Source organism: Trachemys scripta, chromosome 11, assembly GCF_013100865.1.
Source record: "Trachemys scripta elegans isolate TJP31775 chromosome 11, CAS_Tse_1.0, whole genome shotgun sequence".
In the NCBI taxonomy this organism is placed as follows: domain Eukaryota; kingdom Metazoa; phylum Chordata; order Testudines; family Emydidae; genus Trachemys; species Trachemys scripta.
Genome location: NC_048308.1, coordinates 10183120 through 10255208, shown reverse-complemented (window position 1 = coordinate 10255208; position 72089 = coordinate 10183120). Strand labels below are relative to the sequence as shown.

Here is a 72089-nt window from a genome sequence, read left to right as displayed (position 1 = left end):
GCCTATGTAAAATAAGTTGCTGATCTCAACTTAGTTCCTAGTGGCTAAATATCATCAAAAAGTATCATCACAGTGAAAACCCTTGCTGGCAGTGTCAGAAGAGAGGCCAAGAAGTGTATGAGCTGGAGACTGAACTACTCCCAGGAGTGGGGCCAGGGTTTTTGCCGCCCTAGGTGGCAGCGCTCCTCCTCTGAGCATTCAGGGGGCCTGGGGTCTTCGGCGGCGGGGGTCCTTCCACTCTGCGTCTTCGCGGCACTTTGGCGATGGGTCCTGGAGCGAGCGAAGGGCCCGCCGACGAATTTCCACCAAAGATCTGGAGCAGAAGGACCCCCTGCCGCCGAATTTCCGCCAAGGGCAGCAAAATGCCGCCCCCCAAATCGTGCCGCCCTAGGCAACCGCCTAGGGTCGCCTAGTGGAAGCGCTGGCCCTGACTACTCCTTTATAGAGGTGGTGCCCCTAAGTCAGGTTGTACAAACACTGGCAGAGTAGGGTAAGGAAACTTGCATTCGCTATATACATGTTGTACCTTTCTGTGCAAAAGGTCTTCAGTCTTGAGTGCTGTCAATCCAGAACCTTTCACCACCACTACATTTAATTCAAATGTTTCACCCTGCTTCTACAAATCCCAATCACATGGAACAGCATTTAGTCACATAATGAGTCCCATTAAAATCAATGGAACTACTCTCATGAGGAAGTCCTACTCAATATGAGTAAGAGTTGCAGATTTGGGCCAAAACCAAAAAACAAGGCAGTGAATATTAAAAAGTTATTTAAGAAAACACATAGTACATTTTTAGCATTTATACTAGCTATTTCAAAAGCCCTTTTTAAGATGAAGTATGCATTAAAATTAAACACTCACTACCATTTTATTCCCACATGCATTCATTTCAGAGCACTTGTAGGATATTAATTTCACACATGATTGGGCATAAATACAAACCTGTTTTCCATTTTACCATTACAAACTGTGTGCCAAAAATAAAAAGTTCCTGTCCTGAGTAAAAGAAAAATGTTCTTTTTAAAAATAAAAAGTGAGCTCAATTTATTCTACCAATTATATGTTCATGTTGTATTTACAGAAAATTTTAAAATATTCTGTAATTAAACCTTGGAAGAAAAACTTAAGTTTTTTAAAAAGTAGACTCATGGAAGAAGTCCTGATAAATCTAAAAATTATTGGCTAAAAATATTACCATTATCTTAAGGAGTACATAAGAAGATTAATTAATTCGCATCAGATCAGCTTGAAGATCCTTTCATGTCCTTTTAAAATCTAGCATGTTTTTAGACCTCCTTTAGACAAACTACACTCTAAAGTCTTTATAAAGCCTGTGAGCAACCTGTACAGATACTATAACAGAAGAATATTTCATCTGCTCAGTGCTTTGCAGTATCCATAGAATGTGCATTTTCAATGGTAAAGCTTATGTCACTGGACGCAGTCTAGTAACTGGAAAGCATTTGCTTGAATTTCCTAAATGAATGAGTCTGGCCAAATGAGTTTCCAGCTCTATTAATATCAGAAGAACACCGATTCAAACCACGTGTAACAGATCTGAATGAGCCTTATATGGAAAGCTATTAGGAATTATTGCAAGGTGTCATTCAAGTTTTTATTTTTGAAAACAGAACTAGTCAGTGCTACTGAAGATCACTATTGGTAAGTTACTGAGGACCAGACTCTGTATGCTGAGAGTGTTGTTCAATGACTCTCCTTTGTCCTCCCCTCCCCCCAACTCTGTGCAGCCACTTCTCTTACTGGGACTGAGGGGGAAGGAGCTGTTCAGTACTCTGCTCCCCACACCATAGCCACTTCTCTTACTGGAACCAGAGATGCAGTGGTGGTTATTCAATAGCTCCCTGATTTCCCCTTATACCTGACCCCACAGCTGCTTCTCTCAATGAAGCTTGTGGGGAGGGGTTGTTGAGCAGTTCCTTGCTCCCCCCACTGCCTCCCATACCACTTTCCAGACTGTCTTAGAACTGTGACTTGAGGCATTTCCTCAGTGGTTCTTCCACTCTCTGGCTTGCTGTCCCTCTTCTCCCATCGTGTTTTGTGTTTTCTGGCTTATTAGACTTTAAGCTTTTTTATCACCATATCTTCTTCTGTGCCTTGTACAGCTCTGAAACTTAGGGTGAAATCCTGGCCCCACTAAAGTCAATGGCAAAACTCCCATTGACTTCAGTGGGGCCAGAATTCATCCTTAGTATTTTAGATCATGCAGTAGAACATCATGCATTTAGTGCTGAAGGTCCCATGTTCAAATGCCACTGTCAGCTGAAGTGAAGTAAGTCACAGATGCATCAGCTATCTAGAAAATGCCACTGGGACCAATCCTAAAGTCCACAGTCAGGCAAAACTCCCATTGACTTCAATGGGAGATTTCCCTTTAAAAGGAATGAGTCAGGATTTGTCCTATTCTATACATTCTTGTATTATTCTACACCCTTTCTTAATGCAGTCCAGCATCCTCTTCACTCTTTTCCTCTGCTGCTCATTGAACAGAAATATACATTAAACTGCCCATTGCGACGCTTGAAAAGTTGCAGCTAGTTCAGCGTATATGGGCAATTTACATTATTTCCCCCAATGTAAATTATCTTGCATTTATCTGCATTGAATGTCATGGGCCATCATATTGCACCATCATCCAGTTTTATTAGATTCTTCTGGATTTCCTCCCAATCCACTATAATCTTTCCTTAATTTCACCACCTCGTTATTCACCTCATCTTCTAGATCATTAATAAATATACTGAAATGTCTGTTTCTCTACATTACAAAGTAACTATGCTTAAGATTGAATTGGCTTTTTCTATTATACACTTTCCCGTCTAGGAATGCAACTTGAAAGGGTCAGTAGAACTTAATTGCTCCAGCATATATTTCTAATAGCAAAGAGAGGGAAGAAGACAAGGAAAGTTTTGAAGTTATCATCCTATCAGTGATACAATGGACTGTTATATTAAGGCCGGTAACACGCGCTCTGGTTTATGGTCTGTTACACAAATTGCAAACATATTTAAAAAACAGCCTAACCCTAGCAGCCTTTCCTGGGCAGAGCTTCCACTCTCCTCTCCAGGTCAGTGGGAGTTGAGTGGGCCTGCAAGACAGCACCTTTTCTGTTAGCGTCAGTCCTCATTTTACCTGGGAAGAGCACTGCATATCAGACACTGTGAGCTGACAGTATTGTCTTTGCTTCTAAGAATTCTTGACATGTTCTGGAAATTGGGTGGAAAACAGGGAACGTTCACCAGATTGAGGCTGAGATTTTCATATGTGTTAAATGCTGTGTGTCTTGTCTACACTAGATTTTTCAAACATGTTAGCTAACACATTCTAACAACACCACACTTTAAATCCTAGCCCAGACAACACTTATTTCTTAGAGAAAGCAACAGCGTCAGGAATCCTGAGTTCTTTTAATGGCTCTGCTATGGATTTGCAATATAGTTATGAGGAAGTCACTTCACTATTCTGTGCCTCACTTTATGTTTCTATAAAATAGCTACAACAATTCTTACCTGCCTCATACAAGTGCTGTGAAAGATTAAAGGGGTTTAAGAAATGCATAAACTTAATTAGAATTTGACTAAACATTGTTGTCTTTTAAATTATAAAATAGCTTTAATGTGTCAAACATCTTCAATACGTCAAATCTTTTTCAGTTACATAGCAACAAATAATTCATTCTGACTTGGCACAAAAATGTACCCCAAAAAGTGTGTTAATGTAAAAGGGCTTAACATGGACTAGAGCCTTTTGGAGACCTGAAAATAAAAACTCAAAAGCAATCATGACAGTTAAGCTAGAGAACTTACTACTAAGCATGCATCGTACATACTTTCCATAACATTTTATCCTCTTATCATAATACTAATTGCTTCAAGGTTTTATGATGTAATTATAATACCATAATAGAGGCAAAACAATGTCTGCCTGGTTCTGTCAAGATAATGTTATGATATTAGAAAGGAGCAATGTCAATGCAAGCGAATGGAGGCAATATTAGGTTGTCAAAGTGAAATGAAAGAATGTAACTGCAGATCTTTATAGAGCAACCTTCTAATGAAATTAAAAAGAAAATGAAACTGATACCAGTGTGAGTCTGCAAAGATGACATGATGTCCAAATTAAATAAAACAATGTCAACGAAATTCCATTTAAATCATGTTATGAATGAGAACAGTTTATTCCTTTGTGATTCTTTTTTTAAGTGAGCCAGTCACAATATATGATTATATTTTGACAATTCCACACTGAACTGCAAGGTGATCATTTGATTCATAGTTTTTAAAAAGGGAACTTATGGTGCTGTTATAATTTAAAAAGTGACTCCCGAAAGATTGCATTCCGGGGTCAATATTTATTCACTCTCAATGACTTTCAGAACAAGGGTCTAATCCTACACTCCTTGAACACCCATTTCTATTATTATTATTTCAGTGACAATTAGAAACTCCAGCAAAGATTGGGGCCTCACTGTACAAACACAGTGAGACAGAAGAGTTTACAATCTAAATAGTACACCTGGTCAGGAATTTTCCATTTAAATGTTTTTTTCAACAGAAAATGCAATTTCCACAAAAATCAAAATTTTCCTTGGAAATTTTTCAATTTTGCTTCAATATTTCAATTTTCAGTCAGGAAAATATAAACAAAAATATTTCATTTCAGGTAGGGTCAACATTAATCTGTCTGCCTGCTCTGATGCAGTGCCTTCTGGCAGCTGTAGTTCAGGTGCCATATGACCTCTCCTCTTAGAGGACGAGGCTACCAGTCTGGACTACATCTTCCATGACGCACAACAGTTTCCCTTCTGCCATGGTGCACCATGGGAAATATAGTCTAACTGGGGACCTTGACTCATAGAGGGGATTTATCCTTTCTGTAACCCCAGCAAAGTTAAGGGGATTACAATAGAGTATTAAGCAGACCAGCATTTGAGCAAAATTCCACTTTCAATTATACCTTTTGGTCCTGTGTTAATATCAGAGGCCTTGCATCAAATTCTTTGCCAACCAGTGCCACCTCTTTACAATAACTTTAGTCAGGCTGAATGGCTTATAAGTCAGTACCAAATTCATCCTCTTTCCTTCAAAGAGGCATTTTCATATAGAGGAACACAATCAATTGCAGTGAAACCTCTCTTAAGAGATCACCCAAAGGAGATACGAAAATGGATTGCCTAGTGGTGGCCTTTAACTACTGGTCAAATAAAATCAATCTGGAAAAGAGGCTGCCTGTTACAAATGGCATTAAGGCAGGTCTCACTGAATATGGATACATCCACTTACCTGTCCAACATTATTATAATTTTTCTCACCTTGTGTCTCAACTGCAAAGATACTTGCAGTTAAACAATGAGTGCCTGAGCCACAGACCATCTCATCTACTCCTACTTGACCCTGCCATGAAGGCATCATTACTCCTGGGGGAATTCTGCCCCTCTGCACATGCACATATTTCATGTGCCATGCATATTTTTTTTTTTTTGCAGAAAATAGCTTCTGCTGAAAAGTTGCTGCAGTTCTGCCTTTTGCCCACCAGAGGGCTTTGTGGTGCTAGAACAGAGCAGCAGCTCCTGGCAAGCCCCAGCCAGGATAGGGAAGAGAAAGAGCGTGCCTTCTTCACAGCACCTGTCGGGCCAGATCAGGAGACAGGGGATATGGAGAGACAGACAGCATGCGAGTGCCAGTGGGTCACAGACAGGGGCTCATAAGGGCTAGTGGATGAGGCAAACTGGGGCCGGGGCTGAATGGGAGTGGAGGTGCAGGGCCACATGGCGAGGGAGGTGCTAGGCCACATGCACAGAGAGGGGGTGCAGAGCTACAGGGTGGGAAGGAGGCTGGCTGAGTGGGGCACAGAGACATAAGGACAGGGGCAGATGTGCCTGACTGAATGGGAGAGGCTAGAGATCAGCCAGTGTCTGCATGGGGGAAGCTCCTAACAATCCCTCCCCGCCCCTCAAAAAAAAAACTGTTCCATACTTTCCCCACCAATACTCAATAGCCCTTTAAGTTTATACCCACGCTCCTTCTCAGCAATAAATTACTACAATAATTGAAACTGGTGTGATTATATTGTGTTATTTTGACAAATAAAATATGCAGAATTTTGCAGAATTTTAAAATATTGTGGGCAGAATTTTTTTGGGGAGGGGGGCAGAAATTTTAATTTTTGGCGCAGAATTCCCCCAGAAGTACATCATGAACAAGTTGTAACATCATAATTTCTATACTAATATGAAAATGGTTTTGTTAAATGGGTATTGTGAAACCTAATTTATTATGTTTTAAAGCATTTTGAGGTCATTGAATGCCAGGTGCAAAAGATGATTTTAAACAAAAATAAAGACACCAGCAGGGATTCTAAGGTACCAGCCAAAAGAAGGAATGCCATGTAAAAAAATTAAGCCTTCTGTACAGCTTATCCAGCAGTATCTTCAGGCACAACTCCCTGAGCTGTATTTTCAGCTTCTTATAAAATAAAGTTCTGTTTTAATGGTTAATGTGAATCATTAGGGGAACTTTACTGCATAAAGGACCAAATCATTTAATTATTATTCTTTTTTCCATACCTATGTAAGGCTCTGAGAGTGCTGCTGATTGGTGGCCAAACAGAAATAGGGTAGCTACGGTGCTATTGCTCCCTCTAGTGTAAACATTCATTATTTATTACAAATGATATAATCAGAGTCAATAAACCTCTAAATCAGCCCGTAATAAAAAGCCACAGGTTGTCAAAGGATATAAGAAAAAGGATGCATTCCACAGCGATGTTGTGGAAACAGGATCCACTGAAACTGGATTTTAAAAAGAAAATTCAAGCAGTCTGTAAGTTTAAATACAACCCATGCTCTAGGTGAGTGTTAAATGGGCCTCCATCCCCTATTAAAAAGTGACTGGGCCTGCCTGATAGTGATCTCAGTATTGCTTGAAATCACTGAAATTGGAGGTACCTGGTGTCTAGTGGGAAGTGATCTGCTGAATTCCTCCCCATTTCATCACTAATGTTGGGGCACTCAGGGAATGAGACAGATGAAGGGGAGGGTAAGCAAGCAGGGCATTTTACCAGATGGGACAGAAAAATAAAAATAAAAACACCAAACTAAAATCCCAACATCTTTCTGGTGGCCTTTCAAGGGCTTTTATTCCACACTGACATTCAGAGGGCATTTCTAGAATTCAGAGCTACAATAACCCCAATCTATGTTAACACCTCAGGCCTGTAGTGAACAGGCAGAGAGTCTACCCTATCCCCTTCTGTCTTTCCAACAACTACTCTTATGCTGCTGGAGAATCTGATTGGCTGTAGTGTCCAGCCTGGCCTCATTAGCTTCCCCTGGCCTGAGACCTGTGCCAAGAAGAGGGGGAAACTGGGTAGCAGCAGTCAATCCCCTGATTGTCAGTATCCAAACTGTGCCCTTGCACCCTTTCACAGTGCAACAGGCTGAGTGCAGGGAAGACTTTGAAGATGAAGCTATGTATCTACCAGATACATCTGCAACCTGTCTAGCTTCAATCCTGTGAAGTGCTAGAAGCTGCTGAGCTCTCTCGACTCTCGTTACATGGAAAATAGCGTAGTGAGCAATAAACTTTCTTCACTTATCATAGCTGCTTTCTTTCTCAACTACCAGTAATTGGATTTAAGAAATACAAATGCAGAGCATGCATTCATCACTGGTGACTATCCACTTGCCATGTTTGACCTTTATATCCAAACTATTTTTGAGATATAAAGTTCAAAATAAAAAGGGTATGTCAAATGTCTGGAAACAACCCTTGGCATCTTGACAAATCCCCAAAAGGCTGAATTTAATTTTATCCATACTGTCTAAAAATAATTTGCCCTTCTGAGAATGAGAAGTTTCATCACCAAGAGGGGTTTGTTTGTTTGTTTTTCAGAAAGCTCAAATCCCTTGTAGAGAGGAACTTATAATAAAAAAGTGTCTTCTCAACCACTCTCTACAGCAGTGGTTTTCAAACTTTTTTCCTGGTGACCCAGTTGAAGAAAATTGTTGATGCCTGCCACCTAATGGAGCTGGGGATGAGGGGTTTGGACTGTGGGAGGGGCTCAGGGCTGGAGCAGGTGGTTGGGGTGCAGGAGGGGGTCAGGGCTGTGGGCTAGGGGTGCCGGCTCTGGGGTGGAACCAGGGATTAGGGGTTTGGGGTGCAGGAAGGGGCTCTGCGTTGGGGGGGCTTAGGGCTGAGGCAGGGGATTGGGGCGCGTGGGTAGGGTACTGGCTTACCTGGGGCGGCTCCCGGTTAGCGGTGCAGTGGGGGTGCTAAGGCAGGCTTCTTGCCTGTCCTGGCACTGTGAACCGCGCCGAGACCCAGAAGCGGCCAGCAACAGGTCTGGCTCCTAGGCGGAGGCGTGCAAGCACCGCCCCGCCCCCCAGCTCCATGAGAGTGCGGAGCCAGTGCTTGGGGCGGAAGTAGCATGCAGAGCCCCTTGGTCCCCCCTGCCTAGGAGCCAGACCTGCTGCTGGCCACTTCTGGGGCGCAGCGCAGTGTCGGAACAGGTAGGGTCTAGCCTGCCTTAGCCAGGCAGCACCGCCAACAGGACTTTTAATGGCCCGGTTGGCGGTGCTGACCAGAGCTGCTGCGACCCAGTGCCTTAAATTCCGTGACCCAGGACTGGGTCGCAACCTGCAGTTTGAAAACCACTGCTCTACAGCCTCATACTAATGTTGAGTAAGAATATATCTGCTGGGTTTTCGCACAAAAGTCTATCAAGAAGATAATACAAAACTGCATTAATTCCTTCAGGGTCCCTTAAGCAGCAGCAGCAGCAGCAAGGGAGACCCAGGCAATAAACAGAAGCCATGTTGTCACAGGAATGGATGCCAATGAAGCCAGTACATGTTCTTGCAGGCAGCTCTAGCATCATAAAGCTGATGATGCCTTTTTCCATGGACTCCCAAGAAGGAAGCCTCTCGTCCTGCAAAATCACCCTAAATCTGTCCCACTTGGTAGGGAAGTCTGAGAAAGGAAGTTCACAGAGATAGTTGCCTTTTTGGCCCCCTCCCAGATGTGTCTCACAGGAGGATGTAATGTGGCCCTTATCCATTAAACCTAGCAGAAAATAATAAGTATCACAGAGGGCAAATCTCTTCAACTGATTCCTTTTACTATACCATTGTCTACTTCCCTGTTAGAGTCTTGCACCAACTGACTGTAGCTCTTGGGCTTGATCCAGTGCCTATTAAGCCAATGGAAAGACCCCTTTTGACTTCACCAGGCTTTGGATAACCCTGTGTACTACTGCCTTTAGGGATTCAAAATTGTTACCTCAGTGTATAGGTATTTTTCCTATATGCAGACAGGCATATGCCAGGCACTTCCAATCATTTTGTTCACACCATGCCCTGCTGCACAAGGAAGCATTTGGCCCATTGTCTTTAAAGTCTCATAAATCTGCATTAGTTTAAAATATCTGAATATAAACTGTGCTCCTAAGGTTCTGAATTTAGCAAAAGAACTCAGGATCCTTTCTGTGCTCTTCTGAATTTGACATGATGATGATTCAGAACAGAATACAGCATGGTTGTGCATTTAAAATGTATCTCTCCCTGCTTTTAAGGCAGCCTTTTCTGTGGAAAAAGAGCTCTTCTAAAGTTTCAGTGCATTTGTTTTTTTTTTCTTATGAACCTTCATGGACAAATAGCTTGTGAAGATTAGGTTACCAAAAATAGCAGCACCATCACTTGAATCTAATTAAAACCATTTGTCAGAAACATATTTTAAAATTCAATGAGACCTGTAAAACCAGACTGGAGTTCAAACTACAATTATCTTGCCCTGGGTATAATTAGAATCAGAGGGATTAATGAGCACATACAATTACACCCTCCCCCCCCGCCCCCATACTCACACACACTCAGGTTTTGCATTTTAGTGAAGGAATGAAAGATGTGATTGACGGAGGAAGTAAAAAACAAAAGGAAGAGTATCGTTGTTAGATCACGGCAAAATGATAAAGCAGAACAACTGGAAGATAAAACAGAAGAGTGCTCTTGCTCTGAATGAAAGAGTTGGCAACATTTTGGTTTATGAAATGCTCCTAAACCTGGTACATTTAAGTTAACTTAGGAGTTCTTTTTAAAGCAAGGATTCATTTTTCAAATTATCCATGAGCATTTTAGATGTTTACCCACTAACTAAATTAGTAGCAGTCATTCAATCCAAGCAAAGAGAAACTGTACAATAAAATGCTGCAATCATGCTAAATCATAGAAAATAGAGGTGGAAAAGACTGAGTAGACCTCCATTCCCAGTTAATCCATTCCTGTGTTAAACACAAGAAGAGAGGGTGAGGGATGTCGGGGGAAATGTGGTTCTACCCATTAGTTAGATGAGTCTCAGGGTTGCGCCAACTTATGCTCTGCTTTGTGCCATAGGAAAGAAGCAGAGAATAGCTGGAGGGCAATATATTCCACCCACACCCTCTCATATTTCTGGCCTACCTGCTCCCTCCCACAGCAAGCTCCCGGCCCACCCATCACTCCTACAGTAGGGCCTGAGAGTGAACAGGCAACGGTCTGCTCCAGTAGTTCTACACCAGAGTGGTAGGCCCCTTATACAGCAGTATACCCCAGTGGGCTATTTCCTCTAAATTATGGCCCCATTATGCTACCAGAATGGTGTAAAGGACCTTAACAGGACAAAGACTCAGCCCATTACATTCACCCCCCCTCCATGCAGAATTGTTCTCTGCAAATTTCTAGTATTTCATCCAGTTTTGTTTTAAACGTATCAAGCAACAGATGAGACAGAACTGCTCACATTTTATTGTGCTGGGTCAAGTTCAAAATTGAGGTGACACACTCTGACAAAAGAATCCTATGGGGATGCTAGAGGATTCTATAGAAAATGAAACAATAGCATTGACATTTCTATAGCATAGGGGCTCTTTCTGCAGGCTGAGTTCCAGTTAATTTATTCCATCAAAAGTACAATATTTTGGACGTTAAGCTAATTCCAACAATTCCTTTTGCCCCAGCGGAGAAAGATTTTTTTTAAAAAAGAAATGGAAGTCTGCTGTCATTCATGTTAATGGCAGCAAAGCCACATCTTTTAAAACTGTTATTCAGTTCATTGAAAACAGGCTGGCCCTCAACAGTAATTATGATTTAGTGAACAAAGCCTGTTCTCTAAAACAATAAGCTTTCTGACTTGGCACTCTCTTTTTTTTTTCTCCAGGGAACCTTCTATGTCCCTGCCAAAGCTTTGTGGATTTGTTCTTTTCCTTACTTTAATCACCGAAATTAGAGACGGGAAAGACCTATTAAGTTCTTTAATGCACTAGGTTCAGACTGGATCTAGAATAAGCAAAGTAAATCTTGACAGTCTGTTCATATCTCCAGGGGAAAATTCAGAGTTAAACACTATGGGCCTGATTGTTCTCTCACAGTGGTGTAATTCAGGAATAACTCGACAGAAGTCAATGGAGCCATACCAGTATAAAACTGGTGAAAGTAAAAGAAAAAGCCCTGTTTGGAAAACATTATTTTCATGCCCTGGAGAATATTGATATTTCAGTTTCACATACACCACCACCAAACCTATATCAAGGAAAATTATACTAGCCAATCTATGGATTCAACTGTATGATCCAAAGGGTTAGTACCCACACTGTCAATAAACTTGTAAATCAGGATGCCCCAGCAACTGACACAGATACATTGATAGATAAAATAGAAGACCTGAAACAGAGGTAACTCATTCTGATACCCCTCCCACCCTATTTCTGATCATATGGGACCCTAAAATTATAAAGTCAGCCCTGCTCATTAGCCATTTCCTTCAACCCCTTCAGACCCTTACCATGTTACCTGGAATTTCTCATGTAGTTCTTGTTTTATAACTCGATGCTTTGCAGGAAATGCAGTAGTCAGATACTACAGTTACCGTGGGAGAGAAAAGATGCCTCAAACACCAATATTCAAAGAACACCCAGTACTTTGCGGTGCAAATTGCTTTAAACTTTTTACTTGGAGTCCTTCACTGTACATAACAGTGAGGAAAGACACATTTCTCTTTGTGCCATCCCAAAGGGTTTTCAAACACTTACCAAGGACCAGCTGAAGCCAAAGCTATTACTATTTTTATACTTTCGCTGCCCACAGTTCCCTGGTTTAAATGACAAAGGACTCTCCCATTTAGCTGTGTCTCTTTATTTTGCCCTTGTCTGCTATTTCTCCCACTGGTTCTATTTCACTCTCATTTTTTTGATTTAGTTCCTTTCAGTCTCTCCTTCCAACTGTGCACCATTATTACCTCTCTATTTCAGTATTCTCCCTAGCTGTGGAAAATTATCATCCTTTTTTCTAGTACTTGGCTTCATACCCTTTGATCCCTTGCCTTCCTAGTAAGCCACCTGACCCTTTCATACCTCATCCACCCACTTTTCACTCAATCATTTCCTCCCTTCCATTCTCCATTGCTTTCATCTTTTCTAATCTTTGTACACTGGCTCCCCAGTTACTCTTCTCTTCATCTAAAAATGTTGAATTTTTCCCCACTGCCTGAGAAAAGCCCAGAAGCCAAAAATTCAATCTATAATCTTACTTTCTATTTCCAGGATGTATTCTATTAAAATAGTTTTTTTCTCCAGAACATAGTGACATAGCACTTTTTGGGAATAGAGTAAAGAATTCAAGGAATTAAAAGGAAAAGCTATCATACTTTAGATTCTTCTGCAGTGTGAATATTTCAAATTAGTCATGATCATTTTAGATCAAATGAAGCAAGTGTGTGTGTGTATTAAAGCAGTGGTTCTCAACCAGGGGTAAGTGTACCCCTGGGGGTAGTCAGAGGTCTTTCAAGGGGTACTCAACTCATCTAGATCAGTGTTTCTCAACCTTGATGTTGCAACCCCAGGGGGGCTGCAGGACAGGTTTAGGGGGGTTGCAAGTGCAGGGCTCGTGTTAAAGTAAGCTATTTTTCGGTAATAGTGTGCTGTGACACTTTTGTATTTTTATATATGATTTTGTAAGCAAGTAGTTTTTAAGTGAGGTGAATCTTGGGATATGCAAGATAAATCAGACTCCTGAAAGAGGTGTGGTAGTCTGGAAAGGTTGAGAACCACTGTCTTAGAGTATCTGTGTATGAGTTTATATCATACTGCTCTTTGTAGCTCTTTGCCCTCTAGTCTATTTTCTTTAATGACAGAGTGATTAAAGTAGATCAAAATTCTGATGTTCATCTGTTGTCAAGAGGATTGATATTACATGGTGAATCAACACATTGTAAAAATGGCATGGCACAGGGAAGACAACAGAGAAGGGAACAAATATATCTGAAAAATCTCCATGTCCCCAGACATTCTCAGAGCCAGTCCAACAAAAGTGTGTGTTTGTGTAAACACATAGTGTGTGGAACTATGCAAATCACCGTGGAGGTTTTATGTGTGCTTCCAACAACCCTCCACACACAAGGAGAGGCAAGTGAACTTACAATACCATTCTGATTCCACTTGGGGTTCATAAACTGGCAGCAAACTCTCCTTTTCCAGTTGGAGGGGAGAAAGACCTAGCAAGAGGACAGTTCCTCCTTTAAAAGAAAGTAGGCAGGTGGATGACTCCCAGCAAACCAATAGGTGCTGATGCTACTGTATCTACTGGTGGGATGGTTTAGCACCCCATAAATCTGCTAACCAGAGATGAGATCCTCCTGCTGTTTCCACTCCAGAATTTCCATCCCACTGAGACCTGATTAAGGAGAGGGAGATTTGCTAAAAGCATAGGGAGAGTTCCCTGCCTCTCCTTTCCTGGGCTTGGTGGATGTAGCTCTGCCATAATCCCCCTATGCTGCCTCTTAACTGGCTAGTTAATCCAGCTGGCGGGTCTGAAATCAAGGCATTGGCCTCAGCAACAATTAAAACATATTAAAAAAAGAAGCTTCAGTTCATCGTTTTGTTGGTTATACATTAATGCCATTAATTATTGGCAATTATTAATATGATTAGAGTAGCACTTAAGCCCCCAAATGGGTTTGACGCCATGGAATGAAGTGACATTGCATCGTCATAGACTCTAATCTCTCTGGGGTCCGGTCCATGTCAGGGGCTCCCAGGTATTACCACAATACAAATGATAAATAACAATAATAATCAAATTGTGTGAGAGGACTTGGCAGAGGGCGGTGGCGAGGGTCCAAGGAATAAATGTATCAGGAATGGCTCCTTGTTCCTAATTGGACTCCTAGCTAGTATTTGTGCCTGTACACGGTGGGTGGAGTTGTGCAGGGCAGTAGTGGCCTACCTGTTGTAATTGTCAGTCTGTCACGGAGTCACCGTCATGCTGGGGAACCGGCCCTTGTCCTGCACAGCCTGTGGTCCCACACCAGCTGCACCACGGCTCAGGAAAGCGCTGTTGGGGCTTCAGTGGCTAAGGCTCTATGGGCCACAACATGGGGGGGGGTTCTCCAATATGCACCCCCAGCTGCCTTGAACACCACATTCCTCTCAGGGCCCCAGACATCCTGCTCGGTGACCCACCCCTCCCAACTGCCCTCCTAACTGCCACGGAACCTTCCCCTACTGGTGGCCTAACCCCTCCTCAGCCAGAGGAAAAGAGCCACATGCTGCCCTCTGCTGTTCTATTGCTGCTCTGTGGATTTGTCACATAGCCCCATCCTCCTCACGTCACGTTTTGCTCACTGGGGGTACAGAGCACAACGTGGGTCTGCATATCGCACCCCACCTATTGTGGTCATAAAACTGTGGTTCTTCCAAGCATGCCAATGACTTCATAAGGGTCACTGGCAGAACAGGACTTGCTTCACCTCTTGACAGACTTATGCCAGCCTGGCCCACAGTAGTGGCTCTTGACTGCCTTAGCAAGTTCCCTGTGTCCTCTGTGCTCTCCAATTGTGGTATTACATTGTGACCCCCAAACCTCAGGCTAGTGCCTGAGGACTATTGAGGGCTATTCTGGAGTGATAGCCCATGTCCCCATGTATCAGTGGTCCCCTTTTTATCTTGCCCCCCCCCTACTCCTGTCCGAGCCTCTTCTCACTCCCCCCCTGCCGAGCCAGCTCCAGGAGTGGGGCTGCGACTCCAGGAGGGGAGGACACAGAAAGAGATAAGGGGGCCAAGGCTGGGGCCACAGCTGCAGAGGGGGGTGCGGCTAGGAGCAGAGGCCAAGGCCAAGGCCTGGGGGCCCCGGGCGCGGGGCTGGCAGCCGGGGTCCTGGGCATGAGGCCAGAAGCGGAGCTGGGTGGTGCTCCCTTCCTGCCCCCTGTGGCGGCTAGCCTAGGCTCCAGCCACGCCCTCCCCCTGAACATTCCTCCACGCCCCCCTGTGGGGGTGCACCCCATAGTTTGGGGACCTCTACCATGTGTCCTTTGCCTCCCAACCAAAAGACCTTTTTCTAAGTGTAGAACAGAGTGGCAAACGCTCACGATTCTTGCTCCCACTGGAGCCAGTCTTGCAAGGATGCAGAGGTTGCATCTCTCATGAAAATTTCACCCTGCAGGAGAACAAGAGGATACTCCCTCTGACTGGTTGCCTTCTCCAGCTGATTAGAACTCCTACAGGGAGCAGGTAGAGTTCTCCCCTCTCCTCTCAGAAGCCAAGAGAAGATTTTGGATGGGGGAAGGCACATAAAGGGCCTAGCAATTCCTTCCTCCCCGGCTTGTGAAAAAGGTCAGTCTGCGCTCCATTCCTCCCCTCTCCCTCCCTGCAATGCCAAAAGGACGAGTGAAGAACCCCTGAAGCTGCCAGGAAGCAGAGGTACTCTGAGGGGCAAGTGGCAGATGTGAGACTAGAGCAGATGTGGGGATGCATAATTCATAGTTGAGCAGAGGGTATGGGCAGATGGGGAGAAGTTGGAAACTCAGCACCATCAGGCAGAATTTTATACAAATCTTTATCCTGTGATCTCAATTTGCTCGTACAGCAAGAGCTCATAACTGTCACTTCCACTGGGGTTGGGCAAGGGGAGTTCAACCATCAAAAGACAGACCAAAAATCAGAGGATAATATTGTTTTTTAAAAAATGTCATTATATTGGAGTCAGTTCCATGATATTTTATCTTTTGGCAATTCTGCTATTGCTGCATCTCAAGGTCTTGCTTAGCCTCTGCTGAGAAGTTCAAAGCAAGGAAACTACTGCATCCATTCTCTGGGATTTCCTTATACATTTCTATATTCTGATCCCTTGCCTGGACATCAAGCAGTCCCATAACCAAGCAAGGAAAAGCATCTGTTCTTGCATGGGTGAGCGCATGTGTACCATGTGTGGAACTGTGTGGTTCAGTGATGTCCTGGGGTCAGCTCGTGGCTTTTGAGGCTCTAATTTTTGAACCTTAAGGACGATTGTCATAAGAAAATTTGTACCACCTCTTTAACTGGCTCTCCAGCCTTCCCCGCCAGTCAGTTTGAGAGCATCTTTGATGTAAACCTGTAGCATTCTGAGCAGGTGCTGTCCCTGCTCTCCTGCAGCTGCTCACAGGGGCGGCACTATGTTTTTTGCTGCCCCAAGCACGGCAGTCAGGTGGCCTTCAGCAGCATGCCTGCGGGTGATCTGCCGGTCCCGCGGCTTCGGCGTACCTGCTGCCGAATTACCGCCGAAACGCTGCAGAAGGCCTCCTGACTGCCGCCCTCACAGCAACCAGCAGGCCGCCGCCCGCGGCTTGCCGCTCCAGGCACGCACTTGCTGCGCTGGTGCCTGGAGCCGCCCCGGCTGCTCAGCAACAATCCAACTGTTTGCTTTACAAGGCAGGGATAGAGTGGAGGCAAAAAAAGTAAGTGTCTGCTCTATTGCCTGTTCCTTTGCTAGGCTGTGGGAGACCCCAAGGCAATTAAGCATTTTAGACTGCGGGGGAGCAAGCTTCCCAGTCAGGGTCAACAGACTTGGGCTAGCAGGGCTCAGGCTAGCTCTCTAAAACTAGTTGTATAGACAGTGCTTTGAAGTTGCAGCTCAGGCTGGAGCTCAGGCTTTAAAGCCCACCCCATTCCCCAGATTCAGAGCCAGAGCCACAATGTCAAAGCTCTGTCTACACAGATATTTTTAGAGTGCTAGCATGAGCCCAAGTCTGTTGACCCGCACTGAGAGACTCGCTCACACTCAGTCCAAAATGCTGTGTAGACATATCTCAGGAGAAAAGGGTAGGAGGTTTATTGACCACAGGAGAACACCTAGCAAAGGATGGCTCTCCTCCTCCCACCTAAGGCAGCCCAGGAGAGGGGGAAAAGAGAAGAAGCTGAGAACCAATAACCAGTTATGTGTTTTTTTTTTGTCCCAACCCAAGTGTCAGAACAGCCTAGTTTGCACCAGCTGGATGTGGTCCCTAAAGCATCATTTGTCAGCTAGGGATAGTCAGAGTACGCTCCCAGTCGTTCCCCTGGCTCTCCCCCCACATTCCCCTGTGCCAGGGTCTGAGGGGAGGAAAATGTAGGAGCTTTACAGGTGTAGGCACTAGACCAGCTCTTTGCCTGCTGGGGAAGCACCAATAGGGGACTTGCTGGTGGATTCTGCGCCCTTTGCACCTTCAAGGGAATGATAAAGAGAGAAGAACAGGGTAGGAAATCTATCAGAAATCAGCAATTGTAGCCCCCTAAACTTAGGGGTTCCGCCTTCAGCATCTTCACTATAAAAAATTGTTCCAGCACCACTACAGCCCATTAGGGAGAGCCAGGAGGGGAGAGTTAACTCACAGTGCCATTCTGTTTCCCCTGGATTCTGGTTAGGAATGGAGAAGCCAGTATTGGGGTCTACATTTTCACCTGGAGGAGAAGGGAAACAGGGGGGCAGAACTTCATGTGCAAGAAAGGAGGCAGATGGGAGAAAAAACCTGTCCAACTGGGCATTCCCTATCAGCTACTGCTGCTTGCACCACTAGGTGGAGTACTCACTGAGTGGTGAGCCCTCTCGGTGCTTACTTCCTTGTTCACATGCATAGGGTAAAAAAAGAGGCCGATGTTGGCAGTTAATGAGTGAAGACGTGGACTTACGTGTAGTCCTCATCATGCTAATAATAACCCACTTGTTCCTGCTACATTAGTATGATGGACATACAGCGGCACTCTCATTGACAGGCAAGAAATCCCTGCCCTGCTCATCATTTTTTACTTTATGTTTATATTTACAATATTCAACACTTGTGCTGTGCAATATCAAGCTTTCGTGCTGCTCTATAAGCCAATCAAACATGCAACAATTCAGTAAGGTTATAGACAATACTGTACAGTGAGCAATTATCACAGAGAATTAAACAATAGGAATAAAGAGAATTAAACAAGATGAATAAAGCCACATCAATTATTTGATCAAACAGAAATAAACCAGAGTAACAGAATGCTGTCAAGGGATAAGTGTCTCTTACTTTGCCAACAAACATCTCCAGTTTGTTTTATTCACCATAAATGTCTAGGCATTGTCTCTGCATTTCTGAGAAGCAAGAGAAAATTAACCTGTGCCCACATTGAATTGCATTTCTATCCTCTCAGCAGTGATATAAATGTTATTAGCCTTCCATGACTGTTTGCCCAATACTAGTTATTATCATTTTTATGCGGATGCAGATATTGTATAAGGAGGTATTTTAAAAGGGGGAAAAAATACAAACCTAGCACAGACAGAATGAAACTTGCAAGTTCTCTCATGAAATCCTGCTTTCCTGGGGCACACAATGTGTTTCTGAACCAGCTAAGACAAGCTCAGATAATAATAATCCCCTCTGCATGCAGCAGGAATGGCACCATTCCTGCATTACAGAGAGCTCTCAACAGGTGCTGAGGTGGGAGAAGGAGCAAGAAGAGGATGGCAAAAGAACTGTAAATCATTTCCCATGCCCCATGGGAAGTGCACACAAAAGATAAAATAGCCCAGTCTGTATTTCCTTTTATTCAGAGCCCCTCAGGCTCCTCCATTTGAACCATATTGTGAGGAGTCTGAATAAAGTCAGAGTCTCCCTCATGGACAGCCAGGAGTGTCCTGTACCTCCCATTAGATCTTCAAGATTTGGAGGCTGGACTCCGTTTCCTCTGCAAAAGGCAGGAGGGGAAAGGGCAATCAAGAAAAAATTCAGTGAGTCCCAAATCTGCAGAATTTGCCTTTCTTCAAGGCTACTCCCGTAGGTTTCCCCATGAGACAGTATAATTTGGCTCTTAATAATTAAGGCCAATTACTCTCATCAGATTCAAGGACCAATTTCCACAGCAGGATCATGAACTATGTATTTTTCCACTGAAAAAAAAAATCGTATTATTCCAAAGAGCTGATGCGAATCAGTGAGCAACAAATCTCACTGGTACACATGAATCCCAGTTGCCACTTGAACTACTCAGTAATTTGCAATATCCTTTATTTGAGAATGCAAAACCCATCAAGAAATCCCTCTACAGTTATTCAGCTAGTTTAACACAAAACCATAGAATATTCTGGCTAGATGTGATATTGGCATAATTTGGTTTCCTCATATTTGTGAAACAGGAGAATCTATTTGGGAGAGGCGGGTTGCACTTATGTCATTTAACTCATATGTATTCTTTCCAGCTCAAGGAAATAGCATTGAGGTTTAACACAGTGGCCATAAGAGAAAGTAGGTTAGGAGGAGAGAGAAACTTCATTTTTATTAATAAAATAAGCATTCATATTTCCTTGATAGTATAAAAGGCATAATAAGAAGCATTGCCAGCTTCCTTTGGCAGTCATCCAGGGCATTCTTCTGGAGAAGCTTCACTGGAAGATGCAAGAAAGCAGCCTTCTGATCACCTGAAACTATGGCACAGACCCTTGTTGAATATAAAGGATGGTTACTGAAATGATAACATTCCAACATCTGAATGCTTAACAGGAAAAAAATGATTTCATCTTCTTGGCATTAGACACAATTTCTGTATACACACATTATCAAATTATTCCTCTTCCCATAACAATACAATGCCATTACTGTCAGCAGCACTTTTTCTCACTCTTTTGGGGAATGGATCAGTTTAGACCTATCTTTGTTCAGATAGTACAGCTCATGCTATTTCACACTCACTTTTCATACTTTAAAAGGCTTCTTTCATTTGGAGGTTATTGCCTGAAGTATCCAAAACAATTTTCAAAGGAGGTATGCAGTCTGACACGAGAAATACTTATAGCATCCTTGCTTGTTAACTTTTGGGTTAAAAATCGGGCATAGCATCAGAGCCAAATTAAGGCAATCTGAGGCCCCAGACACCACCCACATGTGGACCTCTTCTATGACACTGCTGTTCCTTGGAGTGGCAATAGGTTTCAGTTACAATGAATGGACAAGTTCATACCTCTTAGAGCTACTATTTTAGACTGTCTGCAGTTTCAGACGGGCATCATTCACCCTTGAATCATGTTTTCAACCTTTTCTTTGCATCCATGAATGTTAAAAATAATTTAATAAAAAATAAAAAATGAAAGTTGAGATTCTGATCTCATGTGACTTCAGGAGTTGTGGCCTTAGTCATCCCCACATACTGCACTGCAAGCTTGGAGCCATCATGCCCACAGGCTGTTCTGAGATCCTTTGTCCCTCCCTGGGCCATACTGGGAGTCGTCATCCCCATGGATCACACCTCCCTGGATAAGGGCAGTTGTAATCTGCCCTGTTTTACACCATTCAGTTGCAGGACTCCTGGCATATTGCCCACATGGCACCTGCCCCCTCCCCATACACACACCAGTTACTAAGTTTGGTCATTTCTTGATGTAGCCAGCATTTGCCACTGCCAGATACCTCTTCCCCAGGAAGCACCTTCCCTCAGGAATTTGGGCTCTTCCTCTTCTTCTCATACCTGTCTGCTTCCTGACTACCCCGCACAGATTTCAAGTCACAGAAGCTCAAAAAAACAAAGAGGTTTAAATCCACCCTTCATTGCCTACTCAAGAAAATATATGGAAATTTCAAGGTTCCCATCCTCCAAGGTTTCAAGCATCCCCTTCCCTGGTGAACTCCAGATCTATTGTAAGTAACTCCCCACTGCAAACCCTATGACCATTTCAAACCCTCCACCTTCTCTTGGCAGCAAGTGCAGCTGACAGAGTCAGAGCCTTTGTGAGGTGGGCATTGGTTGCTAGGACACTCAGGGATTCAGGGAAACAAAAGGCCCAGTCCTGAGTCACTGCAGCCCCCATCTTGGATGTCAGCTTCCCTGAGTCGCACATAGAGCCAGATCTGACTGTCCTCAAACCAGGGACTGGCGGAGCTCCACAGAGAGGCTGAGATTCCTCAGCCTCCGGTAATGGTGAAAAATGGGGAATGAAGGGTATAGTTGGGGGAAGGGGGGGGGGACAATGATGGGGTATAGAGTAGCTGAGGTGGGGCAATCATCAAAAGATGGAGGCAATTGTGAGGAAGCTGTCAAGGAATAGGAATGAGAAGAAAATTGTCAAGTGTTGGGAGTGACAGGGGTGGGGGCCGCTGTCCAAGGATGAGGCAACTGTCTGGTGGAGCAAGAGTTAAGAGTCGAGGGTTTATTGTCAAGTTGTAGAGGGCAATTGGCAAGGGATGGGGACTTAACCCTGAACAGTTTTGGAGAAAATTTGTCAAAGGAAATTGGCTAATTGTCAAAGGGGTGGGTGAGCCACCAAAGGGAGTAAAGCTGCCAGAGAGTCACGGTGAAGTTGTTAGATAATAGTGGGCAACTGTCAAAGAGTAAGACTGAAGATGCCAAATGACTTGGTGGGGTATTGTCATGGAAAGATTGGGCATGAGCTGTGGAGATTAACATTACTGCCATGAAAGCAGAGGATTTTCTTTAAGAGACCTTTTTAGCTTCTGACTTTTCCAGCTTCGCTCCCCGGTCTTTGGCAAGCTAAAGTCATTTTGTTGGCCTTTTTTCTTGCTCCCCAAATCAGACTGGCATACTGTGTAGTGGATACCAGATTATAGGTGTATAGGAATGTGATACCAGAAGTGATTATGTTTTAACGTTTTTTGAGGTAACACTTTTAAAGTTCCCTTTCTTCTGTTACTAATCACATTGTAGTTTATTACAACTGAAGGAATTGTTTTAACTAACTTTGACCAATGATGCTCTTCAATTATCTTTTGCTTTCACGCAGCTTGAACAAAAAAAATAGACTTGTTATTTTCAAGATTTTTTTATAGTCAGTTTCAGTTTAATTCTTTGGTTCTCATGCAGGGCTCAGTGATGCAATGTTGAGGTTCCAACACTGAAGAAAATGTTTAAAACAAACAAAAACTACTTTTACTGATATTCAAAAAATGTGAAGACAATTATATTTTCGGATTTGTGAAACTTTCAGAAAAATTAAAAACCTAAATTTTGAGCCTAATATACCTAGAAATATCCATTCAGATGACATTAGTGCTGGCAAAAGAAGCCAGCCTATTTCAGTGCAACGATGGTGGGAGGAAGACATCAAAACAATGTAAGGCCTGCCCCCTCAAATGAGGGCAGGGCCACAGAACCCAGAATTTACGTAATTATAGGGGACAAAAAATGAAAAACAGGGAAGGGCATGTAAGTCACAGGTTCAAAATGAGGGGTGTAGAGGGGGACACTGAGCAGAGAACCAGTCCATTTGAAATCCTGGATGGGTAGGCAGAGCCCACAAGAACAAAATGCCCACTTTCTCAAATGGAGGAGGAGCCCCAGAGCTCGGAATCAACAAAACATAGGGTACAACAAATATTAAACAGGAATGAGAGTATAGGGCACAGGCTTAAAATGAAGGATCCAGAAGTGAACACCAAACAGAGAACCAGCTTATTTGAATCCTGGGAGAATAGGCCTATTCCCACCTAGGACAAAAGACCTGCATCCTCAGTTGAGGTAGGGGATCACAGAGCCCAGATTGCATGGGACAACAAAACAGGAACAGAAGTGGGGAGTCAAAGATTCAAAACAAGGGTATCAAACAGGGAAGTTGAGCAAAGAACCCGATTGACAGCCGTAGAGACTACCCCATTTATGCCTAGAAAAAAGGTCCAACAAAGGACCTTGTCCAAAAGGACAACAAAATAGCAGATGAAATTCAATACTGGTAAATGCAAAGTAATGCACACTGGAAAATATAATCCCAACTTTACAGACAAAATGATTGGGTTTAAATTAGCCGTTATCACTCAAGAAAAAGATCTAGTCAAAAAGGCTAACAGAATATTAGGAACCATTAGGAAAGGGATAGATAATAAGTCAGAAAATATCATAATGCCACTATATAAATCCATTGTAGACCCATACCTGAATATTGCATGTAGTTCTGGTTGCCCCACCTCAAAAAAGATATATTAGAATTGGAAAAGTTACAGAGAAGGGCAACAAATATGATTAAGTGTATGAAACAGCTTCTATATAAGGAGAGATAAAAAAGACTGGGACTGTTCAGTTTAGAAAAGAGATGACTAAAGTGGATATAATATAAGTCTATAAAATCATTAATGATATAGAGGAAGTGAATAGGAAAGTGTTTTTTACCCCTTCACATAACACAAGAATCTGGTATCACCCAATGAAATTAATAGGCAGCAATTTTAAAACTATCAAAAGGAAGTACTTCTTCACACAACACATAGTCAACCTGTGGAACTCGTTGCCGAGGGATGTTGTGAAGGCCAAAAGTATAACTGGGTTAAAAAAGAATTAGATAAGTTCATGGAGGATAGGTCCATCATTGGCTATTAGCCAAGATAGTCAGGGATGCAACCCGAGCGTCCCAAACATCTGACTGCCAAGGGGCTGGGATGGGACAACAGGGGATAGATCACTTGATAATTGCTCTGTTCTGTTCATTCCCTCTGAAGCATCTGGAACCAACCAACGTTGGAAGACAGAATGCTGGACTTGATGGACCATTGGTCTGACCCAGTATGGCCATTCTTATGTTATTATGGATATAAGCATTTATTCTGCCCCATTCAACCCGAAAAATGTGCCTCAACCCTACCTGAAGAGACCTATGATACAAAAAGAATTCAGTTTCCAGGCCTACATATTCCCTGCCTTCTCTGCTGAGTGGGTTATAAATGGTACCAATTAGAGTAATTTGAACATGTATCCACTAGAAAGAGAATTGAGATCATCAAATTCATTTCACATAGGACACCAAACAGCCTTCAGATGGTAAAAGCTCTCTCACAACTGAGCTGGGCAGGATTTAAGCCACTGATTTGGAGAGCGGTATTTTTGATTGTAGAGGTGTGATTTTCCACCTCCCTTGCCCAAGATTTTAGGGAAAGATGATGAGAAACAAGCCACTGAATTCTTTAAATGCCTGCTCCACAAGTGGAATTGGGGGAAAAATTGCATGAATTTTTTACTCAAGAATTATTATAGAGAAGATAGATGGAGGAAAGGAGATGTGTGTGGAAATGATTGTGTGAAGGCTAATAAATAAAAATGTGGTGCTGCTCCCCAGCGTAAAGGACTCATGTTGGGAGGAACTCCATTGTAGAGAAAAAGAGTGTGTTTATCCCTATTGCAGAGAATTTATTAAATTGATAATTGTTTCCTCAGATGATAAGAAACTTGTAAGTGACTAGACTGATTGTTTGATGCTCTTTACTTCTTCACCTAAATAATTTAGGATTAGGGCAGTATTTTACCTCCATGTTGCTACTTGCAGTATCTCCTGGTATAGCTGCAGTGCTAGAAAGTGATGTGTCTGGGTCTTGCTATTTCCAGTAATTTAAAGTCCCTTTGTATAGTTTCACTGGAGCTGCCATATACCATTGTATGTGTTCTATGTTGTTATTCTGAAAGAGCCTGATTGAAAGCCTATTGAAATCAATGGAAAGACTTCCAATGATTTCAGTTGGTTTTGGGTCAGGCCCAAAGTGAGTGAATACCCTTGAACCTTGTTAAGGACTGATCCTGCAGTCCTAACTCGGGCAGAGCTCCCACTAATTAAATTAAGAACACCAAGCCAGTTTCTCAGCTAGTATAAATCAGCATAGCTCTACTGAAGATAAATGGAATTATGCGTATTGGCACCATCTGAGAAACTGTCCCCACTGGGCTTTTTGCTTAAGCAAGGGCTGCAGAATCAGCCCCCTTTTTTGTATACTTCAGGGGAAATGTAAGACATGACAATTAAGTGATGCTCCCAGATTTCACAGGCAAGGGACACTGGAAATTTGTTGAAAATTTTAGGGAATTTCTCCAGTGGTTGGCAGAGCTGTTCCAAGCAAGTTTTGTATTTTTTCAGCAATGTTAGCAAAGTAGAGGGGATATACCAGATACACAGAACAGCAGTAAAGGTGCTTTCCATCCCACATTCCTGGTACATTTGTTAACAAGGATGATTGGAGTTAAACCTTCAAAAATTATAATATATACCATGACATAAAAGGTTCAGTGAGAGCCTGTATCTCCTCTACCCCACTGTCAGAATCTAAGATATAAAAAAAGTAAGGGCCTAGTTCATTTCTGCATTACCTAGGGCTGGTCTACACTGGGACCTTACCTTAGCATAGTTATGTCTCTCAGGGGCATGAAAAACCCACATCCCTGACAAAAGTAGTTATACTGACCTAATCCCCCTGTGTTGACAGTGCTAGATCGATGGAAGAATTCTTCAGTTCACTTAGTTACCTCCTCTTGGAGAGGTGGATTACCTATGCCAGAGGTAGCATCTATACTGAAGCACTGCAGCTGCTTTTTTGTAGTGTTTCAAGTGTAGACATACCTTTACACCAGCATAAACCTGGAGTAATGGAGTAAAGCAATAGTGAATCAGGCCCAGTGTCTCTAGCCCTTCTGGTTATGAAGATAATCTTGCAGTGTGCTTAGAGGGAAAATCAAGTCCGCAATCAGCCTGAAACAATACCTCAGAGACATGTGAATTCATACCAATGAGGTGTTAACTCTGAATCATAATGATGACAACTGAAAAGTCAATATTGTTAACTATTCCACTACTGATGAAAGCAGACGAGAAAGAGAGGTGAGGACTCACTTTGGCATCTAAGTGGATAGTTATAGGTTTGTGGGCAATCTTGGAAGAAGATTTTTTTTTTTCAGGCAGAGCTCTGGATGTAGTCAAGAAAAATTAGTTGTGTCTGGACACAGTGCAGCACTGCCTCTCACTGAGTGACAAGGAGCCACTATATTTAGCTGCATGGCAGTCTATCACAGAAAACCAGTAGTATAAGTGCATTTGCAAGTGGAGGGTCAGGGCTCCTGCCCCTTACACTCAGAGGCAGGAGGTTCTGAATTTTTTAACAAAGTAATGTGGTTTCCTTATAAAAAAGTGGGACTCAACTGTGGTGAGCTCAGCCACAATTTGCCTACCCCTCCCTCTCCTTTCCCCACCTCCTTTTTCTTGTTTCTTTCATGCCTCTGACATTTCATAAGCTCTCTCCTTAAATTAAACAAAGTTTGGAATGTAAATACCCAAGGCTGCAATCTGGCGCAAATTGAATATATTGCACAGAGCCGCCATTCTTTCGAACAGGTCATGTAAAAAATAGAATCCCTCCAATGCTGGTCCTGATATGCTCTCATAATAAATAGCACAGCTCTGCCCACTCCTCTGAAACTTTTTCTAGTCATGCAATGTGACCTAGGTTATCCAAGTCACTTTCTCTCCATTCTTTTTGTTCCGCAGCCCTTTGCTACTTCTCCTACTCTTCCTTGTGCTAGACACTACCTTAGTAAAAATTGTTAATTAAGTTACTCATGCTGACTATTCCCTTCTGGTCTCCTGGTCCTTGATCTCCTCCAATTCTTCTGAGCTCCTTTTCTGATATTATATTCTAAGTTTCTAGGCTGGGATTCTCAAAAGAACCTAATGGAGTGAGGTCCCCAAATATTCAATGGGGGTTGAGCACCTAACTTCCTCTGGTTCTTTTGAAAATCCTAGCTCTAATTTCCAATTGTTCATACCATTCTGAGAGTTGAGATTCTTTTGTTGTTTAGTGGTTTCCATTAGAAAGTCATCACCACATCAAGGTATCTAGCTAGCTTGCTAAATTCTTATATGGCACACACCCTACAAAATCTGACCCTCTCCCAGATATGGACTACTGGAAGACAGCAATCCTCAAGTGGATCTAGATTTCTCCCTCTTCTTTGCAAGGTTCGGGGCAGGGGGTGTTTCTCCTCTTCCCCTTTCTATGGTCTCTTTCATTGTGGATGCTGTGGTTGTGGGAAGCTTAGGTTAAAGAAGTTCATCTTGCATTTCATTCTGAAGGCAGCGGAGTCATGTTCATTCTCCCCTGAAGCAGGGAGTTTCAGAGTTTGAGCCAGTTGTCAAGAAAACACTGTTCCCTGACTTCCTGAGTTCGACCTTTGGGATTGACACTTTCATTTTTTCTGTTAAATGTAGCACAGCTGGAGCCTGATCCAACAACCACTGATGAGATGGGGAGTCTTTTCATGGACTTCATTGGGTTTTAGATTAGGCCTTTATTTCCTATTTTCAGTAAAGGAGAATACTGATGTTTATCAGATGCCATGATGCAGTAAATGTTAGCTTTTTAATGGTAACCCTTGTAGTTCAATCCTTAGTCTGATCCAAATCTACAAATTCCTGTCATACATAATGTGTAGTATCTAGAATATTTACTGTACATAACACAGTACATTAGATATGACAATAAATCATAATTAGCAAGATATTGTAAAATGGACAGAAATTGTCAGAAAAGAAAAGTTAATAGCGACCTTTTCACCTATAGAAATCTGTGTCTTTTTTATTTGGTTTTATAACATGTGTAGTATAGTGCCTTATTTGTTCTGAAACTGTTTACAGAGTCAACAGACGTATAGCCAGCATACTGAGCTGCTAAAATAGTTCACAAATTAAAACAGATCTTTCCAGAAGTATTGACTGCTTTTCTAACAAGATTTTATTACTTATTTTTAAACACATTTTCAACATAGAGTATGTTGCAAAACTGTTATTTTTCCCCATAGGTGCAGTAATTATGCCATATACAGATAAGCAAATATGCATCCCTCCAGAACTGCCAGAACTGCTGAAACAGTTTACAAAATCTGCTATTCGAACCCAGCCTCCAGATCTGCTCCAATGGGCGTCTGAGTATGTTCATTTTTTCCTAACACTTAAAAAAAATCAAACCCCAGTTATAAAAGATTTATGCCTGCCACCCTGGAAAAGTTAATCACTTCACTGAATCTACCCACTGAAGTCAACTTCAGTGGATGTATTCATTGGAGCTACACTGATTAATTTACACTAGTTGAAGATCTGATCGTTGGTGCACAATAACTTTTGAGATCTATTGAGCATCTGGCAACACTGTGAAGTCAATGTGATTTGCAGGTCCTCATTTCCTCTCCAGATTTGGCTTGTATTGTGCTCCAAAGTTAATATTTGTGAGAGACCCACACTTACCTTCTCTTTGTCCCCACTACGGCTGGATATCTGGTATTTTAAATGTCTCTTCAGCTGGCACACTATTAATTTAATCTAGTCAAAGGTTGAGATGTTGGTGATCATTGTATGTTCCCAGATATACAGTTGCCACTTTGAATTGAGACTGTTTAAAATAAAATTCCTCTGAAGAGTGAGCTTCCAGCTAAATTCAGCACTTTAATAAATTATGGACCTTTTAGAAACACTGGTCTGTAACACTCAAAACTCTTCACCATCCAGGGGCAATGAGAGTAAGGTGTATATCACAAGTGCATACATCTATGGTGCTAGTTCGTTTTTTAAAAATGGGTTCTATGCTAATCTGGTATAAATCAGCATACCTCCATTTAAATCGATGTATCTATACTGATTTGCACCATGTCAGGATATGGCCTCATATCTTTGCAATCCATCCTCCCTTTTCTTTAGCATGGAACAACTCTCTAGTTACCACTAAATTAGTGGGTGGCCTGATTTGACGTGCCCCCAGAACAACCGAAAGGATAAATTGTTAGTAAATCCAATAGATTACAAGGTGGGCATTTTTTGGTTTCATTGTTTTGTTTTTAAACAGGAATGTTCAGCACTGCAGTAATCCCAAACTATGTGTTAAATTTTATTTTCCTTTTTCAAGTTTAAATGCTGTGGGGACTGAAATACTCCACTAGGAGTTTTTCCCAGGGTAATTCAGTGCATGGAGTGGCACAAGTGTTTAAATCAATTTGACATGTAATTTGTCGAATGAACATGCCTATCCTGAAATGTCAACTCCCTCAGCTGATATTGACATATGTGGATGATAGGTTAAAGCAGGGGTAGGCAACCTATGGTACACATGCTAAAGGTGGCACGCGAGCTGATTTTCAGTGGCACTCACAGTGCCCGGGTCCTGGCCACTGGTCCGGGGGGCTCTGCATTTTAATTTAATTTTAAATGAAGCTTCTTAAACATTTTAAAAACCTTATTTACTTTACATATAACTAAACTATTGTTGTGTAACCCCTTTGGGGTTTAGAGAGCATGGCCCTTTAAATCTTTTTCCTAAGGGGGAGAGGGAGAGTAAGAAAAAAGGAGGGAAACTCCAGGGGGCAGCGCTGGAGCTCCAAGGAGAAGGAGAGGCAGCTTGCAGGCCCTGGAAAAGGGAAGCAGCAGAGAACCTGCCCGAGGCCTGAGACAGATAGGGCCGATCGGGACACCCCAGGACAGGAGCCAGGAGGAATTGCCGAGAAGGACAGGCCGGACTCCGGCTGGACGCAGTATCACTGCTGCCCAGAGCTGCATGGGGCTGTGAGTACTGGGGTTTCTGACTGCATTGGGAACAAGGAGGGAGGTTGCTAGCTAGTTAAGTGGGGAGGTGGTCGCTCTGTGTGGCTTTGCAGAGAGCGGCAGAAGAGGGCACCGGAGGGGTTTGTTGGGGGAAAGTTCGCTGGCGCCAAAGACGACCAGGAGCACCCAAGACTCACCACTGGACTGGAACTTTGCTCAGGACTCCTGAACTCTGTGTGCAGACACATTGCTCAGTGTCTGCCCTTCCGGACTGTGCTACCACTGGGCCTGTGGGGCCTTGGCTTGGATGCAGCCCTGTCTTACTGCTCCCCCTATATTTCCCCTTGTTTTTCTCCTCTCATCCCTCTGTAAATAAACATTTCCCTTGTTATATCCACTGTACTTTTCCTGTGGGTGTGTGTGTTCGTTCACTCTGGGGGGGTTGGAACAGGTGCCCCTGGGGTGGAAGGGATTTCTCCTGCTGCATTCCTGCACGCGACATCTCTTGGCCAGAGCTGCCTGCAGAGCAGACTCCATCTTGGCCCCGAGGGCGCTAAAGTTACACTTGGTGGCCCGTATGGGGACTTTGCAGTACACACAGTCTGGAGTTACCCTCCTTTTTTCTTACTCTCCCCCTCAGGAAAAAGATTTAAAGGGCCATGCTCTCTAAACCCCAAAGGGGTTACAGTTGTATATTATAGATTTATAGAAAGAGACCTTCTAAAAATGTTAAAATGTTTTACTGGCACGCGAAACCTTAAATTAGAGTGAATAAATGAAGACTCGGCACACCACTTCTGAAAGGTTGCTGACCCCTGGGTTAAAGAGTTAACTTTATCTAAGTAAAAAAAGAAGCTAATTACACTTGATAAATAGACTGAACCATAAAATGTTATTTCTTTATTTTTTAAATAATATTCCTGTTGTCTTTCACCTCACTCAGTATAAGTTTAATGTATTATAGAAGGGGTGCCTAGCCTACCGCCCACAGGCCGTACATAGTCCAGCAGAAGGCCCATGGCTTACTTCAACACAATATACTAATGGCCAATTCATTTACATTTTGTCGTTATGTTTGCATTATTTTAGTTTACAGAAGTGTGTAAATAGGTTGTTTCTATGAACAGTATTGTCTATCTAAATACATACAAAACAAGCTGAACTTAAAATATAAATCAATACTGGTCACTTTAAATCTTAATATACGTAGGTTGTGCTTAGGCTTATGTGGCCCGCCTGTGTAATAAGGTTGGGCTCCACTGTATTATAGCTAAAGCTGGTCTGTATTGTTTCCAGAATACTAGTTTCCTTTGGCGCAACAATAAAGCATTTTGAATGTAGTGCTGTTCATTATTAAAGAGAAAAAGATTTATACTGGATGACCATTAATATTTTATTAGGAGGAAAGTTCTCTTTTATTGTAACATATTTGCTTCTATTTGATAATATCACAGACCTGTCCTAAAATTTGTGAGAAAATGTATGGTTTCTTTAAAAGATGATTTTCATTTAACGACCCTAATTCAGGAAAGCACTCTTATTCATGAAGTGCTCTTAAGTATATGCTAAAATACTTTCCTGAATAGGGATGGAATTACGCTTGTGCTTTAATGCTTTCCTGAATCAGGGCCAAAAATTTGATGTCCAAAGAAAAGAGCACTATGGGCTGAATATAAAGACCATTGAAGTCAATGGAAAAACTCCACTGACTACAACGGGAGATGATTCAGGCCTTAAAAATACCACTTATGTGCAGGAATGAAAGGAAAGTTGTTTGATAGCACAGTACTTTCCTGATTAAAAGCAGTGCTACTTAAACAGAAGCTGCTGCATCAGATAGTTGAAATGCAATTGTCTTCTATTTAGTAAGCATAAATCATATGAACCATTATGTTTAATATCTGCTTCTGTTAAAAGCATTTAGAAAGCAAGTATCTATCCGTCTTTCTCCATCTAGTTACTTTAGTGCCGTGGCCCGTGGCGATATACCTCCAGTAAGGGAGCGATCGGAAAGGGTACCTTTGTCAAACTGGGCAGAACTCACTCCAGAGCTCTTAAAGGTCTTACACCAACGAGTAAGAAACATCTCATTTACTTTCTAGGGCAAATATATAGAGACAGAACATTTACATCCATATGCTATTTTGCTTCCTTAATGTTACAGATACTACATTTTCAGGCTGAGAAAACGTATTTGCTTTCAATGTTATGTCTGCAAATATTCTAGTCAATGAATGCAAGTAAAATGTGTATGGAGAATACTAATATATTAGCTGGTATCTTTGAAAAAAAAATCACAGGTTTCTACCAATGAAGAATTGAGCAATAAGACCTTTAAAAATGTGACTCCTTGTCTAGATGCAACAGTATAAAATAGAATTTTCCTTGAACTGTACTCCCTTTGGTCCTGATTGGGCAACCTTTTTCAATTTGGTGAACACTTACTCACACAAGTAATGCCACTGTACTCAATGGGATTATTTGCATAAATATTCATCAACACTAAAGGTTGCGCACTCAGGCTATATGTTCGTAAAATTGAAGTCCTGCAAGATGTAACAGAAATAATGTATTTCCTTAACTCACGCTGTTAATTATATCGAAATTTACAGCCTGGAATCATAACTGTCCTAAGTCTTCATTTCTATTTTCTATATGGATCAAATCTACAATGAGCTTTCTTAACCCTGCCTGCAAAACGTGTGTGTCAGACATCCAGTTGCTCCTGAAGACTCTCTGACATCATCAGCTCTTCCCATAAATCCAATTCAAAGCCCAGACCATTTCAAAAGCAAAAGTCTAGAACAAATCTAAGTAAAGTGTCCCAGCTGGGCATCCTGCTCTGTTAGTGTAGATTCAGTATCGCAAGGCCTGAAGCTGAACTTCAGCACCCTCAGAGTGCCCATTGTGTCAAATACTCTGACATCAACACAGTTGTTATTTTGACATAGCACCCTGGTGGTACTTACCACTGACCCAAAAGCCTTTACCTCATGCCAAGCATAGTTCAAGGACTTTGTTAGGAGCCCATTCTGTTCTTTACATCTCTTCTGCTCTGTATTTGTTGGAGAAAATGTTCAAGCCCCTCAATGACTCTCCAGATTTCATAGTTAAAAAGGGGGGGGGATGTTTGGGCTAATGAGATTTCAGTTTAAACTGGGAATGAAAGGAAAATGTATTTCTTTACCCGTGATGCATATTATTATGTATTTCTTTCCAGGTGAGTGGCAGACTGATAATCCATGTAGATGAACTGGCCCACATGTGGAAGGTGCTGAATCTCCCAACAGATTTATTTGAGAGTGTTATGAATGTTGGTCGTTTTACCGAAGAAATTGAATGGCTTAAGTTTTTAGCCCTGGCATGTAGCTCTCTTGGAGTTGTAAGTTTATCTACACTTTTTCCATTCACGTTTTTATATTCTTTACATAGCTGATCTTGATTTAGTGTTGTGATTGGAGGTTGAGCAATTGGCTATTTTACCCATGTCATGGACCAAACACACCTCCTGGCTTTGAGTTCAGCACACACCTTTCCTTATGGGATGAGGGAATTATTTTGACAATCTGCCCTCAGAGGTCAAGGAACCAGAGCATTTATAGAAGGCTCTGCAAGAGAGTATTGCTCCTCCAACTGATCAATGTCATCGTAGGCTTTTATAACAGGATTTATTTTCTCTACCACTAATATAGGGGTACCTGAATCCTCTTTCCCAACTTCATTATAACAGGTCACATTGTTTTGCAGATAATTTGCAACAATAGGGGAAGACAGCTAGAGGCACAGCGGCAGAGTTATAGACTTTATCTGATTGTATCATAAAGATTTTTCTAGACACGTATGCCATAACTATGAGGGAAGGCAAAAAGAGGTTGTCTCCACCATAGCATCCACAATATTTTAGTCAATAGATTTGCTTTGGTTTATTCTGGCTCTCTGCACTGTGAGTCTAAATTCCTCCCAGTATGAGGAAATGTATAGTTCTTTTAAGAGAAAAACTATGCACATTTGGAGCAAATTCTCTGCTTCCATGGAGGAAGAACATCTTGTCACGCCACATAAATTTCACCTGTTGGTGCTGACTGAGATTCTAGAAGTGTTGGAGGGAACTTGGTACCACATCCTATGTTCTAGATTCACATCTTTCCTATCTGGTGAAGACCAAAGGGGAGATATTAGGTCAAATACTGATGGAGATTAGCAATCCCTGCCTTAAGGAGGTCAAGCTGCCACCTTCTCTCATGGCCTCAAGAAGCCATCATTTAATTTTGACAATCTACTTGACTGCCATCTCGTATCTAGTCTTCCTTTTGTGGTTAAGACTATTCAAAATGTTGTGGGAACTATCATAGTATCTAGATACTTCAGATTTCTATGATTCTTGTTAGCTTGGATACTGTCACTTTCTTCAGCAAGGAAACTACATTGATTGATGATTTTCTCTAGTGATGGTTAAAAATCAAGTAACTATGCTGATACCATTAGATCTATCAGCTGTTTTCTATACTGTAGATCACAAGATGTTATTGACTCACCTGTAGGTCCCAGGGACAGGTTTTTTCTTTTTTCTCAGTGAGATTCCCATGGTGTAGTGTCAGGCAATCACTCATATTCCCTGAGGGTGCTTTTATGTGGGATACTGCAAAGCTCCATTTTGTTCCTATACCTATTAAAGTTTTATGAGGAAGGTTAGCAGGAAGCCATTGGTTATGGGGCCTTCAATATAGAATCATAGACTATCAGGGTTGGAAGGGACCTCAGGAGGTCATCTAGTCCAACCCCCTGCTCAAAGCAGGCCCAATCCCAGACAGATTTTTGCCCCAGATCCCTAAATGGCCCCCTGAAGGATTGTACTCACAACCCTGGATTTAGCAGGCCAATACTCATATGCTGATTTCCCCAGCTTTATGGTGCAGTTGAAAGCCTTAACTTGGCTGAGATTGGAGCATGGATGTGAGCGAATTGGCTGAGTCTCAATCCAAAGAAAATAGATGTGATGTTGGTGAATTTGGCATGAAACGGGAAGATGTGGTGATGTTTATATCTACCCCTGTGACTGAGTGTTTGTCCATCATTTTTCACCCAAGTTCAAAATTTGGAAGTCTAGCTAGATTCCCGGCTATAGCTGGATAATAAAGTATCAAGAGCAGCCAGGGTAGTTGTCTTTCATTTGTGACTGGCCAGAAAGTTGTAACTCCTTCTCTCTAATTCAGAACTCACTTCCATGACTAATGATTTTGCCACCGCAAGATTAGATTTGATTACTGTAACATGCTCTACATGGGACTGTGTATTCAATGCATTTTAATTAAGCTGATGCTGAATGAGGCAGCCTGCTTGTTAAGTGGGGTATTTCACTGCAAGCACATTGCAATAGTACTTTGTCATCTGCACTGGTTGCATGTGGATTTCAGAGTGGCGTTTAAGGTGATAGTTTTGATCTATAAAACCCTACATGTCCTGGGACCTGCCTACTTGAGAGACCATCTGTCTCCCCCTACAATACTGCCACAGTTGACCTTAATGGAGGTGATCTGTTTGGTCTGTAACCCTCTTGGTTAAGAAGTGTTAGGAAGTGTTCCCCATGAGCGCCCCTTGACTTTGGAATTCATTTTCCTGCTGTGTCTGAAATAGCCCGCTTCTGTTGTCCTTCAGTGTATGCTCCAAAACTCATCATTTTAATAAGGCTTTAAGATAAGGGTTAATTCATGCAGGTTGATATCATGCTGTGGTAGGGGTTTCTTTAATGTCTTTGCTGTAATAGTTTAGATTCTTGTGTTTGTTATATGGTGGGGTTTCCTGCTGAATTTGTTATGATGTGCATTTTAGGAAAATGTCAGGGGCTCTTAGGACCTAGGATAGGTGCCCTTTTAGATTCTTATAATTTGAAAGAGGCATTAATAAGTGTACATTTTTATTAACATTTATATTCTCAACATAGCTGCAATGGCTTAATGGGGCAGCGGAACATGTTGTGCTCTGTAAGCAAGTGGTTGCATGTTCAAATCCTATCTGATCTATTGCAGAGGAGGTGAATGTATTCTCTAAGGCAAGCTTTTTTAAAAAACAGTGAGGGTAGTTAGCCTTTGGAACAATATACCTAGGCATGTGGTGGATTCTCCATCACTTGCAATCTTTAACTCAAGATTAGATACATTTCTAAAAGATATGCTATAGCTCAAACAGAAGTTATGGACTTGAAGCAGAAGTTCTAGGATGATCTTCTATGGCTTATAGTTAGCAGGTCAGACTAGATTATCATAATGGTCCCTTGTGGCTTTAAACTGTATTAATCTGCTCCTGAAACAATAAATATAACTCATTTTAAGCACTGTGTTAACTAAACCTTTACAAGTTTTACATCAGTGGTGCTTTTGTTCAATATGATCAGTCAGTATCACTAGCAACATTTGCTTCATAGTAAATCTTGAAAATCATTCCATTTAGAGATAATTGTATTTAGAAATCCTATTTTCTGTATTTCACTTCTCTTTTGTTTCATTAGGGACATTTGTATGAAAATGGGATATTTGTGCTTAGGCATTCATCTCTTCCTTCAGTTTATTCCTCAATTCAAGTCATAATATTATAATTTTGACAGACTTAGGTTTTGTGCAGATAATTTTGATGTCACAGAAAATTTTGATTTCAGGTGAGCAACAAACAATTGGAGTCAATGAAGTCCTAGACAATAAAGCTCCTGTTTTTATGCAAATGCCCCTACTAGTGAGAAACATTCATATCAGCAGAATTGTCTCCAAGTAAAAAGTTTTCCATGAGGTGCCAGTGATACTTCCATGAATCCAATTAACAAAATACATGTGCATTAGTTTATTTCAAAGAAATAATGAGGGACCCTTTGTCAGTCTTAGAATAAACACAGGGCTGGTCATTATACAATCAGTTGGCTCCATCTTGTGGGATTCAAGAGTCTTGCGACCTTCTGTGCAATGTATAATATTAATCCACTAACTGGCGGGGGGAGGAAACTATATTGTTAAAACTGTCAGCAGTGCATAAAGTACAAAACATTGTGGCCCTTAATGATGCTGTCCTACAAATTAGATAATTCTATAAGATTAATGATCCCTAAACTGCTCATATAGTCCTAGTGAACACTCCTGTTAGGATCAGTGGGAACTAAAAGTGGGATTTTATTGACTTTAATGAGATCAGAATTAGGCCACACTTTTAGAAAAAAAGTCTAGTAGCATATTAGAATATCAGGATCAACCATTTGTATGCTTCCATATTCAACAAAAGGCTTTATCCCATAAAGAAGGATTATCAGTTAATGATTGTGCCCATTTACTGCCTCCTGAGCACCCCCTCATGACTGGGTTGCCTCTTTGGCCAGTCCACCTCCATTTTCCCCTTCATCTGGACCCTGTAAGAACTCAGTCTCCAGTAACTGTCTATGCTCAAACTCTAATTCACTCTCCTGCTGTTCTCCTCAGGTTGTCACTAGCATTTGTCAAATACAGAACTCAAAAGTCCAAAACCAAACAACATGTGTCAGTTCAACTTCCCTTCTTAAACTTCCACTCACAGGCTTTATCTGGCTAGTGCTCTACAGGAACTAAACTTGTTCTTCATAGCTGCTCTTTCCGCCTTCTCCACATAAACTCCTCTTTTCTGAATACTGCCAGACCTCCTGGCCAGGGCCGGCTCCAGGCACCAGACAAGGAAGCACATGCTTGGGGTGGCACATTCTAAGGGGCGGCATTCCGGCCATTCTTTGGGCGGCACAATCTGCCCCCCCCCCCCTTTTTTTTTTGGCGCACTTAGGGCAGCAAAAAAGCTAGAACCAGCCCTGCTCCTGGCTCTGGTAATCTCAGCTACTCTTTCTTAGCCACACCCCTCCCTGCAGCTTCCTGTTGCCCTTTATATTTGAATCACCAGATTCCTAACAGGTGGGGCTCATCTTGTAACCAGGCTAGCTTAGTCCCAAGCACTCCAGACCATGGGCAAGCCATCCTGTTACAATAATATATCAGGGCCCTAAACATTTAAGGTTCACAACCATCCCAGCATGACCAGATCTCTCTTGCTCTCAAGGATGTTTCACATCCCTTCATGATAACGGTTAATATTTTTACAGCATTCAAAAAGTGAGTTAGGTGCTTTTCAGAAATACTTATTAAAAGTCAAGAATCCTGGCCAGGAGAGCTTGAAATATAGTTTTATATATATATCAGACCTTTACATTCAAGGTGAGTTTTTAAAAATGATGAATTCTAGAAGGTTATGGTTAGTGTCTGGCACAAATTAAGTCCATCATCCATTATACAACTGAACCTCTCTTCATCAGAAGTTTAGGTGCACACAGAATGCAGGGTGGGGCTCCCCAATGTGCATGGCAGTCCCTGTAAAAACAGTACCAACCAACCAGGCATGCTTTAACACTGTATGAATGGCGTGATCTAACATCTATTGTGAGAGAGAATCCACTACAATCCTCAGTAAGTTATTCTAATGGTTAGTTTCCATCACTGTAAAATCTGCACTTTATTTCTAGTCTGAATTTGTCTAGCTTCAACTTCCAGCCATTGGATTCTGATATACCTTTGTCTCCTAAATCCAAGAGTCCTCTATTATCAGATTTCTGTTCTCCATGTAGGTACTCATAGGCTGTGATCAAGTCAACCCTCAAACTTCTCTTTGTTAAGCTAAATAGATTGATCTCCTTGAATCTTTTTCTAAAAGACATGTTTTCCAATCCTTTAATCATTCTCCTGGGTCTTCTCTGAAACCTTTCCAATTTTTCCATCATTCTTCCTGAAGTGTGGGCACCAGGGCCAAACACAGAAGTAAGGCAATCTCCTTATCCCTGTTTATATACTCAAGAATCATTTGCCCTTTTAGGCACAATATCACTCTTGGAACTCATGTTCAGCTAAATGTCCACCCTGACCCCCAAAACTTTTTCAGAGTCACTGCTTCCCAGGATACAGTCCCGTCCCGTCCCCCCACATTGGTCACATTGAAACACATTGTTTGCTGGCACCCAGCTTACCAAGTGATCCAGATAACCCTGTGTCAATGAACTATCCTCTTCATTATTTACCACTCCCCAATCTTTGTCATCTGCAAACTTTCAGTAATTATTTTGTTTTCTTCCAAGTTATTGATAAAATTGCTAAATAGCATAGCGTCAAGAACCAATCTCTGCAGGACTCCTGTCGAAACACACCAGCTTAAGTATGATCCCCTGTTTACAATTACATTTTGAAACCTATCACTTTGCTAGTTTTTAATCCATTTAATGCATACCATTGTTGATTTTGTATTCTTCTAGTTTCTTAATTAAAATGTCATGCAGTACCAAGTCAAGCACCTTACAGAAGTCTAAGTATATCACATCAATACTCTTACCTTTATCAACCAACCTTGTACTCTCTCAAAAAAAAAATAGATTAGTCTGACAGGTCTATTTTCCATAACACCATCATATTCTTTAACCCCTTGTAAATTGAGTCCTATATCAGCCATTCCATTATTTTGCCAGAGATCAATATCAGGCTGACAGGTCTATAATTAACTGGATCATCCCATTTGCTTGTTTAAATATTGGCACAACATTAGCTTTCTTCCAGTGCTCTGGAACTTTCCCACTGTTCCAAGACTTATTGAAAATCACCAGTAATGGTCCAATGAGCTCCTTGGACAACTTTTTAAATCAGCAGGCCCAGCTAACTTGCATCCAGGAGTTTTAAAAAATATTTCACTTTAATAGTTGCTATTTAACATCCTCCTTAGTTACTGTTGGAATGGAAAGTATTTAATTGTCATATGATATGAATACATCATTTTTTTTCTCCCCAAACACAGAACAGAAATATTTATTAAACACTTCTGCCTTTTCTGCATTATTATTGGCAATTCTACTATTCCCATGTAATAATGCACCAGTACTGTTTTTAGGATTCCTTTTCTTCCTAATATACTTAAACTTCTTCTTGTCCATAACTTTGCTGGCCATAGATTTTGCCTTGTGTCCTTTTGCTTCCCTTATCAAGTTATTTCAACTCCTAGCTTCCAATTTATATTCACTGCTATTAGTCTCCTCTTTATCTCATTTGTTATATATTTTTATAGCTGCTGTCACTTCCTCTCTAAACCAGGCAGGTTTTTTAACCACCATAATCTTCCTCCTCACTTGTGGCTTTTTGTACATCTAGTAAAATCTTCTTGAACAGTTTCAAGTTATCATACACAATTTTAGTTTAAACTCTTTCTCCCAGCTGATTTGTCTCTTAATTGTTTTCAGTTTTGTGAAACTGGTTCTTGTAAAAATAATAAGTACATATATTACTGGTTTGGAAGTTATTGTGCTTACACATAACAAATATAGCCAAATCATGATCGCTTACACCTAAGCATCCTCTGATTTTTATACCTATGATCAATTCCTCTTCATCTGTCAAGAGGTGGTCTAATATAAATTGCCCCATGTTGGATGCAACAATTTTTGAGTTTGGAAATGGTCATCTATAATTTTTATAAATTCCAAGGATATTTTAGTACTGGTGGCATGAGACCTCCAGCATGTGTCACTCAGATTGAAATCTTTCATGATTATGCAGCTTTTTTCCTGTCTTATAGATAATTGCCCAAAGAGCTGGTCATCCTGTTTTCTAGTGTGATTTGGTTGCTTGCAGCTCTGCTTCTATTGTTCCTAGTTCCTTCCTTTTGTTAGTTTGTTTCCTGTACTTTCCTAAGCAAAATAATTTTGTTTCACCTTAGCTGATGACAGCACTCATAAAAAGGTTAGGTCTCAGCTCCCCAGAGTATACCATCCTAAGCAACTCTTAGTTCTTCTTTACACATTTCAGATCTTGTAGACAGTTTTTCTTTGTTGTACCAGACTGTCATCTGATATTGTAAACTTTTTGCCACAGAAACCATCCTTTTGTTATGTTTACATACTACCCACCTGTAATGGGGTCACATTCACCTCTCGCAAGTGCCCTCTGGCCCAGTGCATATGCTTACATTCTCTCTCTCTTTGTAGTGGGTCTTCAGTGACTCAGCCCTCTGGCCAAGTTACACACAGTCTGTGTGATAAAAGACAAGCATAACCCCTTCTGGGGTACAAGCCCAACAGGGGTCTCTCTCAGTGCCCTCTGTAATGTCTCCCACCAGTTGTCCATGTTCCAGGATAGAGTAGTGCCCCAGGGCTCCCTCCCTGGCAACATTTTCACCCTCTTAGGGCCTTTCCATCTGCAACTCTCCAGCTGGGCTGTTGCAGTTCATTTCCCCCCTCTGGGGTACCTCAGTGTCCAGGCCACTTTCACTGGTGGTTAATGGGGATGGGAAGGACCCAGGCCCATCCGCTACTCCAGGTCTCAACCCAGGGGCCCTGTAGATAGCAACTGTCCACTGTGTCCCTTTATCTAAGTCCCACTGCTGTTCTAATTCCCAAGGCCACTTCCTCACAGTCCTGTGCCATCTTCACCCTTACCTCAGGCCCTTGTCCTGATGGAGTCCCCATAACCCACTCAGGGCTCCTCACTTTCCCCAGCTTCTGGCAGCACTACCTCATCCAAGGTACTGCAGATCCCTCAGCCAGCCACACACCATCCACTCTCCTTCGGTTCTAGCAAGGAACTGCCCCCTGCAGCAATTTTTATACTAGTTTGCTGGGCCCTGATTGGCTGCTTCCCACACAGCCACTCTAGGCAGCTTGGAGGACTGCTCTACTGCCCTTTTCTGGGGTGGGTGTGGCGGGGCCAAAAGGCCACCAGCAGGGGGCCTCAGGGCCTAGTCCACCCAATCACATCACTCAACAGGGTTGAGATCTCAAATGACACCACAACAAATAATTATAATAATATATTTCATTACTCATAACGTACCCAGCTTTTACATAATTTCTTCTTTGAGTCTTTTCTTATAAATTAATTCCTCCAATCCTTAAATAATTTTTGTTGCTATTCTCTGAATTCCCTCCAATTTTTCAACCTCTTTCTGGTATTGAGAAGTATACAGTGTTGCAGGCGCAATCCCACCTGAATTATAAACTGCACAGTAGGATTGTTATTCCTGTAATCTGTGACATGATTTCTCTACATATGAAAACCACATTCACAGTGGAGTATTTTGTGACACCATATCCATTGCTGTTCACCATCACCACTTTGTCATTACTGTGCTCTAGATTTGTCCTTCCCATTGAATAGCTGAGTTCCCACCTCACAAAATATATTAGTTTGCATTTTTCCGGAATGAATTTTATTTTATTATTTCCCTACTGATAACTTTTCAGGTCCCTTTATATTAGTTGACTTTAATGGGAATTTTGCTTGAGTCGGATTATAGAATTAGATCTTGTTTGCAATACCTCCCACGTTCGCACTAGACTTTGACATGCATAATAAATGCTCCCACACAGGGGAGTAAGAGGGCGTTTGAAAACCTCTTACACCCCCTTAACTGGTTAACCAGATCTTAAATTGAAGTGCACGGGTGCATAATCTATGCCCATTTACTCTTCCATAGGGCAGGTTTGGATGGAGGGGCTGGTAATTGGCAAAGCCTTAACTTCATTCCCTAATGCACCAGCCAGCACAGAGAGTGTCAAAATTTGCTGCTGGTATAGGCCAAAAGAAAAGTGCTGCCCAGCGAGAGTAATGAGAAAAAAGAGAGGGAAATGAACCTCAAAGGCTCAATGCCTCTTAGAGCTATTCCTGAAATGCAACTGCTCAATAATCAGCCCTCACACAAGCCTGGGCCTAAAGACAGAATCTAGCCCTCAGTATCACCTGCAAAATAAATGTACTATTTATAATATGAATAATGTCACATTTATAATAGTACTATTCATCAAACAACCTCCAAGTACTTATCTCATCTTCCAGACCATTAATAAAGATGTTAAATAAAATAAACCTTAATCCAGCTCCTGGAGATCCCAGCAGACCTCTCCTTTTATTCATTACATTGTCATTTATCATTCAATCCTTTATTTATGGCTTTTGAGACAGATTTTTTGTGTCTATATGACAGTGTTTCTCTCCATACCAAGAAAAGTAGGCCTCTAGTCTCTTCATTGATAGTGCCAAAAGTGAGGCTCACTTATTTTATTCTCTTTTCCCAATAGACTATTGCAAAAACACTGAAGATTATATGTGAGGTTTTATCCAGCGATTATGACAGTGGACCCCCACGTATTCCTTTTAGCACTTTCCAGTTTCTCTACACATACATTGCTGAAGTGGATGGGGAGATTTCAGCATCTCATGTCAGCCGAATGCTGAATTACATTGAACAGGAGGTGTAAGTACATCTTTGTCAAATGTCAACCAGAGTTAAAGGTTCCTTCATCAGAGGCATGTATTTATGCTGTAGCTATTAAACTCCAGGAAGGATGGAGGAACAAAGGAGGAAGGGAGACAGTAGAAAAGAGAGGGAGAAGGTAGAGAGAGCAAAACAGACTAGGAAGAAGTGAAAATAGTAGCAGTCATAGGGAAAGAATTGTTAAAATAAGGGAGTGAAAGGTAATTATGGGGGAGCAATAAAGGCCAATAATAATGGGGGAGGAAGAGACAAGAAAAAGGAGGTGTGCTAAATGCTTCAAAGGAGACAAAGAAAGATGTTGTCCTGGCACCAAATTCTTTCAGTCCAAAGAAAAGCACAGAGTTCAGGTGGCAGAGTCCTAAGGATTATTACCATTTATTATTTATATAGCACTAGACAAGTAACAAGCTCCTGCCCCAGATAGCTTACACTCTAAGGGGCAGATCCTCAGCTAGAAAAAACAGCATAGCTCCACTGATTTCAAAGAAGTTTTGACAATTTATACCAGGTGAGACTCTGCCCCTAAAGTTACAACAGTGCAATATAGCTCAATAGAATAAAACAAATATGCCCAGAATGCTGAATGGTCATTATAGTAAATGGTATAACAATATGACAATATAGAGTAAATGCTTCATGTTTTGTTATGTGTATTTTGAAAAAGGGAGGCATCTTGATGTAAATAAATTAAAAACTTGTTTCAAGTGAACAGGATGCCATGGGAAAGTTATGATCTGGGATGGATGAAAGAGACAAAGGGTTCAATCCAACTCCCACTAAAGTCAATGCAAATGTTTCCATTGACTTCAACTGCAGAAGGAGGAGGGCCAAAGAGTACAGTTTGGAGAGAAGAGAAGTTTGACTACAGCACAGGGAGCAGAGATTGGGTGGAAGAGGGGAAGTTTATAATTAGTATTATGTTTTCTGTTACCTTTATAATGAAAATGCAGGGCTCGATTAATTTAATATATATTTCATTCTTTATGCAGCATTGGACCTGATGGCTTAATCAAGGTGAATGATTTTACCCAGAATCCACGGGTCAGACTGGAATAGTGACACAGCTTATCAAGTACTTTGATAGGAAGATGAAGAAACGTGCTTCAAAATAATGGTTACTATTAGCCTTTCATTGTCTTTTTTCTTGTGTCTATCAATAAACAATTTGGCCAAGAAGTCAATCAGAAATGTGTGAGTGTGGATTAAGAGAATGTCAGTGGAATAGAATATTGTCACAGGTTAATTATTAGAGCTGGTCAATTTTGCATTTTATTTATTTATTTATTGTGCTGAAAGTTTTCCCTTTGAAAAATAGTTTTGTTGAAACAAATTTTTCATCGGAATATGTCAATTACAACAAAAACATTTTGCAGAAAATTTCTAAACAAAAATTCTCATTTTGAATTGATGTTTTCATATGAAAAAATGTTCATTTTGTTTCCATTTAAAATGCCATTTGGTTTCAGTTTTCGGTTTTAAAAAAAACATACATAACATCTTAATCAAATTAATTCAGAACTTCCCATTGGAAAACTGAAATGTTTTTGACCAAAAATTGAAAGATTTTCATTCAAAATTTCTTGCAGGAAAAAATTCCAGTTTTCCAACCAATGATTGGAAATTAATGATTTTCTGCTGCCAAGTAAAACCACTAAGACCCTTATGAAAAATTATCTTGTATGGTGTTATACCATATCTTATCTAATGTCAGTGCTCCTGACAGAGAGCTCGATCACGCCTGAAAGAGGTGAAGCAGTACCACCACCGTGCAAGCACCAGGCAACATTCTGTCTTTCCTGCACTCCCCAGAAACACACCCACTATTACACCCTTTGTGGATACAGCTTACTCCATCCAATGAGATTGGCCCCGCTCCATGGAGTGGGGCCAAAGTAGAGAACAGTGACAAGCTCTACCTCTTCGCCTTAACTACTCATCGTCTTTAGGGTATTGTGTGCTCCTGACAGACTAAAGAGACCAATCCTTGAGCTCCCCATATAGGAGGGACAGTAATTTTGTGCGGAGTGAGGAAGGCTTCTTCTGTCCTAGCCCTTTTGTGCAAAACGACCACAGAATCTGTCTCTATGTGTCTGATTCTGCTCCTTAAGTTAATTGAAGTTTTGCCATTGGAGCAGGAGCAGGGCCTAAACTATTATTGACCTTCTGTATCCAAATTGACTTATGGAATAAAACTATTGTATATTCAGAAAGCAGCTTAGATACTGAAGTGCAGCTTATGTAAAGGTCTTTTAAAAGTTGATTTGACTGCTTGAGTGTTTTATTTGTGTTAATTTTATCACTAAAGACTGGTCAGCTACCCACATACTATCTTGGCTAGGATATTCAATATAAAGTATTTTAATTTAAACTGGAAATATACTTATATTTTTATTTTAGTACCACCCGCCTTTAAGGTCTCGTGCTCCAGCCTAAATCCTTCTGGCCAAAGAGGACTGGACTGGGCCTTCTTATGTCTTTCAATATTATCCCTTATTTGGTCATAGAGGACACTGCTGAGTAAGAGAGGGGCACTTTTTCCCCTCCAGGAGTGATTACACTGGCTTTATAGTACTCAGTTTCTGCCAACTTTGGGGAACAAGAAATTACAGTTGAGGCTCATAGTTTGACTTGATCTTCTTTCTGGAGATGAGTTAGAACATCCAGCAAAGACTGGACCAAATATAAGCAAACATTTGTTATCAGTTATGAACATGGGAGGTAACGATATATTACTTTATTATTTATAAAATCTCATGATTTTAGGGGTCTGTTTCATGATTTTTGATCACTTGTGGTTGGCAATACTGTAACCTCTAGTCACATCACCTCTTTCTATTCTCCTCACTCACTTTCAATTTTAAAAAGAAATCTATTTGCATGTGTCTCTTCTGCTAATATGCATTGTAGAATACATCTCTGAAAATCATTCCAAATGAAGGGTGGGAGGAGGAGGCTGTTGTTTGTTTTTAAATCATTTAGATTAGTTCTTTCTTAATTATTCAAGCCTCTGCATTCATGGCCATCAATTATCAGTTTGGTGGAAGCTCACCCTCACCTCGAGTAGTAGTTTGGTGACTTAAAGCATCTCAGAGAAAATAGTTGCCCCATAAGGTACTTGACATTAGTTTGATAATTGCCCATCATATTCTGTGAACCTTCTCATCTTGTTCTTTGACCCAGCTTTTTTTCCCTTTACCGCCTATGATTGGCAAGGTTTTAACAGGCCCTTGAATGGTCCCTTGAAATATATGTTAAGTACTTAAGGTAAACAATCTGCTCCACCCTCTATTTTTCTGTGACACTCTGAGTCCATTTCCCAGACCTGAAGAAGAGCTCCATGTAAGCTTGACAACTTGTCTTTCTCACCAATGGAAGTTGGTCCAATACAAGATATTACCTCACTCACCTTGTCTCTCTCTCATATTCTATTTGTGATCCGCTATAATCCCCAAATCCTTTTCAGATTATTCCCCATTTTGTAATTGTGCATTTGATTTTTCCTTCCTATGTGAAGTACTTTGTACTTATCTTTAATGAATTGCATCTTGTTGATTTCAAAGCAATTCTCCAATTTGTCAAGGTCATTTTGAATTCAAATTCTGTCCTCCAGTGCTTGCAACTGCTCCCAGCTTGGTGTCATCTGCAAATTTTATAAGCATACTCTCCACTCCATTATACAAGTTATTAATTAAAATACTGAATAGTATTGGAGCTAGGACTGACCCCTGGGGGATCTTACTAAATACACCCTCCCAGTTTGACAGTAAATCATTGATAACTACTCTTTGAGTAAGATCTTTCAGTCAATTGTGCACCCAACTTACAGTAATTTCATATAGACCACATTTCCCCAGTTTGCCTATGAGACTGTTGCATGGGACTGTGTCAAAAGCTTTACTAAAATCAAGGCATATCACATCTCCTGCATCCCCCACATCCACTAGGCCAGTAACTCTGTCCAGGAAGGAAATTTGGTTGGTTTGGCATGATTTGTTCTTGACAAATCCATGCTGACTATTCCTTAGAACTCCATTATCCTCTCTGTGCTTACAAATTGATTGTTTAATAACTTGTTCTAGTGTCTTTTCAGATATTGAAGTTAGACTGACTGGTCTATAATTTCCCAGATCCCCTTTGTTCCCCCTTTTTAAGAGAGGTATTATGTTTCTCCTTCTCCACTCCTCTGAGAACCTCACCCATCCTCCATGAGTTCTCAAAGATAATTGCTAATGGTTCTGAGATTGCTTCAGCTGGTTCCTTAAGTACCCTGAAGTCCTGATGCTACTGTGAAGCTCACTTTCTATTTTTTTCTATATACCACGTTTATCACCATAGTAGCCAAGTGCCTTCCAGTAGTGAATTAAGCAATGTGACTGCACATCTTTCACGTGTTGTTTGTTCTCTCATCTTCTCCCCGTGGTAAGAAACATATGCAGTGAAGTGTTTTGTTTTGATAGAGTTTTAGAGTATTTTTTAAAATATACATGTTTCTATGCATTTATATTAGAAAAGTCAAGGTCAAATAAATGCATCTTTCACTTGGAGAAGAAGGTGGTGAGGTTTGTGACGGTCCTTAGTTCCTGAGAGAATTTGTTTCACAGTCCCAGACCTGGACAGCTGTTTTGTCTGGTAGAAGCAACTGTTACACTGTCCCATTAACAGCTTTGAATGGACCACAGAAATGGCACGAATATGTATTTGTCTTGCTATAATTTCATTTTCCTGAGCAGGGCAGCATATCAATTGTAAAACCATCAGTGCCAGGCCTACCTTACAAGGCCATCAATGCCATTCCCTAAAAGGATCCTCCCTTACCTGCATCTAGAATCTCCTACTAGGGCAATGCCGCTCTCTTCCCTTTTCCATTCCACACTACTGTTTTAAATGTATCTACTGATCTTTCAATTTTGGTAAAAATATTTGGTTGCAATTTCACTGTAACCTCTATTCCACTAGGTGGCACTTGTTGTCTACATAAGGAGCCTGTGTCTTTCAGTTTATGGTATTGCCCAAGTAAATTATCTATTCAGTGGCAATAAAATCTGATGTCATCAGTTATTGATATTTATTGCACAGTCCTTCCATCTCTCATGAAAATGCATACATATTGGGTAACATCCTGACTAACCTAATAGTCATGCCTGACTAACCTAATTGCCTTCTATGAGGAGATAACTGGGTCTGTGGATGAGGGGAAAGCAGTGGATGTATTATTCCTTGACTTTAGCAAACCTTTTGATACGGTCTCCCACAGTATTCTTGCCGCCAAGTTAAAGAAGTATGGGCTGGATGAATGGACTATAAGATGGATAGAAAGCTGGCTAGATTGTCGGGCTCAATGGGTAGTGATCAACGGCTCCATGTCTAGTTGGCAGCCAGTTTCAAGTGGAGTACCCCAAGGGTTGGTCCTGGGGGCAGTTTTGTTCAATATCTTCATTAATGATCTGGAGGATGGCGTGGACTGCACTCTCAGCAAGTTTGCAGATGACACTATACTGGGAGGAGTGGTAGATACGCTGGAGGGTAGGGATAGGATACAGAGGGATCTAGACAAATTAGAGGATTGGTCCAAAAGAAACCAGATGAGGTTCAACAAGGACAAGTGCAGATTTCTGCACTTAGGACAGAAGAATCCCATTCACTGTTACAGACTAGGGACCGAGTGGCTAGGCACCAGTTCTGCAGAAAAGGACCTAGAGGTTACAGTGGACGAGAAGCTGGATATGAATCAACAGTGTGCCCTTGTTGCCAAGAAGGCTAACGGCATTTTGGGCTGTATAAGTAGGAGCATTGCCAGCAGATCGAGGGACGTGATCATTCCCCTCTATTCGACATTGGTGAGGCCTCACCTGGAGTACTGTGTTCAGTTTTGGGCCCCACACAACAAGAAGGATGTGGAAAAATTGGAAAGAGTCCAGTAGAGGGCAACAAAAATGATTAGGGGGCTGGAGCACATGAGTTATGAGGAGAGGCTGAGGGAACTGGGATTGTTTAGTCTGCAGAAGAGAAGAATGAGGGGGGATTTGATAGCTGCTTTCAACTACCTGAAAGGGGGTTCCAAAGAGGATGGATCTAGACTGTTCTCAGTGGTACCTGATGACAGAACAAGGAGTAAAGGTCTCACGTTGCAGAGGGGGAGGTTTAGGTTGGATATTAGGAAAAACTTTTTCACTAGGAGGGTGGTCAAGCACTGGAATGTGTGGAATCTCCTTCCTTAGAGGTTTTTAAGGTCAGACTTGACAAAGCCCTGGCTGGGATGATTTAGTTGGGATTAGGTCCTGCTTTGAGCAGGGGGTTGGACTAGATGACCTCCTGAGGTCCCTTCCAACCCTGATATTCTATGATTCTATGAATAGATATTAATTATATAGTTCTGTGTTTCTCAGCCTTTTCAGATTGGCAACCCTTTATTCAAAGTAAATAAAATTTCACAACTCTCTACCTTACATTTACTATAAAAGTAGAATAAAAAAAGTATCAAGGATAACAATGGTAATCCTATATAATTTATTTGTTTGTGTGTGTAGGTTGACAGAGCACACTTGACTTTGAAGTGTAAGGTGTGTGACCAATGGGGAAGTGAGATTTTTCTTTGCTTTAGATTGTAATAAAATTTGTAAGGCTGTCAATTAACTGCAGTTAACTCAAGCGATTAACTCAAAACAAATTAACTCAATTAAAGAAATTAAGTGTGATTAATCACAGTTTTAATTGCACTGTTAAACAATACTAGAATACCCATTTAAATGTATTATAAATATTTTGGATGTTTTTCTACATTTTCAAATATATTGATTTCAATTACAATGCAGAATGCAAAGTGCACAGTGGTCACCTTTTATTATTATTGTATTACAAATATTTGTACTGTAAAGAAGATAAACAAAAGAAATAGTATTTTTCAATTCACCGCATACAAGTACTGCAGTGCAATCTCTATCGTGAAAGTGCAAGTTACAAATGTAGAATTATATTTTTACATATCTGCACTCAAAACCAAAACATTGTAAAACTTTTGAGCCTACAAGTCCACTCAAGCTTACTTCTTGTTCAGCCAATCGCTAAGACAAACAAGTTTGTTTACATTTGCAGGAGACAATGCTGCCTGCTTCTTATTTACATCACCTGAAAATGAGAAAAGGTGTGTGCATGGCATTGTTATAGCCAGCGTTGCAAGGTATTTATGTGCCAGATATGCTAAATATTCGTAGGCCCCTTCATACTTTGAATAGTAGATTGCACTTTTTTACAGTGCAAATATTTGTAATGAAAAATAATAATCTAAAGTGAGCACTCTACACTTTGTATTCTGTGTTGTAATTGAAATCAATATATTTGAAAATGTAGAAAAACATCCAAAATATTTATAATAAATTTAAAATATTTTATTAACAGTGCGATTAAAACTGTGATTAATTTTTTAATCTCATGATTTATTTTTTAATCGTTTGATAGCCCTAAAAATTTGCACTAGCTCACATCTGTTTGATTGTCTTTTGTGACACCCCCCAATAGGTTGCAGTTAGGGTGACCAGACAGCAAATGTGAAAAATCAGGACGGGAGTGGGGTTAATAGGAGCCTATATAAGAAAAAGACCCAAAAATCGGGACTGTCCCTATAAAATTGGGACATCTGGTCACCCTAGTTGCAATCCACCAGTTGAGAAACACTGTTAGGGCATCATGCTCTGATGTGTGCCCCTGCACCGCAAAACAAAACAACTGCTGTTTGCCAGAAGCTGGGAATGCATGACAGGGGATGGATCACTTGATTACCTATTCTGTTCATTTCCTTGGGGGCACTTGACATTGGCCACTGTCGGAACACAGGATGCAGGGCTAGATGGACGCATTATGGCCGTCCTTATGTTCTAACAGTTGGACACAAATCTTGAATGACCTTCCCCCCCCACCCCAACATTGGTTGCACTTTGTTATGAATGCAAAAAAATATCTGTTCAGCAGTGGAGCCTGTTCAAGAGAAAGTAACAACAAAAGCTTATGCCCAAATAAATTTGTTAGTCTCTAAGGTGCCACAAGTACTCCCTCCCAGAGGTGAAAGTAAGACTGGACCGGCCTCTCTGGCGGTGATTTAAAGGGCCCAGGCAGCTGGGCTCGGGTGTGGATTTAAAGGTCCTGGAGCGCCGGCCCCTGCGGGGAGCTCCGGCGGCGCTTTAAAGGCCCCGCAGCAGCTGGAGCCTCTGGCCCTTTAAATTGCTGCCGGAGCCCTGCTGCCTGTACCCCAGCCACAGCCGGAGCCCCAGGGCCTTTAAATCTTGAAAGGCCCCGTGTCTTCCCGTTGAGGCCATGCCTCTTCCGGTTGAGGCCACGCCCACTCAGGACTCCGGCGTACGGGTAAGTCCTTAAAGTTACTTTCATACCTGAGTACTCCTTGTTCTTTTTGCTAATACGGACTAACACGGCTACCACTCTGAAACCTGTCACCATGCAAGGCACTGAATTTAGCCGTATGAAGTGGAAATCCATCAACTTCATGAAAAAACTCGTACAGATACAGACAGACATCATCTTCTTTTCCAAATGCAAATGGATAGACATCACACCAAAAGGACTGAAGGTAAAAAAATCCATTACAATCTACATACCACACAGACTTTGCTGAGAGATTGTGCCACAAAACTCTCAAAGAAACTGCAGAATCACCTGATCAACATCCTATATCGCAAACAGGGAAAGATTAAGAATCTGCTCATTACACAAAGTAAAAACTATTTCCCCAGGCTAATTTTTCCCGTACTGTTACTCACACCTTCTTGTCAATTGTTTGAAATAAGCCAGCCTGATTATCACTACAAAAGTTTTTTTTTCTTCTGCTGATAATAGCCCACCTTAATTGATTAGTCTCGTTAGAGTTGGTATGGCAACACCCATTTTTACATGTTCGTTGTGTATATATATCTTCCCACTGTATTTTCCACTGCATGCATCTGATGAAGTGGGTTTTAGCCCACGAAAGCTTATGCACAAATAAATTTGTTAGTCTCCGAGGTGCCACAAGTACTGCTGGTTCTTTTTGCTAATACAGACTAACCCAGCTACCACTCTGAAACGTCCTTGTTGTTACTTGAAAGGAACAACCTGTCGCTTGTCCTGCAGTTTACTCGGTGTGAGAGCTGCACGGGGCGGGAGATTCCCCGAGGGCAAGTGGCGTGTTATGGGGTAAGCGCTGAACGGGGAGCCAGGCGATGGGGGGCTGAGGGGACCCGGAGCGCTTTAGCATTAGGTGCTGAGACAGCTCTGTCTCAGGAGCCGTGTAGACCGGGCCGAGTCCCTGCCCTGCACAACAGGCTCTGAGAGACCGGGAGACGGTCCCGCTGACTGAGAGAACGAGCTATTGACTGATTTGGTCCGTTAGCCCCGCTTCTCTTCTACTATTGGTTCGCTGGGCCGGGACCTCCACCAATCCCGGCCCTAATTTCCTGACTCCGCGGCCCGCTCTGGCTGCCGCCGGCGCCTTGCATGGAGGGAGGGAGCCGGAAGAGGCGGGGCTGAGAGGATGACGGCTCCTCCCCTGCCCTGGCAGCCGTTGGGCCTGTCAGCCAAGGCGGGCTCGGATTGGCCGCGCGTTTCCGCGCTGAGGGATGGCCGGGAAGCTCCTCCCCCGGCCGGGGACGGACGGAGCGATGGCGAGGCCGGGCACTCTCCGGCATCACAAGGTACCAGCCGTGGGGGCCGGGCTGGGTCTCCCCTGGAGGTGCGGGGTATTCTCGCTCTGGGGTCCCGAGGGAGGGACTGTTATGGGGAGACTGGGCGCCTTGAGTGGCGGTTTAGGGGTCTCTCTCTCTCTCTCTGCGGGTTGGGAGCACTGGGCGTCTGGGGCAGGGAGTGGAGGGCGTCTCGTTTTCGGGGCTCCTAGGGGGCTTGGAGGGGACTGGGTGGGCTCCCGGGTCAGGGGGGTGGTGACTTTCCTCTGGGGGCTACTAGGGGTGGGGGGTTGGAAGGTGACTGGGCTCCCGGGTCAGGGGGCGGGGGCTCTCCTGGGAGTCACTGGGGTGGGGGGTTGGGAGGTGAATGGGCTCACAGGTTGGGGGACTCTCCTCTGGGGGGTCAGTACGGCTGTGGGGGGTTTGGGAAGTGACTAGGCTCGTGGGTTGAGGGGGCTCTCTGGGGGACAGTCACGGAGGTGACTGAGCTCGTGGGGGCTCTTCGCTGGGGTCACTGTGGGGGTTAGGAGGTAACTGGCCTCACAGGTCAGAGGGGGACTCTCCTTTGGAGGTCACTAGAGATGTGGGGGAGGGGTTGAGAGGTGACTGGGTTCACCAGTCGAGGGCTGTCCTCTGGGGGACACTAGGGATGTGTGGGGAGGGTTGGCAGGTGCCTGGCCCCACAGATCACGGCAGGCACTCTGGGGGACACTAGGGATGTGGCAGGGCATGAGTTGGGAGGTGACTGGGCTAACAGGTCAGGAAGGCTCTCCTCTGGGGGACACTCAGGGTGGCAGGGTTTGGGAGGAGACTGGGATCATAGGTTGGGGGAGCTCTCCTCTGGGGGACACTGGGGGAGTTGTCAGGTGACTGGGGACAGGGTTAGGGGGATTGGGAGGTGATGTTTCAGAGTTCAGGAGCTCTCTTCTGGAGGGGTTGCAGGTGACTGGATTCATAAGTCAGGGGAACTCTTCTCTAGGGTCTACTAAAGGGGGGGTATTACTGAGACCCTAGATGAGGGATGCAGGACTCCCCCCTCTGGAGTGCATGGGTAACTGAGCCTCTCCAGGAATAGGGTTTAGGTGATTCTTTGAGGCTCCCCTGATTGGTGGGGCTGGTGTCACTTCCCCCTCCCCCTACCCTGTTACCTGTTGGATTCAGTTCTTGCACAGGCGACTGCCAACAGCTGCTTAGCTTCACCTCTTGTTAGGGGTTGATTCCCAAAGTACATTTCCCTGCCTTGTGATGTGGTGATTTGCAAAGTGTTACAACAGGATACCTGAAGTCTCCTTCCAACTTACTTGAGCTCTCAATCATTTAGATTCTACCAAGTTTGAGAGCCCAGGGTTGCTGTCTGCCTATTTGTGTCAGTCTTAAGGGGGCAAAATTGTGTGAACAACATTCCCACGTTCACATCACTAATTTGCCCAGTGATGTTGGATTTTTGTATCCTGACATGAAGACATGTTGTCATGACGTCATATTGCTATATGAAACTTGAGATATATTTGGGAGGTAAGGCAGATCTATGATGATCAAGGGTAGTGTTGTGAATTTTGGGATGGGTTTCAGCCCTTGTGTGCATAATCCATATTTGTTGTGGGCCTGATCCTGCAATCTTTATGCGAGTACTCTCACTGAGGTCAGTGAGATTATTTATATGAGTAACACACACACCATTAGGCCCTGTGCTTGAAGTATTCTTCTACAAGTAAATATTTCAGCTGCAAATATTTGAGCTATGGCAGCAGCTTATTAGTAAAAACTAGTGCTGTGCATTCAGTGGAAAGCAGGGAATATTTATCCTTTGCAATATATTATAAAGCTCTTCACAATCATATTATATCACACCTCAAGCCTGTTACCGGTCTGGATCTGAACTCTTATGAAAAGTGTATGGGATATTTAATAAATACAAGTAGTCAGGCCCTCAATTTTACAATATCCACTAGCACCAATCCAAGGTATTGGTTCAGTACTGACTTGCAGAGAAATTTTTTGGGAAATTACCAGCACTGCTTTCTGTACCACTCTGGGTTTTTCATTGACGTCTCCCATTAAGGAATGGACTTGGCCTGATTTAGCTAAACTTGTGAAATTTGACATGATATCAAAAGAAAATAAGTCTGTAGGCTATAGACAGTGACAGTGGTGCTAGAGGAAAGTGGAAGGGCTGTACTGAAATAACTTCTGTCCACAAAACAAAAGTTTATATGTGGGTGGACTGCTGCATCTGCACAGTGTCATGAAGTCAGCCATGTATTCAGAAGTCTACCTGTGCATTGTAAATTGCAGGATTGAGGCTCAGTGCTTCTTGCTGCGTTCCCCCTCATTCTGTTAAAAATGTAAATTAGCCTTCCTAGACTTTATTTATTGTCTCAGATTTAGCAATCCAATGGTATTTGGTATACTTCTGTTATCTTGTTAAAATAATTAATTGAAATTAAAACAATATTTATTGGTGTATATTTGTGTAATAATTGAACAGGTACTGTCTTCTGGAAGGCTAACAGGAGCAGCCAAGTTATCAAGTGGAAAAAAACAGTAAGAATTTAATCATTAATACTGTTTAGTGGTGTACCTGTAAGCAGTCAAAACAGCCATACAAATCAAAAGCCAGCAGCTTGTCAACAACTCTTTGCATTTATTAAATATTAAGTCCCAACTGAAAGATGCTGCAAGTGGCAGATCCTGCTGTCTTTGAACAGGCAAAACTTTCATTGAAGTTAGTGGGAGTTTGGCTTGTACAATGACTAGAGGGAAGATTAACCCCTTTAGCAAACAACATGCCTTAGACTTCCATTTTGAATGTATGAAATATTAATTAAATTTCCCCCCTAGATTACTGAATGAATATGGGGACTAGTGACATGTAGGCTTTCTGAGTAAGGGCCAGTCCTACCCTAACATATGCTGGTGATGTCTGCAGCAGTTACTTGCTTATCTCATTACAGCATTTGGCTCGATTGTAAAGTGCAGCACATTGTGTATGTTGTTTTTTGTTGTTTTAGATATCAAACAAGTATATTTATAAGAGGAAGTAAGCAGGGAATGTCTTTTTCAGGATTGGCTTAAGAAAAGCATGCCATTCTGATGTGGACTCTGGCTACTCTCTCTATTCCACCGACTCTGAGGATCAGGTAATTTGAGATGAATTGGCTCTCTTATACATGCAAATCAGAAATTAACTAAAATTACTGAAACATAAAATTAATTAGATAGAAACACAATACAATCTCTCAATTATAAATATAACAAATCAGTAAATGGGAAATGTGTAAAAGTTTTCATTGATGGCATGTAAATAAATATGTTACTCAAACCCAGTCCAGAAATAACTGTGACTCAAACCTGTAACAACGCTTTCTAAATAGGAACTTCTTGACTTTATTTCATTGTCCTTACTGGTTTTGTTTTACAATAAATCAATGTCTGTATTCTGACTGCAACATTCTTTCTGCAGGTTGTAACTATACATAACGGGCTTGATCGCTGTGCAGCTTTACTGCAGGATATTTTGCAAAATGAGGCCACAGGTTGTACCTTATTGAAATTTAAAATTACATTTTAGTTTCTGTAGGTCTCTTATTTGTTTTGTTGAATGGCTTTTGTTTCAAATAACATTAGGAACGGAGACAGTAAATCGAAAACCAGGAAAAGTAACTTCTGTTAAGGCTGCTACCAGGCCTATATTAAGCAAAGGAAATAGTTCAAAAAAGAAAGGACTGAAGAGAAATGTTCTTGCTGCCCATATTCATAAAGAAATTGGTAAGCACTTGTCCTTGGTTTGGCCTTTACTTATACAACGTTTTCATCCATAACTGTTTTATTTCCTCCATAAATACGTGTTCATTGTCACCTCATCTGCAGAATTAATTAATGTGGTTATAATATTGTGCAACTTATTTTGGTTTTAAACTCAGGTTTAATAAAATAAACTTACTATGGCTTGATTGTTTCTATCAATTTTAATCAAATTAATCAATCGAAATGGGTTCATAGCACTTGATTCTTGATTTCAAGAATCTTCATGTAAACATTTGTGTTTGTGTAGTGCAAAAAGAAAACTAACTTCAACTTTATTTTCCATAGTGCCTGTGTCAAATAGGAAACCAGCGTCTTGTAATACACTTGCTGTTGGCAAAGAGGGAGAACTTTCCAGCGCAGTACAAAATCAGCCGGGTCAACCAATTCATGTGCCTTTTAATCAACACTCTCCTGTGATGCATCAGAAACTGTGTGAGCATGTGCAAACCCAAATGTCTCTGATAACTGGCCAAGTTCCACCGAGCTGTAATGGAATTCCGACTGTACCTGCTTACCCTGTTTCAGATCCTGGTTAGTGTGAATGTCATTGTATAGTTAGACACTATTTTGGGGTTTGTTTTTAGTTTTTTGGCAAGAAAAAAAATCTTAAATTTAACAATGTTAGTTTTTTGTCTATTTGTTTCAGAATATCAAAATGTTACAGCATTTAATTATCGTTTACCTACCTCCACACCAACTCTGTCCCCGCAGCATTCAGCTAATCCTTTACTCATTCAGTCTGTAAGTACACTTGATTTAAACTATAAATAAACATTTAAGTTAGTGTTGTCATCCTTGTCTTATTCTGTGGCTTTCATTTCTACTGAAATCTATACACTTTCTTGGACTTAATAGGAAATTCTCCCAAAGAAAAAGAAACTCAATGCATTTTATGTCTCATAAAATCTGTGATGAAACAATAGATATGGTGGAGTTTTTTTAAAATACTATGTGATTTAAAGGCGGTTCACAAATATATTGTTAGCAAGCATTGCTACTTATATTGTGCCTACAGTAGACTCCAAAAATGAGGTAAGCGGCATGCCAATAGGGACTGGTCACTTCTGTTTGTTATGCTCATTGTTTTTCTATGTCGAATTCTGTGAAGTATCCATTTCCCACCCCTTTCTGAGGAGGATTGATAGTTACTGATCAGTGTAACATCCCAATCTCACTGTGCTGATGATTGTGTCATTAACCTAACTTTGAATATTTTAACGTATTAAAAACCTCAATGACTAGAAGTGCTAACTTGATCAGTGGAAAGTAGTGTAAAAACCCATTGTTCTCAAATATGGCTTTTGTGTTAAAGCTTTGCATTTTAATATCCTTATCTATTTCAGGGTACAACATTAAAAAACAACAACAAAGCAAACCCCCTTCTGCAGTTTTGAGAAGTGTGGGAGGAGGGTTTACATTGACCCTGTAGTCAGATTGCAGGTGCCACCTCTGTTCCATAGCTAGCATGATCTTCAATCAGCATTCTATGGGATATCATCTCATTTGCTAGAAGTTTTGGACTGGAGGAAGTCTGTGCTTCACAGATCTAAAAAAACATTACGTAAAATTAAGTATTTGTTAGAAATGTGCTGACTGCCTTTTTATGTTGTTTGTAGCATTCAGCACATACATTTATAGTGTGTGTGTGTGTATAATATATATATATATATATTATACACACACACACACACACACACATTATATATATATATTTACACACATTGCTGAGATTAGTCAAAATGCCAAAATACAGAAAAATATTAACTTGTACACAGTGTGTTTATTTTCCTGTGTCTGTGGGTACCAGCAATGAATTCTAGTTCTAAAGATAGGGAAAATAAGGAAATATATCAGGAAGATTCTTACAAGCACACTGAAAATGAATTCCCACCCCAAGAAAACAGAATCCTTTTGTCCCTCCCCAATATAAAAAGATGAAAATATCAATTTCGCTCTATTGCTGAATTACAGATAACATTTAAGATAAGACCAACTAGTCTTATTGGTAATCCTAACTATATTTGCCTTTTAACTACTCCTGAACACAGTGAAAGGTCATACACTGCAGCCTGAATGAATTTGAGTACTCTTTTAACTGGTTTTTAAATGACAAACAGTGAGCAATACCACATTAAATAAGATTGGCTTCTAAATGTTGAAAGAAACCTCACTGCTACATTTAGGTGCTATGAAAATACAAATAATAATTTGTTTAATATGTATATTCTCTGTTTAGGGTGTTCCTGCTGACAGTTACAACCAGTGTGCACCACAAGCAGGAGGAGCTGTGTTTTTCCCAGGAGTTTCTGTTGCTGCTTGTATTTCTTCACAAGCAAAGTCTGCCACCACTGATCCTCCAATGACACCCTTTGTACCACTAGCTGTGCCAAATAATTCCACAGTATCTACATTTCTTCCAGCATCTTATGGCAGAGAGATGATTTCAAACCAAGGAAATCATGAGCAACGGGTAAAGGAGGCAGACTTGATAAGATGTATACAAGCTCATCTGGCTCTCTTAGAACCACATGAAGCAGAGAGTGACAGGGCTGGGCAGAAGTACCAGAAATTTGATCCAGCACAGTCCAAGGTCTCTGATACCAAAGAAGAGGAAACCGCTGAGGAACATAGTGAGGGTACTACCAGTGAAGAAGAGGACTTGAATGCAGTTGACATAGCACCAATGAGGGAGACAAGCTGTCAGACAAGTTTTGACAAAAAAGTTTTAAAGCCTAAAAAAGCAAACCCAGAAAAAACAGCCCAAAAAGTTAAAACAGTAAAATATCTTTTGGGAGAGCTCAAGGCACTGGCAGACCAAGGTACAAATGTTTTATCATCTCAGTAGAATATATATCACACAGATGCTATGTTATGCTACATGGATGGACATTCTTAGAAATTCATAATATACCATTGTATGATGAATTATTGTAATTCAGATGTTACAAAATTACAGTTTGGAATAGTTTTTCTTTTTAATAGAGCTGTATGTTTTGATCTGAAGGAAGATAAAGTGAGTGTTTCAATGTGCGTCTGAGATCTTAAAATTGTTATAGCAATTAGTAAAAGTAGTGTTTTCATTCTGCGTAGTGTCTGTGGAAAAGCTCTGCTCTTACACTTCCCATAAGAGGTAATCAGGGAGTGGTGTGGAAAGGTTCTAAAAGATTTCCCTTCAGAGATCAGTTGGAAGGATGGTGGCTGTGATTTGATGGGGATCTAACCAATGGCTCTCAATCTTTCCATCTTACTATACCCCTTCCACGAGTCTGATTTGTCTTGCATATCCCCAATTTACACCTCACTTAAAAACTACTTGCTTACAAAATCGGACCTAAAAATACAAAAAAGTGTCACTGCACAATTATGGAAAAATTGCTTACTTTCTCATTTTTACCATATAATTATAAAATAAATCAATTGGGATATAAATATTGTACTTACATTTCAGCGTGTAGTATAAAGAGCAATATAAACAAATAATTGTCTATAGGAAATTTTAGTTTGTACTGACTTCACTAGTGCTTTTTATGTAGCCTGTTGTAAAACTAGGCAAATATATAGATGAGTTGATGTACGCCCTGAAAGATCTCTGTGTACCACCAAGGGTACATGTACACCTGGCTGACCATACTTCACAGTCAAACAGTTATTTAAGAAGTGCAGATAAAGAGGGGTAATTTAAACATTAAAAGCTTCACACATATCTTAAGAGGTAATAGAATTTATGTTCAGCTGTTTTATGAGGCTGTTATGTATTTAATTTTTTTTTCTTATAGATGATTCTGAAATATTGAGGATAATACATGAGGTAGAAGACTGTGTTTCATTACTGCCAGCAGTAGTTGGAAGTACTAATGTACAAGCTGAAATAGCACTTGCTATACAACCTCTCAGAAGTGAAAATGCCCAATTGCGTAGGTCAGTAAACATTCACCAAGTGAGCAACCTATTTCAAAAATATGTATCATACTAACTAACTTCATTGTTATAAATTGCATATTGTAGTATAGTTACAATGTATAATTCTTAGATCACATTCTTGTTTTCTGTTGTCTATATTGTGTTCACGTGCAGGGTTTTTTTAATACTGTGCTTTGTATACTATATTGCTTCTGAAAAAAAATCTTTAAGGCATTCATATTTAGTGCATGGATATTTGAACAAGCTTCTTGCTACTGAAGAATAGGAATGTTTTACTTCTTCCATCAGTTTTCCCAAATGAATGAATGTTGTTCCTTGACATTAGTGTATGACTTGCCTTATAAAGTAGTTTATCTTATTAACTGATCTCTAACCTTAACAGCATAACAAGGGTCTAGATAATACTTTCCCAAAGTATGCAGAAAAGCATGTTCAGAACTAGGAGGGAGTATTATTTTCTGTGTGTATTTTTCCATTTGAAACATATTGCCATCTTTTCCCAAGACTAGGCTTTTTCCTAGAAGTACCAGTGGGTACTCTAACTTTTAAACTGCAGATCCCAAGTAGTTAGCATGCATATGTCTTTAGACAGCCTGTTATCAAATACAGAAAGAGTCTCTTTTCAGGATACATGCTTAATGTAAAAGTAGACACCCCTTTCCTCTGAGCTAAAATGGAGTGAAGTTACCATGATTTTTGAAAAGAGCTCATTCAGCTAAAGAAAGTGGAAATGCAGACTTTGACAAAATAGAAAATCCAGCAATATTGCCAAATATTTCATTACTTTTTAAAAAAAACTGTGCACCCTTCATGCCATCCCTAAAAATCAAAAGATAACCACGTTGATAGCAAAATTGACTGGCAGAGCTCTGGACATATTCAATAAGATGCCTATTGATAATGCTTAGTAGTCTTGGCACATCAGGTGGAAGCTCCCAAGGGGGGTTCTGTAATCTAATCCGTCACAAGATTATTAAAACTTTTTCTAACTTCCAAAACTAAAAACATTTTTGTGGGGGTTCTATTCTAATTAAATTAGTAAACTTTCATAAACCAATTTTAATATTCAGCCTTTTAAATTTACTCTGTATTTGGACTTTCTCCATTTATGCTTTATCATTCACATTTAGGAGATTAAGAATATTGAACCAGCAACTCCGGGAGCGAGAGAGAGCTGAAAAGGAATCCAGCCTGGATTGCAACTTTGAATGCAAGTACTGGTATATTGCAAGTGATGGTGTGGGAAATGGGGATAAAGATTTTAGTTCCATTGAAGTCAGTAGAGCACCATGCAGACAGTGGGATCCTCCTGTACAGCTCCAGTGTAGGATTTGAGACTGTATCCTTCATAAAGTAAGGATGAGACACCAGACAACTGACGGGTATAAAGGAAACCTCCTTGTATCTTGGAAAGGTTCCTACTTTTATCTGCAAACAAAGGTCACATTATAACAGAGTTTTTGAACTACATAACTCCATGCATAAGGCATCTGATATTAGTCTGACCTTAAAGTAGAAAGGTAGTTTTCCTCTATCTTCCTTTCGGAGAACTGGGCAAAAAACCCACAGCACATCATTACATGACAATTACAGCTTATTTGCTGTGAATTAATGTGGCAATGGGTAACGCTACCATGATACCCATCTAAAAATATTTTACTAAGCTGGGGGGAAGAAAGGAAGGCAATACAACTTTGCAAAATTATATGTGCAAGTTCAGTACTGTACGCAAAGTACAAGTACAGAATTAAATAACTAATTTTAAATATATAAAACGGCACTCCACATTCTATCACTGTGATAATGGGGACTATTATCCCCACAGTTTTAGGCCCTAGTCTTGTAGTGAGCTGTGTGCAAATGTATTGAAGTCTCTCAGGCTCTGTATGGATGTCCTCCTGCTTATGTCACTGCAGGATCAGGGCCTTGGATATCACTGTGAGCAATACCAAGTCTTGTGGTCACTTTTTAAAGAGAAAATTAACCCTTAAATATTTTATTGTAGGTAGCTTGTCATAGGATATGAGACAACATTTTTCATTTTAATGAAAATAGGGTTGTGTTATCTTGGTGATAGGTGCAAATACATCAGTTACAATGTTCTTCATATCTTGTTATTCCAGTATAGGATAATAGGACTTAAAGATTTAGCGCTAATAGAAATCTTTCTAAATACACCCACTTAAAAACGTGTAAAATATCTACTGGTAGTGGAAGAGAATTCTTTCTCTACAGTTTTGATTTATGCTTATATTCACACAGGACTTCTGACTTCAGCTTAATAGTTATTGCAATCTGTTAGTCTTAATTTCTAAGAATTTGAATGATGATTTAGGCTTTAATAGTTGCAAATTATATTTCTTTTGGGCATAGAAATGAAACATTTAAAAAACTTGCTATGTTTCTCTTCCTATAGTAGTTTCTCTACAATCCTTGAATATGACACTCCAGAGTCAACTCAAGGAATCTTTAAAGGGCCTTGAATCACTGCACAATAAAAATGAAGAACTCCTTAAAATAATAGAAAACCAGAAAGAAGAAAATAAACAATTTGCAAAAGTTATCCAGGAGAAAGATAAAGAACTGCTTGAAAACAAACAGCAGTATGACATTGAAGCTACAAAGCTAAAAATTGGTGCGTGTTTTGAACTGACTTGATTTTTTCACTTGGTGCTTTTACATTTATAAAAAGACTAAATAAAATTGTACTTGGCATTTTAGAAGTGGATGAGGCACTGGCAAATGTGAAGAGCTTCCAGTTTAAGTTGGAAGCCTCGGAAAAAGAAAATCAGATCTTGGGCATAACATTACGTCAGCGTGATGCAGAAGTGAACAGACTGCGTGAATTGACTCGGTAATATTGGCCACAGAGTTTTTCTTCTTGACATTTCTTCCTTATTTTGAATTATTGAAACAATGTTAAAATAATACTACAACTTCTCCCTACGTTGTCTTTTGTGTTTGTTAGGGTCTAGACCTAAAGGTCTTATAACCTATCTGTGAGTCTTGCGATTTATTTATTTACTCTTTCTAGAGCCTAAAAACCCCAATCAGGGAGCAGGGCTATACTGATGTTATACAATCAGATAACAGAGACAGTCCCTCCTCCAGACAACTTACACTACAGGGGTAAGATAGTAAACAGCTAGACAAGATAAACATGTGGGATGGATTGTGTCAGGATGATGGAACAATAAACCCTAATAATTTAGCATAAAAGCAGAAGTTTTGGCTTCCACCTTTTTAACTTCTGCAATAGTTAGAAATAGAAATAATTATCATGTCAGGTAGGTCAAATGCCACATGCTGGATGCATGGCTGCTTGCTGGGAGAAGGCAATGACCTTGTTTGTGTCTCTAGCTCTGGCTACCAAGGTGATTCTTCCCTAGGACCTGCAGGGTTTGGTACCGTAACTAGTTCTGCAGCCTGTTTGAAGGGGAGGCAGTCTCCCTTTTCTTTGTAAAAAGACCAGGAATAAATCATCCTGAGAAGAACTTTGCAGAGACTCTCCCTTTTGGGCCCACAATTTTAGTGATTTTCCTGTGGGAAGAAGCGATCTCTCTATCAATTAAGGGCACACTTAAAATGAAATTTATGACTAATTTCCTTCATTTTTGAGAGTCTTAGCTCCTGAGTGAAGCTGCCTTAATTGCATATATTTGTGAACTTATTCTATGTTTTTTGTTTGTTTTTTTAATGAATTCATGATGGCAAGGTTTGGGGCTTCACAATCTTTTGTACACCTAGATGGTGTGATTCTGATAATAGATCTCTCTAGTTACATGACTTGTTTGGATTATTTATATTTTACTTATGTGCACTAGAAGTTTTACTATTCAGTTGTTATCCAAAATTCAGAATTTACCAGCCCCCATAATAGTGTACAGTATTTTCCTTACAGTGTATATACACCTTTCATATTTTCCTGTAACTATATTAACTGCTGACCACCAGATGGTGATAACCATATGTACATGTAATGAACTGAGTCTTCATTTGTCTTGGGATAGAAAGCCGAAAATGAGTAACTGTGATTGCCCTTGTCTATTTCTGTATTTAAATATTTACTTAAACATTGTTTACAATTTTTCCAAATTGCTTTCAAAAGCAGACCTCCATATCTTAAAACAAACTCTGAAAATCATAGACTCATAGGACTGGAAGGGACCTCAAGAGGTCATTTAGTCCAATCCCCTGCACTTATGGCAGGACTAAGTATTATCTAGACCAAAATCAATTATACTGTATCTTCTATTTACTTTATAAATGTTAAAGTTCTCTTGTCTTAAAGTCATTTAATCTTCTCTTCATAAGGGCACGTAGGTGAGAAAGAAACCTCACTGCTTGCTGTTCTTTTCATTATTAATTTCAAAGGCACATTTCATTGAATTGAAGAATGACACTCGATAGAGCTTGAGTAGTTTAAAATTTGTATTGATTTTTTTGTGCTGTCTTGTGGAATATGAATTAGGTTTTTAAAATGATCATTGCAATCTTAAATTGATAAGTATATCTAAATATTAAATTATAAATATGGTTTATGAAAAGTCATTATACATAATGGATGACCTAATGAATTGCTCTTAACAGAACCTTGCAGAGCAGCATGGCCAAGCTTCTCTCTGACCTCACTGTAGACCATGTTAGACACAGACCTGAAAAAGGTCTTACAAAATCTCTCCTGGAAGACTATGAGAAACAGCTGAAACCCAACCCACTCCCTGTGAGTACTTCCATAATGAGTTACCTCAAAAAATTAGAAAGTGATCAAATTTTGACAAATACAGAACTTCAGTTTTCAAATAAAACTGGAGAATTGGAAATGCCAGATCTAGCCCGTGAAAAGTTTGTTGCTGAAGGATCTCATAAAAAATGTACACTCTTAGCAGAGGAAATAACAGCTCAAAGAATTCTTCCTCCCCTGTCAAAGCAAGATACAGAAACAATTAGTGATTCTAGGACTTTAATAGAGGAAGAACACAAACTGGACGAGACCATTTATATTCCATTGTCTAGCAGCGCCTCTAAAAAACAGCCATCAATATCTGAAAGAAAAATGTGTGCACAACACCAGGTCAGTGTGGCTTCCAAGAAGTTGGACTATAACTGTGGGCTCTCTGACTCTCAGAAGCAGAATGGATTTGGGATGTTGGATGATGAAAAGATTTTTGATAAAGTCAGTGGTGGCTACGACTTGAGAAAGACAATAGAAAATACATCTGAAACCACAGGGAAGACAACTGAACTGGAAGGAGACAGGCTCCTAGTGAGGCCAAAAGAAATAATTGGAACTGCTAAAGATTTTATAGACAAATCAGATAGACCTCAGTCTGATAAATACCTTTACACTTGCATGCCACCTCAGAAAGAGAATTTTCAGAAAAAAGGCACTGAAATGTCTGACTCTAGTTTCTCTACTTTTGACTGCATGTCAGGAAAGTCTGAATGGAGCGTGTCTTCCTTCTCAACATTTACTTCACGAGATGAAGAGGACTTTAAAAATGGGCTAGCAGCCTTGGATGCCAACATAGCTAGATTACAAAGGACTTTACAGATTGGCATTATGAAACAGTGAATGAGGAAACTAAAGACTGTATTTTGTTCAGATAATTGTTAGGGTTTTTTTTAGTAATTTAATATGATGTACAGTTTTTGGAATGTCAATATTTGTATTGTGTTTTTGTATAAAATGGCTGGTTCCTAACAGTTAAATTATGACTGGAATTTATTTTCTTGGTTAATGAATTAAGGTGTTATTTCCCTTGTGAAAACTATCATAATTAGTGCAAGGAAAGAGTTTTATTTAAAATTCTTAAATGCAGAGATTAAAATTAAGTTTTATACTGTTGGCAATAAAACCTTTTTCTATTAAATGGTAGATGAAACATTTTGTTTGGTTTCAATATACTCTTCAAAGTAGTAAGTAGAAAGATTTTCTGAATATAAACTAATATCTCATCAAGTCATTAAAATGACATGAGGCAATAGATTTTTGTGGCTAAACATAGACCAAATTCTGCTCTGTTGTAGCAGCATAAGTGCTAGAGTAACTCAAAGCAAAATTTGTTCCAGAATCTTCATTAGATAACTGCAAATGTTTGCTGAATACCTACCTGTTGGTTTTGCAGAAATCATCACATCATTTTAACAGCATGACTACAATGAGCATTTTAAAAATAATCCATGTCACTTAAAACAAGTTTTTAGATTAGCAGTAAACTTTCAGCCTTCATGGTGTCTAGAACACATTGTTTCTGTACTACTTAATTTGGTTGGTCACATTTGTGGTTTACAGAAGTACAAGACATGTTTTGGGTATGTATGGAAACAAATGAGTTAATACAAGGATTTCTAAAAAAAAAACCTGTGTGTTTTATATTAGTATAAACAAAGTTATCCCTTAACTAGTGATATGATACATTGCAGCTTAATTATTGTGGCTAACAAGCATGAAGTTGCTCCTTGACTGTTGAAGATATTCTCTGATATGGAATATTGGCTGATCATTAATAGTAGGCAAAACTTACCACAGGGAAGCTGGGGTATTCTTTGATTGGATTATAGTATCAAGTTTCACCAGCAATTAACATCAACACTAACATAGCAAAGGAAAAACAATAACTTCTCAAGCTATGTGGGCAGTTCAGATAAGGGGACAATCAGCTCCTTACTTAAGATAAAGTAAGTGATCAAGCATTGAAATTAACAACCGGATGGTACTGCTTAGCTTCTCCTACAGTAGTTTGTTGCTAAAAGCAGGGACCGAGAGTTTAGAGGTAGGGTGGGAGAAAGTTGAGCTGAAAATTGATGTGCTCCTGGCATCAAATAACAATGCCTCAATCTACAGTTAGTGCAAATAGCCTACCCCAGAATTCTCTTAAAAGGAGTACTAAAACAATATCCTTGTTCAGTAGTAATAAGCTACAATGGTGCAAATACTGCTTCCCTCCTGTTCCCTACCCATTAAGAAATGGATTCATCCATATCACAACCTGCTGAAAGTTGCAAATGGTGCAACTGTATATTTTTCTGAAAGAATATTTTCCACTGGATACCAGAAACCAAATGCAGATAAGACTTGCTTAGTTCCACAAATAATTAATGCAGTGACTTAATCAGCGTGTTTATTACTGATACTATATTACTGGTTAATGTACAGTAATGGCCAGGATCACTTTCTTTTTTGAGGACTGGAGAAAACCAAATGCAATAACTATTTTCCTACTGCCTCCCTAGAGATCTGTCTTCTCAAAAATAAGTCAGTGGTGCAGTAAGTTTGTTGGCTAAAAGCCTCTTAGTAGGCTACATCAAACACCAGTGTTTGGTTGGATCAGCTTGAGTTTTCCAAGTGTCTCCTTAACTATTTCTAGTAGGACTTTCTGAAGTCATTTTAGTCATCCTTATGGAGAGGGAGATCCTGAGGTGGCATGTGAGGTATAAGCCACATCAATATTGAAGTTTAGAACAATGAATCGTGTTGACTAACAGGTTTGACAGCAGCTTCACACACTGAGTGGAAGTCAGCACTCTGCATTCACCCCTGACAACTGTCATGGTGGTTGTGTGTCCGTCCACATGGTGGGAAGATAGTGGAAAAATCAAGCTCTTTCTGTCTGAACGCTTATATTGTTCAAGTAGGTGTAAAAAACTCAATACTCAGTCACTATTTTACATACATTCTGCAAAGCATAAGTGATTGGACACAGATTCCTAGTCTCTTTACAGCAGTTTGGACAGGGGCACTGACTAAGGTGTAAAGAAGGTAGTGAAGAATCAGGCCATGTAAATTCATAGGTGGCGTAGAGCATCTTTTACATCTGAACTTAAATCTAGGACTTGTGCCTCACTCAGAGATGGGGGATGGTGTGCTCTCTGTCTACATAAAACAGAAGAATAGTTCTAACCCTCATCTTTAGATTGCACATGGTGAAAAACAGATAATTTTGATAGGATTAGGGTGAGGGCTCACTAATCTCTGACTGTCCTTTCGACATGACAATGTGAAAATTAGGGCTGTTGATTAATTGCAGTTAATTTGCAATTAACTCAAAATTAATTGTGCTTAATCAGTTTTAATCACACTGTTACTAGAATACCAATTGCAATTTATTATTTTTCTACATTTTCAAATATATTGATTTAAATGACAACACTGAATAGTGTACAGTGCTCACTTTATATAATTTTTATTACAAATATTTGCACTGGAAAAATGATAATTAATCTCATACAAGTACCATAGTACAGTTTCTTTATCATAGAAGATTAGGGTTAGAAGAGACCTCAGGAGGTCATCTAGTCCAAGCCCCTGCTCAAAGCAGGACCAACCCCAACTAAATCATCCCAGCCAGGGCTTTGTCAAGCCAGGCCTTAAAAACCTCTAAGGATAGAGATTCCACCACCTCCCTAGGTAACCCATTCCAGTGTTTCACCACCCTCCTAGTGAAATAGTTTTTTCTAGTATCAAACCTAGCCCTCCCCTACTGCTCCTTGTTCTATCATCTGCCACCACTGAGAACAGCCTAGCTCCATCCTCTTTGGAACCCCCCTTCAGGTAGTTGAATGCTGCTATCAAATCCCCCCCTCACTCTTCTGCAGACTAAACAAGCCCAGTTCTCTCAGCCTCTCCTCATAAATCATGTGTTCCAGCCCCCTAATTATTTTCGTTGCGCTCCGCTGGACTCTCTCCACTTTGTCTACATCCTTTCTGTAGGGAGGGGCTCAAAACTGGACACAATACTCCAGCTGAGGCCTCACTGGTGCCGAATTCCCTCGATCTGGCAATGCTCCTACTAATGCAGCCCAATATGCCATTAGCCTTCTTGGCAACAAGGGCACACTGTTGCCTCATATCCAGCTTCTCGTCCACTGTAATCCCCAGGTCCTTTTCTGCAGAACTGCTGCTTAGCCAGTTGATCCCCAGCTTGTAGCACTGCATGAGATTCTTCTGTCCTGAGTAACTTGTCCTTGTTGAACCTCATCAAGTTTCTTTTACCCAATCCTCCAATTTGTCTAGGTCATTCTGGACCCTATCCCTATCTACCTCACACCCAGCTTAGTGTCATCCACAAACTTGTTGAGGGTGCAGTCCATCCCATCATCCAGATCATTAATAAAGATGTTGAACAATACCAGCCCCCGGACAGACCCCTAGGGCGCACTCTGCTTGATACTGGCTACTAACTCAACATCAAGCTATTGATCACGACCTGTTCAGCCCAATGATCTAGCTAGCTTTCTATCCACCTTATAGTCCATTCATCCAATCCATACTTTTTTAACTTGCTGGCAAGAAGACGGTGGGAGACCATATCCAAAGCTTTGCTAAAGTCAAAGTATATCAGGTCCACTGCTTTCCCCATATCCATAGAGCCAGTTATCTCATCATAGAAGGCAATCAGGTTGGTCAGGCATTACTTGCTCTTGGCGAATCCATGTTGATGTTCCTGATCACCTTCCTCTCCAAGTGCTTCAAAACGGTTTCCTTGAGGATTTGCTCCATGATTTTTCCAGGGACTGAAGTGAGGCTGACTAGTTGGTAGTTCCCTGCATTCTCCTTCTTCCCTTTTTTAAAAATGGACACAATATTTGCCTTTTTCCAATCATCTGGGACCCCCCCCCCCACTCACCACCACTTTTCAAAGATAATGGCCAATGGCTCTGCAATCACATCAGCCGACTCCCTCATCACCCTCGGATGCATTAGATCTGGCCCCATGGACTTGTGCATGTCCAGCTTTTCTAAATAGTCCTTAACCTGTTCTTCCACCACTGAGGGCTGCTCATCTCCTCTCCATACTGTGCTGCCCAGTGCAGCAGTCTGGGAGCTAACTTTGTTTGTGAAGACCAAGGCCAAAAAAAAAAAAAAAAAATTGAGTACTTCATCCTTTTCCACATCTGTCACAAGGTTGCCTCCCCCATTCAGTAAGGGTCCCACGGTTTCCCTGACCTCTTATCAGAGGGATAGCCGTGTTAGTCTGAATCTGTAAAAAGCAACAGAGGGTCCTGTAGCACCTTTAAGACTAACAGAAGTATTGGAGCATAAGCTTTCGTGGGTAAAAACCTCACTTCTTCAGCTGCAAGAAGTGAGGTTTTTACCCATGAACGCTTATACTACAATACTTCTGTTAGTCTTAAAGGTACCACAGGACCCCCTGACCTCTTAGTTGCTAACATTCCCATAAAAACCCTTCACATCCCTTGCTAGCCACAACTCCCAATTGTGCTTTGGCCTTCCTGATCACACCCCTGCATGCTCGAGCAATATTTTTATACTGCTCCCTACGCATCTGTCCAAGTTTCTATTTTTTGTAAGCTTTTTTTTTTTTTTTAAACTCACTGACGATTTCTCTGTTAAGCCAAGGCGATCATCTGCGATATTTGCTATTCTTTCTACACATTGGGGTGGTTTGTTCCTGTGCCCTCAATAAGGCTTCTTTAAAATACAGCCAGCTCTCCTGGACTCCTTCCCCCCTCATATTAGCCTCCCAGGGGATCCTGCCCCTCAGTTCTCTGAGAGAGTCAACATCTGCTTTTCTGAAGTCCAGGATCCATATTCTGCTGCTCTCCTTTCTCCCTTTTGTCAGGTGGTTGAAACATACAGGGACATACGAATCTTTAGCGCATCTGGCACATAAATATCTTGCAATGCGGGCTACAACAATGCCATGCGAACACCTGTTCTCATTTTCAGGTGACATTGTTAACAAGAAGCAAGCAGTATTATCTCCTGCAAATGTAAATAAACTTGTTTCTCTGAGTGACTGGCTGAACAAGAAGTAGGACTAAGTGGACTTGTAGGCTCTGAAGTTTTATAGTGTTTTATTTTTGAGTGCAATTTTTTTGTACATAATTCTACCTTTGTAAGTTCAACTTTCATGATAAAGAGAGTGCATTACCGTACTTGTATGACTAACTGAAAAATACTGTTTTTTTAACCGTACAAATATTTGTAATAAAAAACAAAGTGCATAGTGCTTACTTTATATTTGTGTTTTAACTGAAGTCTATTCTAAAATGTAGAAATCAAAATATTTAAATAAATCATTCTATTGTTTTTACAGTGCAATTAATCACAATTTTTAATCGCTTGCCAGCCTTACTGAAAATTAAAGTTTACATAAAGGATGAGTATAGAATTGATCAGTTTGGTTCTTGTGCTCAAAGACACCGCACTGTGGTGCATTAAAAAAATCCATTGCAGACAAATGGACCATGTAAGTACATTGTGGGCTGCTGCAGAGGCTGCATGGAAAAGTCTTCCGTGCAGGTTAGCTGCCCGCATAGGTAATGGAATAGGGTTCTGGGGTTTTCTAATCATGATTGCAGAAGGTTGTGTCCCTTTTCAATAAGCTTGCACAGCCACATGATTTCCATGCAGAAGTGATATCAACAAAGTTTATTTATAGGTATTTGCTTTCTTCCCTCCTCAGGAGCATGGAATAATGGGTGAAGCACTGGAGGGCCTCGTGCAAGGCAGATTAAGAAATAGTTCCTAGCTTCCTACCACCTGCATTGTGCAATGAGGCTATGCTCAATTCCTTATTACTAGCTATTGCTTATGTTAAGAAATGTCATAAGAATTATTTATTTGAGCTCCTTGCTTTAATAAGGCTGATATTCTACATTTGGTCTACAGAATGCAGCCATATTAGAATGTTTGCAAATGTTGCATCAATGCCACAATTAAAAACATCCCTTTGCTTGTGTTATCTCCCTTCCCTGCCTTGACTGCTTAAGTAAGCTCTTCACAACACGAAGTGTCAGTATGATTAGGTCCTGATCTCTAGTAGGGGCTCAAGGCATT

General features: G+C 40.9%; 2 protein-coding genes across 3 annotated transcripts; both read left to right on the top strand.

Moving 5' to 3' along the window:
• The first annotated feature begins 27873 nt into the window (after positions 1–27873).
• Positions 27874–44240, top strand: LOC117885089 (ropporin-1). Of its 2 annotated transcripts, none has more exons than XM_034786233.1 (5): positions 27874–27989; positions 31549–31666; positions 32812–32973; positions 42694–42869; positions 43880–44240. In XM_034786233.1, exons 1-5 carry the CDS (start codon positions 27874–27876, stop codon positions 43944–43946), a joined length of 639 nt encoding a protein of 212 aa, XP_034642124.1. In that variant the 3' UTR covers positions 43947–44240. The 2 variants fall into 2 exon arrangements, with proteins under 2 accessions (XP_034642124.1, XP_034642125.1); XM_034786234.1 differs by lacking the exon at positions 27874–27989 and adding an exon at positions 29586–29612 and having other exon boundaries at positions 43880–44236.
• An 8201-nt stretch (positions 44241–52441) lies between these two features.
• On the top strand, positions 52442–65995 carry CCDC14 (coiled-coil domain containing 14). Its single transcript, XM_034786152.1, has 13 exons — positions 52442–52567; positions 55044–55099; positions 55620–55695; positions 56019–56091; positions 56183–56323; positions 56648–56893; positions 57009–57103; positions 58599–59181; positions 60139–60280; positions 61414–61493; positions 62700–62918; positions 63005–63137; positions 64874–65995. The coding sequence occupies exons 1-13, from the start codon at positions 52493–52495 to the stop codon at positions 65856–65858; spliced, it is 2904 nt and encodes a 967-aa protein (XP_034642043.1). The 5' UTR covers positions 52442–52492; the 3' UTR covers positions 65859–65995.
• Positions 65996–72089: the final 6094 nt, after the last annotated feature.

Bases quoted from the DNA above. Each gene is read 5' to 3' on its own strand.
- LOC117885089 (XM_034786233.1), top strand. From the start codon at position 27,874: ATGCCATATACAGATAAGCAAATATGCATCCCTCCAGAACTGCCAGAA. The intron at 32,974-42,693 runs GTAAGTTTATCT...TTTTCCCAATAG, and splicing joins CATGTAGCTCTCTTGGAGTT to ACTATTGCAAAAACACTGAA. The intron at 42,870-43,879 runs GTAAGTACATCT...TTCTTTATGCAG, and splicing joins AATTACATTGAACAGGAGGT to CATTGGACCTGATGGCTTAA.
- CCDC14 (XM_034786152.1), top strand. From the start codon at position 52,493: ATGGCCGGGAAGCTCCTCCCCCGGCCGGGGACGGACGGAGCGATGGCG. The intron at 61,494-62,699 runs GCAAGTACTGGT...CTCTTCCTATAG, and splicing joins CCTGGATTGCAACTTTGAAT to TAGTTTCTCTACAATCCTTG. The intron at 62,919-63,004 runs GTGCGTGTTTTG...TTGGCATTTTAG, and splicing joins AGCTACAAAGCTAAAAATTG to AAGTGGATGAGGCACTGGCA.